At 40.4% G+C, this 71,782-nt stretch overlaps 4 protein-coding genes and 1 long non-coding RNA gene across 7 annotated transcripts; 3 read left to right on the top strand and 2 right to left on the bottom strand.

The window, feature by feature from the left end:
- Positions 1 to 3,242: 3,242 nt before the first annotated feature.
- Positions 3,243 to 7,656, bottom strand: LOC131444836 (frizzled-7-like). The gene has a single exon (XM_058615521.1). It carries the CDS (start codon positions 7,156 to 7,158, stop codon positions 5,452 to 5,454), a length of 1,707 nt encoding a protein of 568 aa, XP_058471504.1. The 5' UTR covers positions 7,159 to 7,656; the 3' UTR covers positions 3,243 to 5,451.
- Positions 7,657 to 21,581: 13,925 nt separating this feature from the next.
- Positions 21,582 to 24,507, bottom strand: LOC131444826 (uncharacterized). The gene has a single exon (XM_058615508.1). The coding sequence runs from the start codon at positions 24,120 to 24,122 to the stop codon at positions 22,161 to 22,163; it is 1,962 nt and encodes a 653-aa protein (XP_058471491.1). The 5' UTR covers positions 24,123 to 24,507; the 3' UTR covers positions 21,582 to 22,160.
- A 1,964-nt stretch (positions 24,508 to 26,471) lies between these two features.
- On the top strand, positions 26,472 to 53,519 carry LOC131441484 (alsin-like). 2 transcript variants are annotated; one of them, XM_058612350.1, is made up of 41 exons: positions 26,472 to 26,689; positions 28,253 to 28,442; positions 29,371 to 29,522; positions 30,009 to 30,233; positions 30,905 to 31,095; positions 31,304 to 31,336; positions 31,417 to 31,617; positions 31,855 to 31,961; positions 32,082 to 32,317; positions 32,537 to 32,627; positions 32,958 to 33,130; positions 33,632 to 33,800; positions 33,897 to 33,993; positions 34,148 to 34,225; positions 34,908 to 35,135; positions 35,643 to 35,814; positions 36,004 to 36,199; positions 36,824 to 36,889; positions 38,111 to 38,270; positions 38,438 to 38,569; positions 38,884 to 39,012; positions 39,881 to 39,904; positions 41,369 to 41,439; positions 42,088 to 42,154; positions 42,340 to 42,518; positions 43,578 to 43,643; positions 43,839 to 43,937; positions 44,362 to 44,526; positions 45,362 to 45,473; positions 46,330 to 46,407; positions 46,577 to 46,713; positions 47,174 to 47,329; positions 47,449 to 47,563; positions 47,864 to 48,021; positions 48,886 to 48,984; positions 49,125 to 49,304; positions 49,383 to 49,428; positions 49,587 to 49,648; positions 50,334 to 50,483; positions 50,784 to 50,880; positions 51,083 to 53,519. In XM_058612350.1, exons 2-41 carry the CDS (start codon positions 28,423 to 28,425, stop codon positions 51,119 to 51,121), a joined length of 4,956 nt encoding a protein of 1,651 aa, XP_058468333.1. In that variant the 5' UTR covers positions 26,472 to 26,689; positions 28,253 to 28,422; the 3' UTR covers positions 51,122 to 53,519. The 2 variants fall into 2 exon arrangements, with proteins under 2 accessions (XP_058468333.1, XP_058468334.1); XM_058612351.1 differs by lacking the exon at positions 39,881 to 39,904.
- A 921-nt stretch (positions 53,520 to 54,440) lies between these two features.
- tpt1 (tumor protein, translationally-controlled 1) lies at positions 54,441 to 60,448 on the top strand. The gene is made up of 6 exons (XM_058612352.1): positions 54,441 to 54,598; positions 55,254 to 55,321; positions 57,254 to 57,438; positions 58,324 to 58,429; positions 59,071 to 59,187; positions 60,014 to 60,448. Exons 1-6 carry the CDS (start codon positions 54,571 to 54,573, stop codon positions 60,014 to 60,016), a joined length of 507 nt encoding a protein of 168 aa, XP_058468335.1. The 5' UTR covers positions 54,441 to 54,570; the 3' UTR covers positions 60,017 to 60,448.
- A 708-nt stretch (positions 60,449 to 61,156) lies between these two features.
- On the top strand, positions 61,157 to 63,745 carry LOC131441526 (uncharacterized). 2 transcript variants are annotated; one of them, XR_009232142.1, is made up of 3 exons: positions 61,157 to 62,740; positions 63,237 to 63,285; positions 63,453 to 63,745. It is a non-coding gene; the product is annotated as an uncharacterized LOC131441526 (long non-coding RNA). The 2 variants fall into 2 exon arrangements; XR_009232136.1 differs by having other exon boundaries at positions 63,234 to 63,285.
- Positions 63,746 to 71,782: the final 8,037 nt, after the last annotated feature.

Here is a 71,782-nt window from a genome sequence, read left to right as displayed (position 1 = left end):
TTTGTCGACTTTATAAATGAGGCGCCATCTTGTGGTTAAATAAAGACACATCAATCATCAGAGAGAGACAGGAAATGGGGAGGCAGAGAGGGGGGGTGACATGCAGGAAAGGGCTACCCGATGCGGGATTCGAACCGGGGCCGCCTGCCCTGCCTATCATTGGATACTTTGTAATTCATTTTCAATAAGTAAATCGTTTTTTTTTTGTTTTTTTTTTTTTGTTTTTTTTTTTATCTTAACACCCCAAACTGCGTTGAAATGACGGGCCTTTAAAATAAAATAAAAATAAAATAAAAATATGTAGACACGTGACCCGGAAAAGGTCGTATATCTTTCAAAATAAAAGCCTCTGAGATAAACAATAATCCATACACGTGCATAACCGTGTGCTGTGAGAAGAAAAAATATATATATCGAAACATATATAGTTTGTCGTTATATAATTTGAGAAGAGTAATTATCGTGTCTGCTGCATTACTAGCAATGATATATATTTTGGTTTCCGCCGTAATGCTCAGAGAGTAGCTGATGTTTCCCCTCTTCACCAGTAGATGGCAGTATGAGTCTATAACTGGCAGGGTTTCTCCAGGTTATTGATGCACATGCAGCTCATTCAGACAATGACATGTTATATGTATGTATGTATTTATTTATATATATATTTATTTATTTATTTATTTATTTATTTATTTATTATGTTGTATCACATACTTTCATGCAATGTTGGATTGTAATTAAATGTAATCACATAGAAGTTCTACCACATTCCCTCAGTAGCTCACTGGCAGTTCAACTACAGTTAATATTGCTTAGGGATTCATGAAGTAACGTTTCTTATTTATTTATTAATTTGTTTATTAATCATTCATGTGTAGTTATTTACTGAATCCACAAAGAATGTGGGGCCATAAAAGGAATGGAACACATTTTTAATTTTGTATCTTCATAAGTCTGTTTGACAGGTCACCTGTGAAAAAAGTATTTGGCTGTAATTCTTTTATGTTTTGAATCTGCATTTATAAAACTAAGGATGACAGGTGTGTGACTGATGAAAGTTATTCACAGACTATTTAAAACTGCAATCAGGTTCATAATGTCAATACCAAATCAAATCAAATTTGATTTTATATAGCGCCAAATAACAATAAAATACATTATCTCAAGGCACTTTACATAGTAAGCCAGAAACCATACAATATATATATTATAGAGGGAGAAGAAGAAAATACCCAACAGTTGACAGAACAAGCAAACACTTGGGTGTCAGAGTCGAGGTAGAGGCACAAGAGAGAGACCAGGAGCAGATGTGTAACTCAGTAAAATCAGTCAGGGTAGTTCTGAATATCATACTACTCCTATTAATCCTGGACTCATTATTGAATCTGGATCCTGCAGGCCACGAGTCACGGGTATCTGTGGAATGAGGACAGAAACACTCAGGGAGACAAAGAACAAGGTTGTCCAGAAATAATATTATATTCATAGTGTGTGTACACCACAGTCCCCCCGGCCATTTAGGCACCTATAGCAGCTGAACTAAGGGATAGTCCAGGTTTCCCTGAGCCAACCCTAACTATAAGCTTTATCAAAAAGGAAGGTTTTAAGTCTAACTTTAAATACAGAGAGGGTGGGAGCTGGTTCCACGGGAGAGGAGCCTGGTAACTGAAGCTCTGCTTCCCATTCTACTCTTACTGACCCAGAAATAAGTCTGCTTAACTTACTTTAGGACTCAAGTCATCTGTTGGGATGCTAGGTAAAACTAGCTCTTTAAGGTATCATTAAGTGCTTTTATACATGAGAATACTAAACAGCACAGGGAGCCAGTGAAGGGAAGCTAAGACTAGCTTGATATAAATTATTAGTGATACTGTATACTAGGGATCAGCAAGTAAATGTGGTTGAGGGCCATATTTTTTGTAAGCACTTGAATATTTGGGCCAAAACATATCTTCATCAGGCAAAAGTGCCTTAAAACGTGTTCAGTCACAAACAAAAACCCACGTTTGCTGCCTTAAACTAACAATAATGTGGATTTTGTCTTTAATCACCAGCTTGTCACAAGGACAAATGCTTGTTGTGAGATACATACTCGTTCTGTTAATAGTTAGTGTGCATTATTTCAATTTTGAGCATATGTAAGAAGTTATTTTATGGACATTTACTCCTCAAACCTTTTAGGTATAGTTTAGGTTAACTGTCTAGAAACAGAATCTATTTGAATAAGCTCTGAACTTCATATGAAATTATTTTTTTGCGAAGATGAACAAATAATTTAAGATCAGATTTGACAACTCATCTGCCAGGTCAGATAAACTGTCATCTGCACCACGGATGAGTCTGAACTTGGTTGGGGAACCTATAGAACAGGTAGATAAGGTAAAATTACTGGGCACAATAATAGATAGTCAGCTCTCATGGGCAGAACATATTGATGCCATAGTGAAGAAAATGGGTTGTGGTATCTCCATGGTGAGGAAATGTCTTTCTTATGTCCCTGCATACATTGTGGGGCAGGTGGCTAAATCTTTAATTTTATGTCACCTGGATTATTGTGTGATATATGGTCATCTGCATCTAGAGGTCAACTAAAGAAATTACAAACTGCCCAGAACAGAGCTGCCAGGTTAGTATTACACTGTCACTGTGGTTAATAGTAGATAACAGGTTGGTTTTTGCTTTGTACATACTGCTGTGAGCAGTTAGTTTCACAAAGAGAGAAAACTAGAAGTCACATGTCAGACAACATGAACAGTTCAGTTTAAAAAGGTGCTGCTATCAGATTTGATTAGTTTTAGTGTTGGACAGATTTTTCCTTCACCCAGTCTTCTCACTGTGGTTTTTTCACATGTAGTGACATGTTAATGTCTGTGGAGGGCGCTGCAGAGTAACAAACATTACATGCCCTTAGCACACTGCAGAATATCAGCGTCACCAATCACACAATTTCATGTTCCTGTGTGATTAAAATAGTAATGTTATCTGTATTTGTTAAACATTTCTCACAAAAGTGTTTTCTTTGAATTGGGTGTAGTTCATTGAATGCTTCACTGGATCCTTTGTGTCATTGCTAATGTCTTAACAATCATGTGTCCTGACTATGCATGAAAACAATTTCTACTGGCATGCCTTCACATTTAGGTGATAAGTGAATATACTAAGATCCAAGATGACTAAGACGCGGGTGGATCCCTGTAAATGCACTGCTGCTGTTGAACTCCAAACACCACACGTATGCTGAGAAAAAAATTACAAACTTTAACACTTTTATTCAAACTGTACACGTACAAGAGGCTTATCTCGATAAAAAACAAGTAAAGACAAAAATGAGAATCCCCATAAATACAATATGCCTATAGAAAAACAGTCTGTGTTTACTTGGTAGGTTGCATATGCTCTGATAAAAAATACACACAAACACACTCATATTCCTTCTGAAAACAGTACAACACAAACAGGTCAGTCTTGTGTCATGGACACTGGCAGATTTTGGCTCACAAAATGTGTGCCTTGTTAGGTAAAGCACAATGGGTGACAGATGGATGTTTTACCAGGGGCTTGAGGTATGTAGTACATTCACATGGGATGTGTGACATTCTTGTATACAAACTGCTTTAACAGTATACACTGAGGACTTGCACATAGTGTGTTTGTAGTTTTAGTACTCGTGGGTATAGAACACAGCTTTAGAGGTTACAAAGTACCAAGTCTATACGGTCAAACTGTTTTGAGGTGTTCCCCAAAGCTGCAGCATCTTTCCATTCATTCATTATGTAACACACTGTATGTAAAGAAAGAAAAAGCTTCCAGCACATATATCTTGTAGCTGACAAACATGGTTTCCTTTGAAATAAACCAAGATTTTCTGGTTCAGTTTAAAAGCCTTTAAAAAACTGAGTTAAAAAACCTGTGATTCCAATGAAGTTGCAAAAAATGGCTCGGGTATCAAAACTTAAAAAACATCCTTGGATAGCCCTGAAACACAATGTGCTGGTAAGAGCATTTAGTTGGCTGATTCCCTGCGATTGTATTAACCGTTTCCTGTAACATTCAAAAATATTCTAATGAATTTGTAAACTAATTGAGACTGCGGAAATTTTTCATCTGCACCAATAACATCAATAGCCATAGTCAGTGCAGCTGTAATGATTTGTTTTTTACCCCCCACGTGTCTCCATGTACTCCATCCACATAAATGCTATCCCCACATAAGACAGCGTATAGATGAGGAAAATAAATGTTAACGCTTGAGTAAGACTGACATTAGAATGATTCATTTAAAAAAAATGCATTTAAAAGGTTTCAGTCTTCAAGTGAAATTGCATGAAAGTAACAGATTAAGTAACAGTGGGCTAAGAACAGGCATGAAACATGTGTACAGTCTTCATTCAGGAAAAAACGTTAAAATCCTGAGCAACCATTTCCACTCCACTGGGTTAAAACTGGATCCTTGAAACTGTGCTTTGGATGCTAAAAGCTTAAAAAGTCTTATTGGTGGGGGATCCAACTGCTGAGAGACCACACACAGAGACAAACAATGAACTGTTCTGTCTCCATTACAGAGTGTGGAAGCCTGCATGTGTGGGGGGTGGGGGTCTTTTGAGTCAGGTCATCCTGTAGTGGATCAGTCATTTGTAACACTTAATAGCTGTGCAAACCAATACATAACTTCATTCACCTTCACTGTGAGCATTCAACGCAGGAGCAAATATTCAGTCGGGTAAAACAAAGTAAAAATTAAACAAACAAAAAAAGTTTTGATCTCTGGGCAGCCACATAGCACCTGATGGAAGGGCGGGTGCATTATTCCCCAGATTAAGCCAGATGAGATTGTACTCTGCAATATGTGACAAAATTATGCATTACAGTCTAGAAGCAGAGTAAGCTAACCTAAAATTTACATGTGTGGTCCCAGCTTCTCCAATCAATGAAATCACAGCCAGTGTGTGTGTGTGTGTGTGTGTGTGTGTGGCTGCTGTATGATCAAAACTATTGTGACCTTTTTGTTGCAACATGCAGAGAGGGCCACACTACATGACCCATTAGTCTTGATAGACAGGACGTACATTCAAATTGTAATATTAAGAATATAATCAATAATATGTGAGAAATTTCATATTAAAAGTAACTTAACCAATCTGGCATTACAGTTCAGGAGCCAGTATGGCCATTTACGCCAGTTTTATTATCCAAAAAATGCAAAAGCCATGAGTGTAGGCTGCCTGATGGTGGAAAAAAGAAATATATCGAAAGTTCATCCGACTACTATAGAATATAAATCAAAGTTTGGTTATCGCCCAACAACCTGAACTGCAGCCTTGACCTTAAAATACAAAAATTGAATTGAAAAAGTTGTCCAAAATAGCATTTTGTTTTTTTATGCTTTGTTTTTTAAAGCGAAAGCTATTTTTGTAGTTGTTTGATCCAAAACTCCATGGCTCTATGCCTCCACTTTCACACAGTTGTCTCCCCATGGTTACCATTGCTAAGGCGCTTGTAGAACCTACTCCAAGACTGAAGGGTCTTCCCAGACCAGACCCAGAAACCAGAGGTGATGCCCACTATCATGGTCATCAGGTATTTGATCATGAACACAGTGAAGTCCGGGGTCATGGGGGCGAAGTTGTGAGCTGGACACGGTATGGCAAAGCGTTTACAAGTCTGCATGTGCCAGGTGCGCTCCCACTGCTCCCTGAAGGCCTGCTCATAGAAGTAACAGGCTATCACAATAGTGGCTGGAACTGTGTAGAGCACACTAAACACGCCAATCCGCACCATCAACTTCTCCAGCTTCTCCGTCTTGGTACCATCGTGCTTCATGATTGTGCGAATTCGGAACAGGGATACAAAGCCAGCCAGAAGGAATGATGTGCCAATAAACAGGTAGACGAAAAGTGGGGCCAGGACAAAACCACGGAGGGCGTCCACATTGAAGATCCCAACAAAACACACTCCAGTAAGGACGTCGCCATCCACTTGACCCATGGCCAGTATGGTGATGGTTTTAATGGCTGGGACAGCCCATGCAGCCAGGTGGAAGTACTGGGAGTTGGCTTCAATTGCCTCATGGCCCCATTTCATCCCAGCAGAGAGGAACCAAGTCAGGGACAAAATCACCCACCAGATGGAGCTGGCCATACCAAAAAAGTACAGCACCATGAAGAGGATGGTGCAGCCCTCCTTTTTGGTTCCCTGGGCCACAGTCCTATACCCGTCGTCTTTGAACTTATCCACACATACTACTTGGTCCTCCAGGAAAAACCCAGCAGCGTAGGCTACGGCCACCATGAAGTAACAGCCAGATAGAAAGATAATGGGCCTCTCGGGATACCTGAACCTCTTCATGTCCACTAGATAGGTGAGCACAGTGAATAAGGTGCTCACGCAGCACAGGATGGACCAGATACCAACCCACAGTCGGCCGAATTTCACCTCGTCCTCTCGGAAATACATTATTCCAGTTGGTTTATAGGGCTCACATGGCGCCCCACAGTCTTTGACCCCCATGAAGCGGTAACCCAGATATGTCGGCACCTCCAGCTGCAGAGGACAGGCGAACTGGTATGGCTGGATGGGGTGAGGCGGACGCTGATTCGGCAGACCCATGTTTGGGGGTAGGGTCACTGGGCCGAGTGCATTGGGGGAAGACGAGGAGGATGGGCTGTTGGGTTCGGATGTGTTCTGGCCAACGCAGATCTCACCGGCTCCGTGGACGGGGAAAGCCTCGCAGCGGAGCCGCTCCGGCCACTGGAAGCCGAATTTATTCATCAGGGCTTCACATCCCTGCCGAGCCCGCTCACACAGGGACCGACAAGGGGGGATGGCCTGTTCCAGCACGGTACACACCGGAGCATACATGGAGCAGAGGAAGAACTTGAGATCCGCAGAACATTGGACTTTAACCAGCGGGTAGAACTGATGCACCTCGAGCCCCGCGTCCTCCTGGTTTGTGTGGCCCAGGAGGTTCGGCATGATGGTCTGATTATAGGCGATGTCTGTGCAAAGCGGGATGGAGATGGGTTGGCAAAACCCGTGTTCTGGGACGGATATTCCGCTTTCACTGTTGTAATGTTGAGCTGTAGTATGAGAGAAGCACAGTCCGCACACCAGCCACATGATCCGCAGCAGAACGGAGCCAGTGGTGGACCTGGCCGCCGCCATAGTTGAGGAGGAGGGGGGAGGGAAAGAAAAACTTTGATCCAAGTAGAGCGACTTAAAAACGACTGAAACGCGATAAAAATCTCCAGAAAATGTCAAAATACTTAACTTGTAGCCGTGTTGTTTCGACTTTCACGCGCGACGACCGACCCTCTCTCGTATTTTATGTCGATAAATCCAAGTAAAATGTTCGTCGTGTCATGACTTCTTGATGGTCTTTGTAAGTGACTCCAAGTAGTACACTCTCACTCCCATTGCGGTGGGGAAAAAAGCACTTTAAGTCCCGTTTTCTCAAAAGAACGTTGACCTATATAGTTCCAGCGTGTTCAACACTCGGGCGTAGTTACTTTGGCGCAAAACAAGAGTAGTTTAAAACAAAAAAGGCACATATTTCTATCGTTTTTCGGCTTGATTACACGCGGCGCGTCGGTTCACATGCAGAGCGGTTGGAAGTCCAGAGGCTCGCTCTCCTCACTCTGTGCAGATTCCACCGGTTTCCAGGCGCTCCCTCCAGTCGCGAGACCCCCCGACTGAGCGCAGGGCGCCTTGAAACCGATGACGCGTCTCAACCAATCGTAGCGTTTGTTTTCCTGCAGGACTCGTTCTCTATTGGTCTTTACACCTCATCGAAGGAAAATATGTCACAGTACTTACATTACAGCACAAATTTGACTAACACAATCATTTTGTCTGGCATAGTTTATTTTATGTTAAACATTTATATCATACTCACAATTTTATATATGAACGCCCTTCTCTGTCATGAAAAGCATAATAAGGGGAAAATACAGCTTTATTTAAGCATTAATGGTACAATTTAAAAGTACATAAAGTCCTCTTAACCAAGGTTCTCAACCTGTGGTATGTGTACCACAAGTGGTAAGCAAGCTTCCTCTGGTGGTACCAGAAATACTGAGGTGGAGCTGAGGAATTGTAGTAGAAATGTAAGCAAACAACAAAAAACATAATAAATAAAATAATCAGACACCTTATCTCTCGCTCCATCTTAATCTAATTTCACTATACTTGAAGTATTAAAAAAAAGTCTGTAGCTGACTTTGCTCGGCCTACTTACACCACCGTATTTTAACATTGGTGATAATGGTGTTACTTCAAGAGCTCAATATTTTATTTTACTTGGTATAAAAAAGTTTGAGAACCACTGTCTCTAAACGTTTTAAGTAAGACAGCCTTTACTGACCGGAAACTGAAATTTGTGAACATTTTTTTAAGCTTGGGACGACACAGAAGATGCTGGTCTGCGGCTTCCTTGTTTGATAGGTTTTGTGTCACTTTGGTTAGATCTGAACAAAAAGATTTTAAACAACAAAGTCACAGAAAATAGCATAAGTTTGAGCTTAGTGATGGAGGCAGTGAGTGGGGGATGAATAGCTCCTAAAAGTCACAGATTTTCTCTATGGATTTAAGTGTGCCTTAAATTAGCCTTTAGTTAAGTGGCTAAATCTTCTTTTTTTCTTGTGTAAGTGCAAGTCAGCGTGATGTCTCAGGCTGGTTCTCAGCGATAGCAGCGTGTTCTGCAGCATGTTCAGAGAACAGACTATCCCGGAGGAATCCAGTTTAATTGTAAGAAACACTGGAAGTTACATAAATTATTGCATAAATACAGTCCAGTGGCAGGCCTCTAGATGACTGTCCACATGTCATACTTCTTCAGTGATTCACAATTTCACCTAGTTTACTGTTCAGTCTTGATTATCAAGCCACAAACAAATTCAGTTTTAATAGCAGACCAATTAATTGTTGCACAGTAATGGTAGGATACTTTTTCCTTTTCTACCTGGCAACCACACTTATATATGAGTTCTGCCTTTTCCTTAACTACACTAGTTTGCAGTTAACAAAGCAACAAACTCTCAAGTAGTTGTTTCTGTTTTCTGTGTTGATTTTTTCATTGCAAACAATCAAAAGGCCGCTTCTGCGTCAATCTGTGTAACGAAAATAAAGAGCAGTTAAAAGCAGCAGTGATTTACACAGTGTTAAAGGTATAAGCAGTTCCTGGTGGTCTTGCTGCATTTGGTGTGTTTCTATCCTGAGTGAGATAAAGAGGGTGGGGGTAGGCCGCCATGTGGGGGAAGGGACAGGAAGAAGAGAGAAGGTCAAAGAGGCCAAGGGGGGGGAGAAGGAGACAGAACAGGAAGACAAGCTGAACCAAAAGGAAAAGTTGGTTAAGTTGCCTGTTGCATGCTGGCCCATAAAACGAGCAGGCACGTTAAACTGAAACAGGCCAGTCAACTGGTACAGAGTTTCCAAAAAGCACAGATATTCATCTAGATACTGCAGGTCAAATGTCATTGGTTGGATCTTTTTGTTGTTTGTGATACAACTGACGAAAGAATAAAATGAAAGTAAACATGCCCAGGTATCCCTCTGGCGTCTGCTCTAACTTACACTTGTCAGACGGTTTAAAATGTCACTGCCTATAGAATTAGAGTCTTTTATCATTTGACACCACTCAGGTCATCCTATAGCCACCTACTTACCATTCCCAGTCCAACCTATGAATGGAGAAGCAGCAGCATTAAGTCTCTGTGCTCCTGGAGTATAGACTTCCTAAAGGTCTGAGGTCTGCCTTCACTTTAGATCTAGATTCTTAAGAATGAGTAACAAAAGTACAGAAAAAAGGAGATTTCAGAACTGGGTTAAATGTCTTCTTTTGTCATCTGAATGTTGATAAATGTTAATGATACTCATTATCCACCTTGTGCTTTTTTCTAGTTTAATGAGCGGTTGCTTTGTATTTTGCTGTCACAACAGATGCACAGTGACATGGTGCACAGGCCGGTTTAACATGAATGTCAGGCCGACATCCATACCACTCTGTTGTTGTTGTTGTTGTTGTTGTTTTACTTTAAAATGCCTCAACCATGCTCCAGGAAAAGTTATGCTCTTTTTTGTGCTCTATATAAAATGTGTCATCAGGGTGTAACCCACCTCTGGGAAAGAATCCAGTCATGGGATCAGGGCAACATGGGAATCACAAGATGATCTATGGGTCTGGATGTCCACACTTTTGGTGGTATCCATGTTAAATTCTGCTAACGCCGAGGAGCGCATTATCGCCTCACGCCATAGCCAAAATCTAAAATATAACATAAGTTAATGAGCATAAAGCCTGCCTCACACTAGAGGATAACTGGCCAGATTCAACCCTGATCTAACAATTGTGAGTGCCTTCCAATTTTAGCCTGATTTAAACGGATATATCTGGCCAAATTATCCTGTAGTGTGAGGGATTAACAAATGATTTTAACTTCATTAGACTCATCAGAGTTTTAAACATGTTTGATATTTATGACTGAACAGTGATTGGCGGTGTGAGCAGAACCTCGCAATAACCAATGAGAGCGAGTTGACCAAGATACAGATGTTGACAAGTTGATTCCATCTTCTCAGCCATGGCTTCATCCACACACACACACAAACACACACACACACACACACACACAGCTATTAACTGACGATGCTGACAGTCCACCTCCATGTCTGTTTATATTCTGAAATCACATTAAATCACATACGTTTCTGTGAGATCCCAAATCCCTGGAATCTCTTCCTTGAAATCGTTTGATTTAACACCAATTGTCTTGACTGGATCATCTAGTCTGTGTTTTCTCAGAAATTAAAACATTGTTGTGTCTGTGGTCTCCCACCTACTTTAAGATCAAGTCAGATTTGAAAATCCTCTAGTGTGGGGCGGGCACAAGACATATGTAAAGGCCTTTATCTCTTCTCTTCTCCCAAACCCAAATCTTTACATCCTCTATTCTTTCGATACATTAATACGGAGCCTGGTTTTCCAATATAATCTTCACTCACTGACTTCACTTTCATCCCACCCAGCAGTGAATGGCAGGTAGTATTGATGAGCGAAAGAGAAGGGTGGTTACACATCAGTTGAGATTTTCCAGGATACTAATGATGCTTTTCCACAACCCAGATCCAACACGGCTCGCCTCATCTCGGCAGTTTGGTACGGTTTTCCATTACAGTAGTACCCTCTCAACATGGGCGGAGTCATCATAGCACGGCTGCCCCATACAAACTAGTGACAAGTGACTTGTAAAGCATTAGTTTTCCATGTACTGAATCATTAGAATCAGTGAATTAAAAAGATTTGTTCAGTATTTCCTGCATGACCGGAGCACAGACTAGCGATTGCCGGCTTTCGGTAGTGCTGGCGCTAAATACACCAGACTCCTCTGTTAAAAAGATCTGAGACATTTCCTTGCTGAATGTTGAATAATTAACTCAAGTTTTGAGGATTCTTAAGTCGTTTTTAATTGACAGTCCGGCAGTGTGCGGCTTGATCCTTGTGACGGCACTCTGGCCAATCAGTGGACAGCAGTCTGACGACGTCACACATAGTAGCTCGCTTGGAACCTCACCAGAGCAGGTATGCGCTGCGCCGAGCCGTCACAGTCACACCTATGGCTTATGATTTAAAGTTATCTAAGAATGAAGGCATCATAATTACTCTAAAACACGAGCAGAAAGACAAAAACAAAAGAGAAGAACACATTTGATTTCACCAGATACATGTTTTATTTCAAAAATATATCTTTCGCAAGGGAGACCTGGCCAAGGGGGCAGCAGCATAATTACACTAGGACCTACACTAATGGAATTATTGATTGAGAATGTTGTTAGTGTACTAACACACACACACACTCCTTGTCCATGTCTGTGGTGTAAAACACAGCAGTTAGCAGGCACACCAGGTCAAATGGATGCACTCCATCATGTCCAACTGTGGTTGTTTGTTTGCGTATGAGAGTGTGTGTTTGTGGACCGTGTCTGCCGTGGTCCAGCACATGTGGGCTGTCCAGCAGGTTTCCAGACAGTCAGTCACTGTTTGGACTGTGGTCTGCTGCGGCTGGACAAAAAAAACAAACAACAAATGACACAGACAACAGCTAGATTTACAGAGGTAGAAGAAGAAGGAGGTGAAATGAACACGACAACAAAAAAGATTTTGATGGTTTGGGCCCGTGCTGGCTCAGTTTGAGGAGAGCCAGAAGTGTGACCGCCACGCAAAGTATTTGAGCTACCATGTGAAACCCAATACTGAACAACTATTTAGATGTGGAGCAGAGGTGGAAAAACACAAGCCTTTTGGTTTGGTCTTAGGAGGTTGTCAAATTTGTGGAGAGCTTAAAGAACATGTCGGCTGACCAAGTTGGTCTAACCAGCACTTAAAGTGTTTTTCAAGGAGTTAACTTCAGATTAGTGCACCACGCCAGGTTTTTTTTTCATGCCGTGTGACCTATGTTTTCGTATAGTGATCATGCACATTATGCAATGATTATATAAGCTGTGTGGGGTTTTTTTAATTGTTGTTTATAATTGTGGTCTGATCATTTTTACTCAAGACAATCATAAATCATCGTCATTTATCGACATATAAAAGTCATCCATGACGGCGCAAATAATATTCAAAGCCAGAAAGGATTTAATATTCCTAGACATCGTTTTCAGAGAGACAAGGGGGGGATACTAGGAGGGAAACTAAATTTAAAAATGCATGTGTGCCAGGACCAATCTCGGAAGGTTAAATTATGTAATAGTCTTAAGAGATGAATTAAAGTAGAGTTAAAACATAAATCAGTTAAAAAGAATATACAAAATACACATTTTAAATAAACATAAGGATGAAAGAACAGCAGTTTGGGAATGTTTAAAGCCAGACGTATTCTTGTGTTGTACTGAGAACATTAAAAACTTTGTATAAAATACTGTAAATATGTAAATATTTGGTGAGGGGATAAAGTAGTCTATAAATTGAGTTGTGTGTAATAGGAATGGGGTATAGGTACATATAGGTTTATACTTCTACCTACTCCTTTTCAAACATGTGACGAGATGGAAATGGAAATGTGTCGTCATTGTATATGTTGCACATGTGTTTGAAATAAACTATATCGCTAACTAACTAACTAACTAACTAACTAACTATCCATAAAAGTGGGGATACAATGCTGTTTTTACGTGGGTGCGACAGTTCACCTGGATGTCTCAGTAAACAGCATGTCTGGGTTTTTTTTTGGTTTTTTTAACACTCTTGTCTGTAGGTGTGGCGCAGATACTTCACACTGACGAATCAAAAAAACATTTTCAGGATTCTTTTTTTGGAGCCGGTCCAAAGTACGTCACGGCATAACCACCGGGCCGTATACAGTTACTCTTAAACTGCCTGCTGTGTTATTAGAAGGTGAAAGCTGCATTCTGTCCCATCAAATACCAGTAAGGCCGGACATTTTGAATGCTTACTTTGATCTTCATTGTTTGAACTCTGAGCTGTGAGGCTGGATGATTATGATGAGCGGTGGATGTTGAATGTTGTAGAAAGAAGCAGACAAGACTCTCTCTCTCACTCTCTCTCTCTCTCTCTCTCTCTCTCTCTCTCTCTCTCACTCCCCGCATGTGTGTGTGTGTGTGCTCATTTTTGCCTTTTCTGGTATAAACAGTGACTTTTTTCAGGGCCTGTTGTACTCACTCATGAGACAGAATCTCATTTTCCTCTGGTTAAAGTCAGGCTTGAGATGTGAATTGTTGTCAGGTTAAAGTCAGGATTAGACATTGACTGGTTATGGTGAAGGTTATGGATAATTAGGTTTTGTTTAGTTTATCCAAATGAGTGCAGTGTTCTAATGGACCCATGCAAACCTGTGTGAGTGTGTGTGTGTGTGTGCGCACGTGAATGTGTGTGTGCTCATTTTTGCCTTTTTCTGGTATAAACAGTGACTTTTTTCAGGGCCTGTTGTACTCACTCATAAGGACCAACGCCTGGTTCAAATGAGACAGAACCTCATTTTCCCTGGTTAAAGTCAGGCTTAAGATGTGACTTGTTGTTAGGTTAAAGCCAAGATTAGACATTGACTGGTTATGGATAATAAGGTTTTGCTTAGTTTATCCAAATGAGTGCAGTCTTCAAACCTGTGTGAGTGTGTGTGCATATATCCACCTACATACATACATGCATACAATTCAGTTTAGAAATATGAGTGAGAGATTGGTGTGACTGGGGGGAGGGGAGATCAACCTTAAGAAGTCAGCACAGAAAGAGAGGGAGAGAGAGACAGAGAGTGAGAGAGGAATGCATGCAGCTGGTTTGTGTCTGTCAGCGCCACACAGAGTGCCTACAGTGCTGGACTACTCAGACATGCTCACACTCACACACATACATAGCACAGTGATGAAAGAACGGTTTATTTGGACCAACAGAGTGTGTGTTGGGTCCAGAGGCAGGCAGCAGGAAGCTCGCCGGCCGATGTCTCAACTACTTGAGCGAAAAAACTGTATGTATGTATGAGAGAGGGTTAGCAGTCCGAAGAGACTTCAGTGCAGCAGCGTCACATCACAACTGAAATGTTGATTTGAATAGAAATGGAATGCAGTAAGACTTGGAAGGGTGTCGTATGTATGCGAGAATAACTTACTTAAAGGTCCACTGTGTAAGAATTAGTGACATCTAATGTGAGACTGCAAAACTGCAACAAACTCAGGACTCCTCTGCTCACGCCTCCCTTTCCCAAGCAGGTCACGGCACTACAGTGGTCTTCACATAGCAGAAAGGATGTTGTGTTTGTTTTCATTTGCGTCTCAAACTTTTGCTTTAAAATATGCTATGGCTGCTTTGTCGGTAAATACGGTGGCGCAAGATGGCAACCTCAGTAAACCAAGACTCTAAGTGATTATGCCTTTCAGCAAACATACTTATTTGTAGTATGTATCCCTCCCAAATGTTACACATTGGACCATTAATTGGATTGCCCGTGGTTCTAACACTTTATCTTCTTTAATAACACATTGCAAATCAACAGAGCAGAACTGCGTCCTCCAAGATGATCAGAGCTGAATTAACTCTAATTTTCAACAAAATCTGAATATCCTTATTTATAATATATATATACATATATATACATGTATACATTTATATAACAACCCTTATTTATGAGAACACTAAGTGAGGTGTTCCTCAAAAACTGACAACTTCACTTAAATATAACGTTTAATCCCAGATTAGAGGGATTTTACCACTGGGAATGGGTTTAATCAACATTCACTCTTCGTCCAACAATGTGTTATTTCTGTCACAACACAATGACCCACAAACATCTTGCTGGAGTTACCATAGTCCTCCGCATTCATTATTATTTATTTTTAATTAATAATTGATTTAAAGAAAGACCAAAGTCAAAGATGTGGAAATAATAACCATCATAACATTATCACTGAGGGCTTTGTAGTTGCTGATGTTGTTTTTGTTTTGTGACGTCTCAGTTCACCTTCAGATGATGCAGGGATCAATCACTGACAATGGGAATGGTTTTAATTGGCATTGGCTTAAAAGTACCAGGTATACATGCTAACTTTAGGGTGAAAGAGGCTTTAATAACATAACAAAATCACATAAGTTGTGATAAAAGAACAGCAGCACGAGTTCCATGCAGTTCTTTAAGTGTATAGAATTGTCACCTGCAGCCTGGAGGTCTGTGCCCTGCGTCAGTTAGTCAGATGGCAGAGGGGTAAACAGTTTGTATGCCGGATGGCAAGATCATACAGTACGTGGGCCTTTCCGTGTGGTCAGTGTAGTAAATGACAGGGAACTCTCCGCACATGGTCGACTCTCCTGTTCTCACAAACCTCCGGAGAGTCCTGCGGTTGTGAGCGCAGAGCTGCCAAACCATAGATGCAACCAGTCAGATGTTCCTAACAGGCTGTCTGGAACAGTTTTGGGGGGGACAGCCAGGTCTTAGCCAAACCAAAGAAGAAGTGGGCACTTTGAGACACCATTTTTGTGGGAACAGGTCAGCCAGTAATGTGCAACACACAACAAGATAACAGCTAACCCTCTCAGCGTGGACGTGGGTGGCTTCCATGGTTCGCTCTGCTAGAGGTCTCGTTGTTTTCCAAAATAGTCCGTTTCCAACTCAGTCACTCACTGTCAGGCTACATCCACTATGTTTGCAGTTAGAAATTGTGTTTAACAGATGAGCGTTTCTGCTCCAAATCAGAAGTAACCTCCATATTAACCTGAGAAAGTAGATCACATGACCAAGTAGGCTATTCGGCAGCTACTTAGCTACGTAGCATTTTGAGTGTCATAACGAGTCTTCCTACCACCCATGTCCTGCGTCACCTACAAAATCCTCTCAGTTTAGACCCATCTTTAACATTTATTAATCTATAGCTGTGCTGAGACCATTGAAATAGTGTCAATAACATGCTATTCATGATGTTGCCATCAGATGAATCCACCAACACCGGCCAGTTGATGGTCAACAAACAGTCATGAGCAGTGCTAACAATGCTCGTCACTCAGCATGAAGAGTTGGTTTGACTTGTTTGAGTCGTTTTTTGTTGGCCTGTAGCGGCGCAGTGGAGATATGATCTGCTGTCTCAAAGGCAGGGCGGGGACAGTTGTATAGCACGGATCCAGTGTGCATTCAGGTCTGGAAACTGAACTCTGCCTCTGCAACTAACTTTCCCAGCAACTGATACCGCCACACAGTTCACACACGAATCTGCCAGGCTAATGACAAAACTGTGGGGGAGATTTTTGATGATCAGGTTGGATGACAAGTGCAGACTCTCTGGAGTCAGTGATGAGTGAAGTTGAAAGATGTTACATAACAGAGACGATGCCTGACATATGAACAGTTAGGCGTCATCTGATCTCAGATTCTGGCAAGCAGCGTGCCAGGTCAGATACATATAATTAGGATAGTTTATAAGGTCAAGATGCCGGACACTTTGGTGCCTAGGGAGGGAACCTTGAATGTGCATAGTTCCAATCTTATTAAAGGATGACTTATCCCAATTATCAGGTCTTGATTATTTGATATGGATATGGTTATGCTGATGGTGCACAGGGAGTGGCTAAGTCTTTATAAGTGCAGCGGCATTGGGTTCACTGATCACGTATGGGTGACGGGGAGATTGTACGTTTTTTTATCACGTTTACAAATACTTGCATCGCCAGTTTATCCACCTTAAAGCAAAAAATCAATGAAAAGAAGGGAATTCAATCCAAAGACTTAGTTTGCCTAGACATCCATTCTTTGAACCGCATTAAAACAACTAAAAGTGGACTGATTTGTCACTACACTTATCATCCAAAGATTCAAATTTTCTCTCACAGTCCCATCTTAACTCGTCATACCTACCAAACCCAGGACGACTGCTCCTTGTGACTCCAAAATAGACTCAACATAAGAGAATGAAAGAGTTGGAAAGCTGAATGCAGTCCAAGAAAAATAAGCAAGAAGAGCTTCATGGGTGTGGTGAATAATGTCCCTCTAGAGTTTTTAAGTTTGACGATCCAACAATTTAAAACAAGGTGAAAGAAATAAAAAAGCTGAGGCACTCTACAGGGTGATACATTAAAAAGCACTTAGTATTTTATGGCTATTGAAAAACATGAAGGCCCTAATGACTGAAACACATGTTTTCATATGAAGTATTAAAGGCGTTTTAAACTTATCACCCTCATGAGAGCTCCAGATTTGTTTCAGCTTTCGATGGCGCTGTGCAAGTCTTACTTTTCAAGTTAGGAACTATTCCACACACCACTTGTTTAAACAACAGACTCCCAACCTGTGCGTATCGTGTTCGAAGTGTCGTAAGCCAGACTGACACTTAGGAGAAGTACTTTTCTGATGTTTCTACCACATCTAGGTGTAGATTTAATTGTCGCCGATTGTTGTGTAATGTGGTAAAATAGTCAGAAACCTGGAATAGTCTGGGGAAGTTTGTCACGGAGGACTGACAGGGAAAGCTGACGTCAATCTGCAAATAACAATGGCAGAAATGTTGATGATGATTGATGGCTGTGGTTTAAAGGAGTTAAGTTAAGCGGCACAGTAGATCTCTGATCTCTGTCATTTTCTTGACAAAACACAATAGTCCTTTAATTCCCCTCCCCCACCACACACACACACACACACACACACACACACACACACACACACACGCACAAAAACCCCTCTTGGGAGTCATGTGCTAATTGATGCAAAATAGTGGAGGAGGTGAGGCCACAAAGGCTTCCCCCGCTACACTTCACACAGAGTCTTTTGGGGCATGCATGGTTTGTATTCAGTAAACTGTGTGTGTGTGTGTGTGCATGAAGGTGTTTTTGGTCAAGAATGGGAGAATGTGTTGAAATTGAGAAAAAAGAAAAACAACAAAGGAGCAGAAGGAGAAGGAAGGAAAAGCAGAGAAGGAAGGGGATGAGGGTGGGGGGGGGTGCGGGGTTTCAGGTCAGACACACAGCTGTGGTCATCACCTTTCACTGCAGGGGACTCTCTCTGCATCACACACACACACACACACGCACATACACACACTTTACTGTGATCATCACTCCCTGTAGGAGCTCGACCTGAGCCAGATGGTCACTGCTCTCTCTTTTTATGACTCTGTCATGTCCACACTAAAGCCAGTGTTTTTCACACCTCGGGAAACACTGCTTTTCAAATCCACTCTCCAGAGTGGATACATTTCAAAACACCAACCTTGCATTGTCGTGTGAATGGGACAAGACAATGCCACAGCAATTATGTACCAATAACAGGCCGTTCCAGGGAAATGTGTATTACTGTAAGAAAAAAAAAAGGGGAAGTTTGGGTTGCTTCAGAGTCTGTGGAGATAAAAGTTTGTCACTGACCTCTTCCTACAGTTCATGGAAAAGATGATGCATCGAAACTAGCGATGCTCACTCACTTTAAAGCATTAAATAACTTGTCTTTTTGCAAAATTAGCAATTATGTCCCAATAACATGCTGTTCCAGGGAAATATGTATTACTGAAAAAAAGGGGGAAGTCGAAACTAGCGGTGGTCATCTTTTTGCAAAAATTAGCAGTCACTGCAAATTTGCTCTACATTTGATGCAAAAGAAGACACGGTTTTTAGTTCTGATTTTCCTCCACCTCTCCCACTGGCTCTTTTTAAGGAAGATGCAGTTCTGCATAGTGGCTGTAGAGGGAGACAGTGGGTGCTCTAGATCTGTTGAGGCTTCCTTCTTTTCTTTTCATGTTCAGTATTTCTACACATAATCTTTAGTTTTCATTTTTTTTGCTCAAACATGCCCGATGAATGGTCAATAACAGTGGTCAAGACATTGCCTTATTGGATGTTTAAATAAGCTGTGATGTTAAACAGTGTTGTAATGTATCACAGTACAAATACCTCGTTACTGTACTTAAGTACACAATTCACGTATCTGTAACTTTTACTCTTACTCCACTACAATTCCTCTAACTATCTTTGTTACTCGTTACTACCAAATAAAATCAGAAGAAGAAGAGTTGGTTCGTACAATTTATATCAGAAAATGACTTGGGATACTTAAGTACAGTAAATGTCATATACTGTAAGACTTTTACTTATTATAATATTATAAAAAAGTGAATTCAACTTCTACCAAAGTCATTTTCTGGTATGATACTTATACTTATACTCATGTATCCCTTATACTGTAGGTTCTGTTAAGCAGCAGAGTTGCATTTCCACTTTCCATGAGCTGTGTTTGGATGTAGTTGGATGTACACTTTCTGTTTTAGGAGGCTCCGCTGAATACTGGATATAGGATCTTTGCATTGCAAAACCCCACAAATGAGGTATTTGAGCAGTTGTGTGTTTACATCTTGACCTTACCGTGTAAAGTGTCTTGAGATAGTATATGTTATGGATTGAACTAAATCAGTACAGGCTTGATAAACCAAATTCATTTTGAAGTTCTCCTCTGTGTTTCTGAATGCTGGTATTTAGCATGTTACATTGGTTTCATAAGGTCAAACCATAGAAGCTTGTTTGTGTGTGTATGTGTGTGTGTGTGTACAAAGATCATGCCAAATTACCCAGTGCCGAAAATATTTTTATCAAGCTCCTGACATGTGTTTTCAATGTTCCTTAAAACACTGCCTACACGCACACACATAGGTTTGAACAGCTATTCCTCTTAGGACTTCCATTCATTTGAAAAGCCTAAACAAAGCTAACTTTAACAATAACCAGTCAATGCCTAACCCTATAGCCATAATTCAAATCTTAACCCTAAACTTCCTAAGCAGTTCCTCAGAAATTAGGTTCTGCCTCATAAGGACCAGGTTTTGATCTCGGCCTTGCTATTTCTCTATGGCTTGGCTGTAACCCTGTATGGTTTAAACACACACACACAATTTTGCTGTGTTCCAGCAGCAGCACAACTTTATGAGGGGTTTTAACGGGGAAATATTGGCAGTTCAGATCATGACCTGGGGTTACCAAGTGAGTGTGCGTGAGTAAGCATAGGTTATGCATGAGTTTGTGTCCTTGATTTGCATCCAACATGATGTTTATAAGAACAGCATGTGCTTCAGAGTTTGCTGAACTCTGAAGCCCTAACTTTAGAGGGTTGTCTGTATTTTAAGTCTATATGTTGCATCACATCCAAGACCTCTGTGTGTTTTTTCAACCATACAAGTTAGAGAGTTATTGATACTGCACTGTTGTTTTTATTTCATGACACAACTCGTATCTTGAGCACATTCACACATATTAGATGTTTTAATTAATACGATGGTGAGAAGGATGGTGACTCATGCTGAAATGAACATTAGATTAGTGAGCACATGCAAGCAAAACATCCAGCAGCTGTGATCCTTGAACGTCTCATGTTCAGCTCTAAGAAAGGAAAAAAATAATAGACTCTCTGCACTTCCAGCTCTTTTTCCTTTTCCCTTTCTTACTTTCCTGTTTTACTGCGGACAGTCAAAGTTTTAGCCAAAATCTGCTGGATGCTTTTATACAGAATATGGCCAAGAGATGATCACGGACATGGAAGAAACGAAAGGAAAGTGTAGTTGGTATTTGTGTGTAAGTACCTGAAAAATATACAATTTAAACACCTTGCTTGACATTTAATACATAATCTAATATAAAAATGTATCTTCCAGTGTTATGCAATACACAGAAAGGGGAATTGAGGAGAAATAAAAGCAAGAAAATATAAAGGAAGCAAATTCAAAGTTTGACCAAGATGGGTTTTTCTATGACTGACGCAAATCAGGGAAGTCGAAGATATACAAATATTTTTAGTTTGTAGTATGTTGTAGATGTGTTGCAATTACAGACTTATGCTGCACGTACTGTATGTTGTCATTGTATGGGCGTATTTTCCTGTTTATGGGACTGTTGAAGACAACTCTAAGGAGAAAATGAAGGGATAATGCTACCAGTTATTACTGTGTGAGCAATAACTATTCATGTTTAATTCCAATTTCCAACCACATTTTCAACAGCCAGCAGCTGAACCCTAGCAACATCTGTTGTACAAATTGCAATAGCATAAGTAGCTGGTGGTGTCTTGTTAATTAGTTTCAGTACTCATGTGTGACTAAAACTCTGACAAAGCCACACACTGCACTACAATAAGAGAACTTTATTATATGGCTTTTTTTCACAGCATACATTTTGACATGTTGAGACATAAGACTTAATGTTTCTCAATCTAGGATCCTTAGAAGAGCGGATCCCTCCAAGTTGTCATTGAGAATGTTGTTTTTTCCTCTAGAGGCTGTTTTTATTAAGATTACAATCTACATTGGCAAAATAAGAATGACAGAAAGCTTAGAAACAAATATCAGACAAGCACTGCTAACAATAAATGAGATGTAATGTTTGTTTTTTAATTCCAGGGATAAAAAAATATAAGGTTTTTTGGAATCTGTAAAATAATCTTTCTAGAATAATGAAACATGTAATTCACATTTTTCAAAATCAAACAAATAATGACATTTTCTTCAGGGAAGTTGTAAAATGTTGGCATACAACCAGTACTGCAGTTCCCAAAAGGCATTTTTCAAGTATTCTGTTGCTTCAATATGTTCTCATCACAGTTGTTATGTTCATGCCATTGAGAGGCAAACATGCATGCATACAGGGTAAGAATTCTCTGTGGGAAAGACTTAGTCCATTGTTGAATTTGAATTTTCCTGCTGGGTCATCACTGGCGGACACAGATATTACCAGCTCTGCGGGAGGGGAAAGCATCACAGCGGAGCCTATCTGGCCACTGGAAGCCTAATTTAGTTATCTCTGCTTTGCATCCCTGCCATGCCCGTTTACATAGGGACCGACAAGGGGGTATGGCTGTCTCCAGCACAGTGCAGACTGGCACATACACAGTGCAGAGGAAGAACTTCAGATCTGCAGAGCACTGGGTCTTAAGAAGCTGGTAGAACTGTTGCAAATCGAGCTCCGCGTCCTCCTGGTTTGTGTGGCCCAGGAGGTTTGGCATGATGGTCTGATTGTAGGTGATGTCCTTGCAGAGGGGGGTGGAGATGGGTTGACAGACCCCATGATTTGAGATGGATGTTCTGCTCTCACTGTTGTCGGGTGGAGCTGTCGTCACCAATTTTGGTGTTTTCTGCACATTGGAAAGGTCATTTGGCATCACTGGGTCGACTGTATTAAGGGACGAGGTGGAGACCAGGGTCCTGGATTCAGATATCCCCTGACCGACGCAGATTTCACCAGTTCCGTATGAGGGGAAAGTGTCACAGTGAAGCCTCTCTGGCCACTGGAAGCCTAATTTAGCTATCTCTGCTTTGCATCCCTGCCATGCCCGTTTACATAGGAACCGACAAGGGGGTATGGCTGTCTCCAGCACCGTGCAGACTGGCACATACACAGTGCAGAGGAAGAACTTCAGATTTGCAGAGCACTGGGTCTTAAGAAGCGGGTAGAACTGTTGCAAATCGAGCCCCGCGTCCTCCTGGTTTGTGTGGCCCAGGAGGTTTGGCATGATGGTCTGATTGTAGATGATGTCCATGCAGAGGGGGGTCGAGATGGGTTGACAAAGTCCATGATTTGAGATGGATGTTCTGCTCTCACTGTTGTTGGGTGGAGCTGTCGTCACCAATTTTGGCGCTTTCTGCACATTGGAAAGGTCATTTGGCGTCACTGGGTCGACTGTATTGGGGGACAAGGTGGAGTCCAGGGTCCTGTATTCAGATATCCTGTGGCCGACGCAGATTTCACCAGTTCCGTATGAGGGGAAAGCGTCACAGCGCAGCCTCTCTGGCCACTGGAAGCCTAATTTAGCTATCTCTGCTTTGCATCCCTGCCATGCCCGTTTACATAGGAACCGACAAGGGGGTATGACTGTCTCCAGCACCGTGCAGACTGGCACATACACAGTGCAGAGGAAGAACTTCAGATCTGCAGAGCACTGGGTCTTAAGAAGCGGGTAGAACTGTTGCAAATCGAGCCCCGCGTCCTCCTGGTTTGTGTGGCCCAGGAGGTTTGGCATGATGGTCTGATTGTAGATGATGTCCATGCAGAGGGGGGTAGAGATGGGTTGACAGAGTCCATGATTTGAGATGGATGTTCTGCTCTCACTGTTGTCGGGTGGAGCTGTCGTCACCAATTTTGGTGTTTTCTGCACATTGGAAAGGTCATTTGGCATCACTGGGTCAACTGTATTGGGGGACAAGGTGGAGTCCAGGGTCCTGTATTCAGATATCCTGTGGCCGACGCAGATTTCACCAGTTCCGTATGAGGGGAAAGTGTCACAGCGCAGCCTCTCTGGCCACTGGAAGCCTAATTTAGCTATCTCTGCTTTGCATCCCTGCCATGCCCGTTTACATATGGACCGACAAGGGGGTATGACTGTCTCCAGCACAGTGCAGACTGGCACATACACAGTGCAGAGGAAGAACTTCAGATCTGCAGAGCACTGGGTCTTAAGAAGCGGGTAGAACTGTTGCAAATCGAGCCCCGCGTCCTCCTGGTTTGTGTGGCCCAGGAGGTTTGGCATGATGGTCTGATTGTAGGTGATGTCTGTGCAGAGGGGGATGGAGATGGGTTGACAGAGCCCATGATCTGAGATGGATGTGTCCGAGAAGCTCACCAGCCACATTATCCACAGCAGAGAGAAGCCAGTGGTGGACCCGGTTGGTGCCATAGTTACAGAAAGAGTTTTGAGGGGGCGAGAGAGAACAACTTTGACTTAAATTTGACAGAAAAGCTATGAAAATGTCCAAAAGTCTTAACTTTAGCCCAGTTGAATCTCTTCTGAATAATCCAAGTGAAACGTTCCTCTTCTCATGACCTCTTGTTCATTGACTCCAAACAGTCCACGCTCACTCCCATTAAAGTGAAAATGAAACTTTCAGCGCCGTTTACTCAGAATAATACTGAAGCAAATTACTTCAGTACCTTTAACCCTCAAAATTTTAAGGTGCAAAACAATGTTCATCGGTTCACGCGCTGAGGCTGAACGGTTTTACAGATCCGGGGCAGAGGCTCGCTCTCCTTCCTCCGTGCAGGTTCCCCGGTTTCTAGGCGCCCCCACCGTTGGCAAGAGCTGACTGAGCACCGGGTGCCTTGAAACCGTCTCGGCCAATCCTGGCGTTTGTTTTCCTGCAGAATTTGGTTCTGAATGAGAGCTCATCGAAGGAAAATACGTCACATTAGGCTTGCATATAGTTTCGTTTTTGTTGATCTATGTTATTTAAATATGTAGACCTTACTCAAATAATACAATCTATAAGATTGCCTTCTCGTTCATGCATTCACTTAACGGTTACAAACGACCACATTTTAAGTTTTAAAATTAAAAGGTAAAATGTACCTATGATGGAATGTTTTTCTTTTTTTTTAAAAAAAGTTGAAATATTTTATGGTCATGGTTTAATATTTAGTAATTTGTGTGTTCACTGTTCACATCAGTAAAAGCTTAAAGTTATGTGTCTCTGAATGATGTTTTTCATGTGTTGGTTTGTGTGACATAAAAGTGCTGAAGGATGATGTAAAATATTAGCAATGTTAGAAATCTAAATGTTAATGTCTGTTGATGGTTACTGACTTTGACATTTTGACACCCAAAAATACAAGAAAAACACTACAAAAGTACATACATGTTCAAATAATTGATACTCGGAAATCAGAAGATCCGGCGATCATTTAGTGTCTCGTGTTCAGCTCCAAGAAAGAAAAAATATTAGACTCTCTTTTTCCTTTTTCTCATTTTCTTCCCTGTTTTACTGCAGGCAGTTAAAGCCGGAGCAAAAATCTGCTGGATGCTTTTATACAGAAAACCTGACGCTGATTATTAAAAATTTAAAAATCCCAAACTTTTTTATGTCCAAAAATAAATAAATAAATAAATGTTTTCATTGTTGCACCTTAAAATAGATGCCGGTCTTTTGTATTTCTATTCCAGATCAACAGTATATGTTGATTCCTGTTTATCATCCAAAATGGTCCTGAAGGGGTTTGCAGTGTTACATGAAAAGTTCCTTACTAACTCCAATATTAGTATAAAATGATCACAAGTTTTTTTTTGTTTGCACATTGATATGGATGCTGGCTCGTTGTGTTTTTTACTGTAAGTAATGGCCTAATTTATTCTCTGTTGATCTTGGGCTTGCCCCACTTTATTTATTGTATTATTGTTTTGGGTTGTGAGAATGTGTGTTGCTGTGAGAACTTGGGTTGTGTTCTTGCTTTCAAAATTTAAAATAAACATTTTTTTTTTAAACCAAAAACACTCAATATCTGATTTATTTGTTGATGGATAGGAGATTGTTGTTTTCATTGTATTATAATTTGTACAAGTGTGACAAGTGTTTCATTTTAATATGAGAGGTTATCATGGCTGTAGTCCAGGGGTCACCAACCGCTTTGAGACCGAGAGCTACCTGAAGGGTAGAGAATAATATGGAGGGCTACCATATTAACATTTTATGCAATTTACCATTTAAATGATGAATATTATGCATTCAATTGTACACACATTAATTCCAGGGTTTACTCACTAATGATTATCACAGTTTTAATAAACAATATCAATGATATTTTACTGAGTGATCATATTGATACATGCAAGTAATTTCATACAACATGAAGTTATCCTATTAAAACATACAGCATCTTGCACATGGCTCCCACAAAGTAAGAACAGCCCTGCATTTGTACAAATTAAAAACAACAAACTGAGAACAGAAGAACAAAGTGAACCCATGACTGTGTTTGCTATAGGCCCCCAAATCCAAACCCAGGCTCTGTTTCTTCTTGGCTGGAGATGTTTCAAGGTTCCTAACATGAAGAGTACAAAAACTCTACATAGACCATTTTTTTTAACTGTAACTGTAAACATTCTATCGGTTTAAGTGCCACAAAACTGGAAACAGAGTGGAGCATCTCTCTCTCTCTCTCTGTCTGCTCTCTGCTCTCTGACAAACCGCGGCGGCAGCAACAGGTGTGGCCTCGCCGAACTGTTTTGTCCCTGCGCGGCTGCCGTCAGAGAATTTCCTCCCATCAACAAGCATCACAGACAGAACAGAAGTGTCAGACAGACAGAACTTCTGTGGTCACTTCACTGCGCTGCACTGATTTAACGCCATTAATACACCGTAGCTTAGCCCTGTGCATCTTCTGTGACAGTGAACACACACATCTAGCGTGTCTGCTTTGATGTCGGTCGGTTTCACTCGCGTGAATGTGCGGTCTTCTCCCGAGTTCAACCCGGTAAGTTTAGTTAGCCTCTTTAGCAGCGATGGCACGGAACTAGCCAACTTCAGTTTATTAGCTTTTCTCTCATACCTGGGTGTTAGCGACTGTTCACAACCAGAGTGCTTTGCATTTGCTATGTGTTTGTGTTTATACGCGTCTGGCTGCCATGTTAGCTCATCTGTCAGTCACTTCAGTTCAACACTGCGTGTTCAGCGTTCACTCAGTGTGTCAACCGAACAAGCTTTGAGGTCAAGCACTAAGAGCTGATAAGTAAATATTATATAGATGTAATGGTCACCAGTAATTCTAGTGGTTATGATTGCAATGCAATGCATTAGTGTTACTATGTATTCCAATATTGTTTTCTACTTTAATTCTGTGTTGAATTAATTAGGTATTTACCTTCTAACAATATCTAAATCAGGGGTCTCAAACTTAAATGACCTGGGGGGCCACTGAGTGTCTAGTTTGGTCAGTAGGGAGCCAGTCATGTGAAAAAAAGTCAAATATTTTGAGAAAAATATATGGATTTATAACATCTAAGATGATAGTTAACATAATTTCAAAATAAAGGTGCTTGTTTTGAATTGGAAATATAAATAGTTCATAATGTAAACACTTTTATAATGCTAAATAATCTATTATTTAAAAAGAAAACATACAAAAATAACAAATTATAACTTGATATTAAGTGACTGGCCACATGAAATTGATGGAGGGTACTTTATTCTTAAGGGAATACACCGATTTTTAAGATGTGCTTCCCAACCTCAGTTTCCCATGAGTCGAGAAATATCTTCATTCTTTTTTTGTTACATGCCCACCAATGACACTTGGTCCGAGCCTTGGTCCAAGGCTTGAAACTGCAACACTAATTCCACACTTTTTAGACCCACTAGTAGGGGGACGGGACCTCATTCCCAGAATGTAAACTGTCCACCATCTTTGCACTGTTACGCTAACAGGACCAAGTGTCACTGGTGGGCACGTAACAAAGAAAAGAATGAAGATACTTATCAAATCTGAGGAAACTGAGGTTGGGAAACACACTTTTTCAAAAATACTAGTCCTATTCTTGTAATACAAAGTTACAATGCAAATCGGTATTCCCTTAAGTTTCATATTTCAATAACAACGTTGCCCTTGATTAACTTACTGTATGTGCTCATGTGATGCACAGGTACAGGGAGTGATGGGTCATATTTCTGTAACATTTTTGTTTATTTATGTTCTTCGTACACTCTCAACTCGTAGCAATTGCACAATTGGGAAATCATGGCTGCTGAAGAATAGAAAATGCACTTGAAAGTCACACAAAATGACTGAATCTTGATTCCAAATGCTCCTGCTAAACTGAAATGTTGATACTAAAAAGAATATGATGCATTTTTGCAGTACATTGATTTTACAGTAATCTAGAATAAACATTTAATGTATAAATGCAGGCGCTTCACTCTGATACTCCCCCGGAGGAGAATTAACTTAAATCAATATTTTTTATGTCTTTGTTGTTCATGCCAGATTTAATTTAAAGTCAAGTAATGAAGTGATTGTTTACTTTTGTCTTGTCACAAATAGGTGTCATAACAAGCACCAGATGAACCACAAAGGCATCAAAAACAGGACAGAGGATTCACTTGTTTCCTCCAAACAGACATTTTCTTTGGACTTAACAGAATATTAAGAGCATTGGCAAAGATGCTTATTAAGATGCCTTCACTGTCCAAAGCAATGGAGAGTCTGAAGTAATGGAGAACACAGACGAGAGGTACACACACGCACACACACATACTCCCGTCCCTGTCCTGTTATCCTGTTTGCGTTGTAAACATGTTGAATAAGATGCCAAGATTCCCACAAGATGTGTTTCCTCATGGGATAATTCAGACTAGATGTGAGAGATAAGATTACTCAATTACTAAATCTTGGGAGTCAGTTTCATTTTTATGAGTTTGCACAATTCAGAGTACTTTTGCTCAGTACTAAGTCAAGCTGTTATTAAATGTAACTTGGGCAACTTCAAATAAATCTATTTACCTGAATTTGTTAACATACTTTATTGTAAGATAGCTAATCTCCATAGGGGGCTACATCAAATAAATAGCATGTGTTCACCTATGATGTTCAGCCATTTACAGTTATCCTTGCTCAGCACCTGTGGTCTTGTCAGGGCCTGCAAATATAGAACATACACGTACTGAAATGAAATGGAATTTAATCAAACTCATATTTGTGTCATTAAACTGCAACTACAGCTTTCTACAGCTTTCCTTTATATTAGTAAAGATGTTGCTGCTGCACAGAGGGTTTGGACACAGTGTGTTTTAGGGCTGAGTCATAAATACTTTTACATCATGAGTAGCTCATCTTAAAAACGTAGTTCATTCACTCTATTTTGGTTGTTCTATGCCAATAAAAAAAAAGCAATACCTACATGTAGAAACTATTCAAATTCCTGTTACCACATTATAGTAGTTTTACTTTTTACTGAGGTGTTAATATTTGAATACCTCGTGGTGTGACTCCAACTTGCTTTTAATATATAACGTAAATATTGAACAGAAGCTTTTGACTTAAACATTTATATTGGAAATCAGATCACTCTTGCAGTGCATGATAAAAAAAATCAATTCAACTGCAGTGTGCTGTGTCTGAGTGCTAAAATACTATCCACACATTTGTGTGTTTTATTTCAGCCCTGAGGCCCCTACACCTCCAGAGCGAGGACTTCTCCACATATGGCAGTCAGTGGGGCCCAGTGAGCAGCTCAGCCCAGAGAGAGTGCTGTTTCCCAGGCCTGTTCTGCAGGTCTCCCTGGGAGAACACCATGGACTTCTGCTGTCACAGGGTGAGTGCAGCCTTGTAGTGAAGTGGGACTCTTTATATGGGATATATGGGATTTATGGGATATTTCAGTGCTGTCACTTGCATTATGTCAATGTAAATTAAAAAGTTTCTTCATATTGTGTTTTGTCTCTAAATGAAATTGAAAAATTCTTGAATGTTAGTATTGTATGGCCAGCTGAAACAATGTGTTGAATATGAATTGTAAGTATTTTGTGAATATTATATCGTACATAAATGTCATAAGAATTGTCATCCTGCTCCATCTGTATCAGAAAAGGTGACTTTTCTTCCGACTCATTTATTTAAACTAAGATGCTGCTCCGTCTGTATTGGTTATATTATTGTATCTTTGTCAATAAAAGTCATCTCATCATTTTATAAACAGCAGACACTTCTCTACTCTCAGCTACCAGTAGTTTTAACTGCATCGGACATGTCGTTCAAAATTAGCCATTTCTACCCAGTAGTTGTTGTTGTCGTCCACCAGGAGGTGAGGTGTATTCATTTGGAGAGCTGTTGTGGAGGGATGTGAGCATCCCATTGTCTGCTCCGGTGCTCGAGGTTTCTCTGCTGGGGAAGAAGATCGTCCATGTGGCCGCTGGCGGCTTCCACTGCGGTGCATTAAGTGAGCAGGGCAATGTCTTTATGTGGGGAGAGAACACTGCGGGACAGTGTGGCCTTTCTGAGAGGGACACTGTCGCACAAGTCACAGGTTGGTCAACACCTGTCTAACTAACTGATATTACTTAATGTTGTATCACAGCTTTGTGGTGCCTTGTTGCTACAGAATGTGAAAGTTGAAAATCAGATAATTGATCTTCTCAAAGAGAAAATATTAATATTAACATAATCTAACATTAAGTCCTTGTTTTGACCTGATATTAACAGCCATCATGAGCATATTACATGTACAGGTATGAAATGTGTGCACATTAGGAGGTAGTTTTAGGTCACATGTGGTCACATTCTTGAGCATGCATGAACACATGCTCAGGGCGGATTAGACACCACCCCCTCAGCTGATGTTGACGGTTGTTTTGTTTTACAGTAATCAGCACTCATATGTTCAATTATTTGCTGTCATCGCCACAACATTAACACTGATTGACACATCATTTATTTTCTTCTTACGGGTAAAACTTATTTCATGTTTAAGGATACAAGTAAGTGTTTATTTGACTAAAGGGTGGAGACACACCTTGACAGGACATGCATTCAGGACACATTTCAATGCCTGGTGTGAACAGTTATACCCACATTTGTTAAAATCACTGAGGATTGATGTTAATACCAGGTCTAAACAGGGTCTAAACACAAACACACTGATTGGTCTGGTGAGGCTGCTTGAAATGAAGATAAATGATTTTATAATAATAATTCCAGTGTCAGAGCCATGCGCAGTCAGTGTGGTGGACACTGAGGTTGTTCCTCCTGCCGTGGTCCGGGTTGTGGATCTGGCCTGTGGACGGGAGCACAGTCTGGCTCTGTCATCTCAGAATGAGCTGTGGGCCTGGGGCAGTGGCTGCCAGCTTGGCCTGGTCACAAACATTTTCCCTGTGTGGAGTCCACAGAAGGTACGTTTGTGTGAAACGAGATGTCACAATGAAAGTAATCACTTTTGTTTGACCTGTAATTACACAATTTGTTCAGCTAAGCACATGAGCTGCTAACTAGTTGTGTGTACTGTTTAATGATGAACTGATGACATGTTTGTATGTGTGAGCAGAATTTTATATTTCAGTCTAACCATCAAATTGGTATTATTTTCCATCTGTGGCCCAGGTGGAGCACTTGGCTGGCAGACATGTAATTCAGGTAGATTCTCTTCCTCATATATTTACTGAAGTTTAAATTTCAAGTGTACATAAACACCTGCTCTGTTTTACATCCTGCAGGTGGCCTGTGGTGCCTACCACAGCTTAGCACTGGTTCGCAGTTTACCAACTCAGAATAGCAATACCCAGAACATCCCAGAGAAGAGGGAGCGGGCCCAGTTACCTCACTACTCAGTGACAGAGAAAGAGGAACTGGATACAGTTGATGATGCACAGTATTGTCCACTGGGGGTGGAGCTGACTGAAGTCTTAACAAGCGAGGTAAATGTAAAACAAATGTTAAAATCTGAAGTATCTTATTCATTTGGGTGTGTTTCCAACTTCACTTACTCTGATCACTAAGAATGGATGTTAACAACAGGTCCGAACAGGTTTTTTGATGTGCAGAGATTTTCTGGAGCTATAGCACAACATCTAAATATAGCTCATTTTCGCTTGTATACAACTGTCATTAAGAACTCAGTTTCAGCTGATTCTCCTTCGGCTTTACATCCCTAGACTTCTCCCAGACGAAGAGGTCCCAGACGGAGACTCCAACCTGGTGGGAGGTCAGCTGGCAGCAGCCCTGGCTCATTTTCTGAAGACAGCAATTCTGGCACTAAACAGTACAGTATTATATAATTTATGGTTCTCACTTTTATCCCTTGATTTCACTTATTAATAACGTCTTTGCTGTTAATTTTTTCCATCTGTTGTCTCTGCTACGTTGCTTTACAATACATAAGGAAGACTCTTCTAAATAGGGCCAATTGTGAGCCTGAGGGGCACGCTGACCATCTAACTCAGATGGACGGCATGCCCAAGTCACAGCCAATGCCATGCTGGAGGGCCAATAAGAACTCCGCTTTCCCAGACGACCTGGTGCTCCAGAACCTCCTCCAGAAGTTCTCTGGTCACTCATTAGAGATGCAGCACACCTCTGTGCCAGGGGATACTGACTCACTGAGCAGTCACACTTCAGGTTTGTTATCTTTCTTTTCTTTTATCCTTGTATGTTATTTTGTTCTTTACATCGCTTAATGTATTTGTTTTACTCACTCTCTTTACCCCTTTTTAATATTATTTATGTTTCTGATTCATTCTCAAAGGGTTTCTTTTCTAGTCATACTTCTGTTTCTCTTTGGTTTTTATGTTGAAATGCATAATCTCTGTCTTTCTTTCCCCGCCTCCTTCTCTCCAGATGACAGCTGTATGTCCTCATCTCCCTCCGTGGACATTTTCGCTTCCAGTTACAAAGACGATTCGTCAGTTAAGAGTCAAAGCACCAGCAAGTATGATCTTACTTACTGTTAAGCACTTAAGCAGTTTTTATAGTGATCATTTCATTCAAGAAAATCCACAACTAACAATAGAGGAGTTACACGTGCATCACCTTTTCCTCTGAAGTTGCAGGGCTGGCAGAACATCTTAGTGGATCTCCCTTTGTTTCAGTTGATTCCACTTCCCTTCTGTGCTTAATCACATGCTTGTCCATACAAGGACGAAAGACTGAGGGGATTTTTAACCATGCAGATACACACCCTAATATTTTTGTGCTTTATCTACACACCAAAATTACTTTCACCTCCAGTGTATCATCAGCGTGATCATCTTTCTTACAGCAACAGTGGGCCGTACTCCTCCTCCCCTGTGTGTTTGGATGATGTTCATCTGTGTCTGAAGGCAGAGAAGAAGGCACTGCAAGGACAGAAGAGTTCCAGTCTTACAAATATATGCCAGAAAGGGAAAAAGACAGGAAACAGGAGACGCTCACTGCCTGGAACACCCACCCATGGTAGGAATGATGGGGTGTCAACGACTTGAAATATGCATTTATTTCTTTCGGAGTCAGATAAGAAGGTTGATACCCTGAGCTTTGTAGAATGGAACCAGGAGGTTGTTAGTTCAGCTTTCAGCAAGAAATATTTAAAGTATGTTGTTCCCTATAATACCATTCATTGAATTTTTGTTGCAACATGCTCGTTCATAGGCAAATTGCTTATCCTTTAACCTTCCTTAAAGGTGCTAGTATGAGTATTTGTGGACACAGCCAAGCTAACCGTCTACTCCAGACTTTGCGCTTTATATTAGAGTTGTGTGTATTTGAGAGACGTATTGAACGTCTCATTATCTCTCTGTACAAAAGACATTTAAATGTTTAACTCCTTTAACTTAAGGCTGAAGCTGCAACAACAAAGAAACAAACAGAGCCAGAAAGATGAGATGAAACTAAAGGCTCAGGATCAATGAATTTCAGCCTTATATTGTATTTTACCATCATGTGTTTTTCCTTTAGGGTCCCCACTGCGACGCCGGCCTTGTACTTGCAGGTCATCTTCTGCTGGTCGCACCCAGGCTGCAGCACCAGAGGAGGCAGGCGATGGGTTGCCGTCGCTGGAGACAGAAGTGTGGACCTGGGGCCGTGGGTCGGAGGGGCAACTGGGCCATGGAGACCAGCTTGCTAGGTCTGAACTTAAATTAAATTAAATTAAATCCTGCCTACTTTTGTGGTAAAATACTGAAATAAAGTATGTCATACGTGTGTGCATGTGTTTGAGCAGACTCCAGCCGCTTTGTATCAAGTCCTTGACTGGTGAGGAGGTGATCAAAGTTTCTGCAGGGTCCCACCATTCACTAGCCCTCAGTGCTCAATGCAAGGTAACAAACACACACACACACACACAGAGTTGAAGCCCGCTTCTATCCTGGGGGGGGGGGGGGGATTTACCAAAAGGTTTATAGTCAAATTGGTCTTCACACTTCACACATGTATTTGTGACATACAGACCATGACGGTCCTATTGTGTTGCAGGTGTATTCTTGGGGCAGCAACATGTGTGGTCAGCTCGGCCATGTCAACAGCCCTGTCACCGTTCCTCAGCAGATGAAGGTACTGCGATATGTTATGTCTGTTCTTTTATTCAACCACTCCTTCACGTCCCCATAACATGAAAAAAAAAAAGATTCAGCGTCTTATTCACACATGTTACTTGAAATGTTAGCTGCAAACCTGTATACAACCTAATAACATCATAAGAGTGGTATCTATTGGATTGTAGAGGTTTCTAAGCCCTCAATTCGGCATCTTGCACTTGCAGGATTCCTTCAATGCCCCACCCTGCCCTAACCTGACAAGCATGTACACTCTAGACATTTCTTCACAATCAGTCTCTTCCTCAGACACTAAATTCCTTATCTGTTAACACTACAGATATAGATCACAATGATGGTGAGAAGTCTGCCACAAGAGTAGGCTGCCATCCATAGTTAGCTATTTTGTCACGCGGAGTCCTAGCTGCGGCGCTATTGGCTGCTCTAAACGCCAGTCAATATACCAACAAGGGCCTCCCTCGCTGCTCATTTAAACTGGAAATTTGTAAATATGTGGAACCTGCTCACGCTCTGGGCCATGTCATAAGGACTATTATGTGTCTCATATTTACTTACATTATCCATGTACTGATCAATCATTCATACAATGAGTGGAAATCAATATTCACAACAACATACAAATGTAAGTGCAAGCCAATTTATTGTTTTTGTTTTGTTTTGTCCCCGATGGGCCACTGTAGCAATCTGAGGGTCTCCGGATTTGGGACATATCAGCCGGTCAGAGTCACTCGCTCCTGTTGGCTGACGGAGACTGCGTCCAGCCGGTGTTGTTGTACTGTGGCCAGCATCAAGAGCTCATGTCGGCACAGAGGAAGAGGTCACAACAGAGACAAAAGTCATGCCAGAGATCACCTAAAAGGGCAGAGAGTTACACAGTCAGACCCATTATGCTGCCTTCATGCATCGAGGTTTGTGGTTTCTTTTATAGAGATTATTATACAGCACGGTCCAGTTTATAGCAGCATTTAATAGCCTTCACTATTTTCAGTGGCTGCCTTACAAAACTTAATACAAATACACAAAACTCAGACTGAAAGTGAGGGAGGTGATGGGTGCAACTGAATCACTGAAATACATCTGCTCTATTTTTATTTTACATGTTTGAAATGGTTCACTGTGGTGACGTTTATTAGCCACAAGTATGTGCTTATAAAATCTTAAAAATCTATTAAATGAAGGGATGCAACACACAAAATCCTGGAAACATGAGGGGGGAAAAAGAAGAGACACAGATCACATCACAAAAAGTAAATATTTGAATTCATATAAGTGCCAGCAGTGCCAGAAATGAGCGTCATACTAATGTAACTGCATTCTTTTCATGAGCAGATTGATTTTCAGTCCACATTTCTATTCCTAATCCTATCCACACCAAACTCACCTTACCCACGCTTCTTCTGTGTCTTTGACTGTAGATGGGCTATATTAGCAGTGTGTGCTGTGGCGGGCAGAGCTGTGCGGTGCTAGCAGACCAGAACGTCATGGGCTTCGTCTCTGCTATCCACGAGCTGGCCTCCAGAGAGAGGCACTTTTACTGTTTGTTGAGCAACACCAGGAAGCTCCTCCTCACGCCACTAAGTAACAAAGGTGAGATAGTCTCTGTGCGCCCTTCTTTTTGATTTCTGACCCACTCATTGGTGGTGGGTATGAATGTGGGAGTTTCAAAATGTACTGTTATGTAGATTGTGGGAAGGCTAGATGAAATCATGGTGTCTATTGTACAGGTGATGAGTGAAATAATGCATGTGTGGTTCATTTGTGTACTTTTCTCCACAGAGGGTGCGCACTCGTCATTAGGTGAGCCGTGCACTCATCTCTTCTTCTCTCTCTGTGAGAGTTTCATTCGTCTGAGCGTCCTGATCAGTCAGCACTCCACGTCACTCAGCTACTTCCTGCATGACGTGCAGACCTGTGATGTCACTTCCCTTCTACTGCTGACACACACGGATGACTTCACTGACATTTACAAAGCGTAAGAATACGAAACATTTGATAAATTGCTCAGACAAATTAAATTAGCTGTTGTCTTATAATAACTTTATTATTATCATAACCTGATATTTTGTGACTGCTTAAAAGGATTTAAAAAAAATATTTTCAGACACAAAATGCATACTTCTCTCTTACAATATTTTTCCATTTTTATTTTTATACTTAAACAGGAAGTATTCTGTGATAGACGGCTGAAAATACAGCTCACACTTATATCTTAGTAATAATAATAGACAGTTCAATAGATCTTCAAAGGAAAATACGGGTGCTTTGAGTCCCTTTTTGTTATAACAGACAATACATACAGTGTCTACACTGACAAGGCATGGGTAACACAAACTGTAGAGGTGACTTACAGAGCAAATCCAGTCAATGTTCACAGTTTCTGTTGACAGTAGATAGTGAATGGAAAGAGTAAAATAAAGGAAAGAAAAAAAGCTTTCCACATGTCAACAAAAGCAAAAAAAATATACCTGATATAAAATATATCTGATTCGGGCTGTTTGTGCAGGTGTACAAGTTTCACCAAGGTCAGTTATTTGACATTGTTATACTAAAATCTCTCTTCTCTCTGTGTTTGTCTCTCCCTCCCCCCTCTCTCTAGATACTGTTTTGCTCTGGGTAACTTTCAGGTGATGGGTGGATTCCAGTCACTACAGAAACTCTCACTGTGAGCTTCTTTATTGTTTCTTTACATTTTCAACTGAGGAGTCCTGCTCACTGCAGAAACAGACTGTGGTAGAGAGAGCAATGTTCAATGTCCACCAAGATCAATTTTATTTTGCCCAAAACAAACCATATGTGTAAAACACTTGTGTACATAGGTACAAGGTTTTTAATATATGCTTTAGCTTCCATTCACTGAAAAGTGAAGACTGCATCCACACTACAGTTCAGTTTTAAAAGTTGCTTTCCTTATGCCTGTGTTATATCCCCGTGTCAATTTAGGAGAAAGGGGAGAGGGAAATATCTAGTTTTTGGATAAAAATTGAGTTGACTAATTAAATTGATTTATTTACAATAAAGAAAACCAGCAGAGCCCGAAAACAAGCGGCTCCATAACAAGTAGCCTATGCTTCTTAAAAAGTGAAGTGTCAGACTTCTCAGGTCAAACACACAGCTCATGCTGCCATCAGACCCACTGGCACCAGTCTCAGCTTTCCCCTTGCTGTTATGCTCACATTATAATTATGAGAGTGGAGACACATGAGGGGGGGGTGCAGACACAACCCACAACACACACAGCATGTAACGCACACAGCGTGGGGCAGGCTCTCTGCTCTCTCCCTCTTACATACACCACCAGACATGTAACAGCCTGATGGTCAAACTAGCTTTCAATCCCTTAAGACAGCAAAGTTCTTTTTAAAATGCTGCTGGTTCTGTTTTTGTGGAAAAAAAATTCCAGGACTATGTTTCAGTGTGCGCTGACAAAAATGGAGACCTTTAGAAACAATGACTCATTTGCTTCCTAGTTGGCTTTTATTAGTTGTGACTTGACTGCCAGCAGTGAGTAAAGCCCTTAGTCCTTTTAATGCCCATACGATTACTAAAAGTTCCACTTCATGCTTAGTCCAGCAAATCCTTTTACTCGTACTTTTCACTCACCATTGCTGTTTCTCATTAATGTTTTCTGTAATCAAGCAAATATTTACAACTAGACAATCTGCTTACTCTTCTTTCTGCCACAAACGTGCCAAGTCAATGTGAATGGTCATGTGATATGCTGTTTCAGGTGTGTTGACATAGATGGAAATTATTTCTCATGTGGGAGTAAAGCTTCATTTTGTCCTTTTAATTTAAAACAAATTGAATATGAATTTAGCCCAATGAAAATGATGGAGATCAAGTCGTAAGAGCATCCCTGTTTCTCCTGTGCATTTCTCTCCAGTGAGGTTTTCAGTTCTCAGCAAACTGTTCTTGCCCAGCTGTGCCTTCCAGATCAGTCTGTCAGTGGTGATGTTGATGTTGTGTCATTGCTGTACTGGCCTCTGCAGCAACTCCACCAGTACAGTCGAATTCTGCTCAAACTAGCAGCCTGCTATGACGTGGTGAGGATGGAACTCTTCTACACTTCAAGCCTCTTTGACTATCTCAAGCATTATTCGTCTTCTCATACTTTTTTCTTCCTCTATCGTTCTGTATTTCCCATGATTGAGTAATTTTTGTTACTGTTACTGTAATTGTTGTTATTAAAATGTTTTTGCTCCCCACCTAGTTAACTGAAGAGTATCAGACCCTCCACCAAGGCTTTAGTCAGTATGAATCCCTATCTTCATCCCTGCTGAGGAAGAAGAAGGAAGCTGAAACCACATTCCTCTTCTGGAAAAAACACTCTGGAAAATATACTGTGAGCACAAGTTTGTGTTGTTAATATAACCTGCAATTCTTGACTTAACTGTTGTGGTGTGAAGTCCCTTTGAGATATTTAATTTCCCAAAACACAGGTGGTCTACTTTGAAGTGGTAAATCACAATAGCAACTTTGCTCGTGACATTTTGCTTCACAAGTCAAGAATAGCAGTATTTTTGTTATTATTTCACAGTAAAAGCTTGATTTACCTCACATGAACCTCTCTTTTTTTGGTTAATCCTAATTATGAAATTGCTTTTGACAGTACGTCAGATTGTATTCAGCAGCTCAACGTACATGTTTGTTTTTCAGGAGTTCCTGCGTCTCCCGCAGCGTCGCGTAGTGTGCGAAAGCAGCAACAGGTCTCTGACCCTGCAGAATGCTGGACGGTTCTCCAACCATTGGTTCATACTGTTTAATGATGCACTGGTGCACACACAGGTGACCACACGTACTGAAGTCTGTCCGAACGTATGTGTTCAAATGTTGGTCACTTTACTCTATTTGCAGGTGGTGTAAATCCAAGTTGGACAGCATTAGGTCTTTGAATTGAATTAAATTGAATTTTATTCCTCCCCAAGGGGGGGAACACACATTCACAGCAGCTCAGTTAAGAAATGAGAATAGAATAAAAATAAAACTGTAGCTGTTGTAAATGCGATTAGTTAGTTACGATCAGGACACAGTTAACAATTTACACATTTGAGTTTAATGATACAATATTTAACATTTCTGAAAGTAAAAAACTTGAGGAGTTGTTTCCATCCGTCAAATCCATAGAAATACATATTTTCTTTTAATGATGTCATCTTCTTTAACCGTCTCTGCTATAAATGTCAGAGTGAGGAAGAAAATAGTTGGTACTACTAGTTAGCCAATGTCTTGTTTTTCTATATACTATATTGTGTATATTTGCTATTAATTGCTGCTTGCAGCACATTCTGCTGCCAAAGCTCTCCCTGTAAAGTGTAAACACACGGGAACCAAATGAGACAATTCCCATGATCCTACCCTCCTTTCCTCACACACTCAAACTAGGTCTTTTGTTATTGTTTCGCCTGAGATGCTCCATGTGGCAGAAATAACATACTGTGCATTTAAAATGTTCATACTGTAAAGACATGACACCTATGTTGGCTCCACTCTGATGAGGAAAAGCTCTCGCAGGATCTTTGTCTGTGTGTGTGTGTGTGTGTGTGTCTGTCTGTCTCTGTGTGTGTGTCTCTGTCCTGGTGCTTCTCGACATCTATGCACCAGGTTTTTCAGTTGGAAGTCTGAACATTGTACATTGTGTCTTTCATTCACTCAGGGGGCCATTCCCTCTCAGAGCTTTGTAAGTATTTCTGACACCAGTTTATCCAAGTACACCTCCCACCAACCACTTTAACCCCCCTGAGCTTTGTGCTGCATAGGTGGGCTGGCCTCTATTCAGTGCTCACATTCACGAGAGGTTCACACGATATTACGATGTAAATAAATGGATATTAACAATGGAACATTACGTAATGTTAAAGGATGTCAAGGTTTGGGCTGTTTGCTCACAACCCAGATAGCGTCACTTTGATGTGCTGAGGGCTGTAGCCACAAGTTTATTTGATACCCGTTTAAAACTAACGGGGCCTGATACAAGAGCTCTGTAATAAATCTTGCCTTCATGGAGGGTATAATGTTCAGTGGTGTTTCTAAACTTTTTACAATATGTTATCTAATATCATACATCATTAACTTTAGCGTTGCAGATGTCCTGTGTTAAAATCCATTTATTTTATGCATGTTCTGATGGCTGATTCTCTTCAAACTGTCCTATAGCAGCTGCCAAACACGCGCGCGCGTGTGTGTGTATTTTGGTTTGAATGTGTTTGTAACATTAGTACTTGTCAGTTGTGAGTGAAAATAGATGAGATTGTGGTCGTGATAGCTCATAGGCCATAAAGATGTTGGTGAAAGGAATCCAATTTACTGCTGCGTTTTAGAAGCAATAAGTAAAAGAATACTTCACAGGCTCTGAATAGGAAGTCATTACAGTCACTAATTAGCCCAGATGACACCAGTAATAGCATACTTACTGTTGCCTGGCCCATGTGTCTTTGTGTTCTTTTCAGTGTAAACCCGCTTGCTGCTGAGCCCTAACCAAGGTTGAATAGTTAGCCTGCCTGTCTGTTTGGTGTGGGGTGGTTTGTTAACAAACAGCAAATAGCGGTGAAACCATTATTTTCTATCTCCTTGTGGTTTTGGGTTCATGTCTGGTGTTGTGTATTGTATGTTGTATTGTATGTAGTTTTATGACACTTCTAGTTTATGTTGCAGTTGTTCTTTTTTTCAAATACTTTCACATTTCCTTCTCCATACTCTTTAAGTTAAACTGAACAATATGAAGAAGTTTTGCATTATCAGCAAGTCTTATAGTGAATGCTATAGTGAAAAATCAAATGTTTAAATCTCATTCAAACTACATACATTCCAAACTGAATGTATGCAGTTTTTTAGTCTTGGATTAGTAGAACAGTTACCATAACAGTTAGAATTTGACAAGTTTTTCGTTTCTGTAGTAGAGTCTGGAAGCGGTGCACACTGACAGCTCTTTCATTTCCTCATGTGCAAAATCTCTCACATACATTTAAGTCAAACTGAGAGTGCATTTATGGAGTTTTGTGCCACTTCCCTTGATTAAAAAGTGAGGAACAGATGCATATTTTAGTGTTGCAAATTCAGTGGTATGTAGAAAGATTAACTAGACTATATTCTGTGTCTTCCTCCACTCTCCCTCCTCTCTCCCCCTCTCTATCCTGCTCTCTAGTTCTCCACTCATCATGTCTATCCTCTGACCTGTCTGTGGGTGAAACCAGTTTCTGATGACAGCAGCGGACTGTGAGTGTGTTCTTAAAAATCCAATTCGTAAAATGAACGATGAACGTTGAGTTGGGGATTTTGAGTTTACTGGTAGTTAACACCTATCATTTCATAAACTTTACATACACACTTTTTCCAGTGGTGGAAGTGAAATTAGTTAAGCCAAACCTCTTCTCGTTTTTGACTTTCTATTCAGGTTTTTTTTTTTTTGCTTGATTTCCGCGGATCCTTAAAAAGTCTTAAAAGGCATTGAATTCATAAATCTAAAAACAAGGCCTTAATTAGTATTAAAATGTTTTAAATCCCTCCTTCAAAAGTCTTGAAAACAAAGGAAGAAGACATTTATGATTTATTTTTGTGAGTGAAAATCTAAAAATAATTGGCATCAAATGACATCACGCAGATAAGGTCAGCGGAACCAATCAAACCACGTGTTTTATGTTGAAATAAACATTTGGGCAAAGTTGTCCCTAACTAATATGTTTTGGACAGCTTTGTTGTTTTTGTTTATTGTACAATTGGTCTTAAATTTCACTTGCTTTAAGTTGTAGGATCCCTGACACTTGTTTTTTTCCCCCACACTTTCGTCTAGTATTTATTACGTTAGAGTATATGTTGAACACAACTGATCAAATGGCATATTGTCCTTGTCTTGTGTGTCTTCAGCCATGCCATAAAGATTATATGTCCAGAGGAGAGTTTCACCCTGGTTGCCTCAACACCACAGGAAAAGGTACATTTGTGTTTATGTGGCTGTACTTCTTAAGATGTACTTATGGTGACTTGGTTTTCATACAACAATTTCTATGCACATATCATTTAGTCTTAACAATTTAGATCTCAATGGAAAGATGATTGATTAAAAAAAAAAAAAAGTTTTGAGTATCGGAGAAAATTATAATTTCTGTCTGTCTGTAGAATAAGTGGCTTAGATCACTCAACCAGGCGGTGGATCAGGTGCTGGGTGGTGGAGCTCAGGGATCGTCACCAGGAGTGATGGGGATGTCTCGTACAGCTTCCTACACATTCACCGGAGAGGGACGGTTTAAAGATGCCCATTACACCGGGGTCTGGCTGTCAGGACGAATTCATGGCAGGTTAGTATCTGTGAGGTGTCTCCCATGCAATGTTGTGTGTACATATAGGTCGATGTTGTCTTCTGGTTGCTAAAGAACTCCCATTATGAAGCCTGGATGACCAGTATCATCCAGGCTGTAACTGGACCTACAACCAAGTATCTACTGGATGATATCAGCTGTCCACTCATTCTGTATATGATGTGCTTTACTGTCTGTATTCCTCTAACACTCTAACATCATTTGCAAAATTAACATCATCCTCTTCAGGTCTTGAAGAAGACCTAAAAACAGCAATAGAGACCATTAACTCTCCTGTTTACTGACATTGTAAATAAAGTGAGATTCCCATAGACTTCCTTCAAATTTAGTTATTTTTGCAATCAGCTGAGTCGATGGTTACTTCCGTCCGTCTTTCTGGGCATCACTTTTTAACCCAGAAGACTACATTAAGACTCCCATACCACGAGTTGGAAATGTATGGCGGTGGCATGCAAGTGATGTGCTTAAAAAGAGTTAAGAGGGGGAGAGTGTAACACAAAAATGTAACCTGTAATGTTGATTTAGTCTGAATTTTCTCTTAGGGAGAGTCTATCAGTAGCGTTCCATGTCATTGTTTTTCTTTGTGTGCGTGTGTGTCATTTGCACACACATGCATACTTTAGGTGTGTAATAATTATGTTTGCTTATGGGTGTGTCTTTAATGTTCATTGTTCGAGCTTTGCTTTTTGGCAGACCATTTGAATACCGGGGTGTCCTTGATTGCACCATGAAGGAGATTACTTAAAATGTTCCCAATGCATTTCACATATCACCGCACAACAATAACTTTTGTTTAAGTTGGTGAAACTTTTCAGTGGTTAGACAGCTTCGGCATAAAGACCGGGCCTTTAGTTCAGCCCTCAGTTCACCTCAAACCAGTCGAGATTGTGATGATGAATGACTCATCAGCAGAGGATAAATTTAGTTTTTCTTTGTACTCGGAACTATTGACTCTGTCTGGTCGCAGTTAGCTAATCAAATGACCACAGAGTATTAAAAAAGGCTGCGCAAATGAATATGTGTAATTGTTTTTTACAGAGGCACCATGAAGTGGCCAGATGGACGAACGTACACCGGGAACTTTAAAAACGGACTGGAGAATGGGTTGGTACTTGAGTACAGAAACAGAAGATAACATTGGGTTGCTATATTTTCTGTCCATGTTATGATTTAAACATGTTGGTTATAGACTCACTGAAATTAGATGCATGTTGTTGTTATTAATTTTGCTATTTACATCTGTGATGAGCTGGCAGAGGTGTAACTGATGTTATAATGTTGCTGTTGTTTTTCTTCTAGCTATGGGGAGAGTTTAATGCCTAACAAAGCGCTGAATAAACCCGACAGCTACCAAGGACACTGGAGAGAAGGCAAGATCAATGGGTTCGGAAAGTACAAGTCAGTACACTGTTTCTGTTGACTTTTTAGTAAGGTAGAGACAAGCATACAAGCTGAACTCTGTCTTTAGATTTGTACCTACAGTACATCAAGGGGTTTAGCTTTTTTATAATTTCCGCGTTCTATCAAGATTAGGGTTAATGTGACTTTATTAAGGTCATGTCTGATTTATATATGTAGCAGTACTTCACACCAGGTCACAAATGTAAAGTGCAATATTAACTTTTACTCAGTATTACATTTTCAGCTCTGTCTGAGCAGTGATTTCACCCCCAAGTCACCAAAATTGGGCTTTTCTATGACTTTGAATCATTGATCTGTGTTGAAGGAACTGAGCCTCCCTCAGTCTTGTGTCCTTAAACATGAACATGACAAGTTTCATTGTCTGCAGAGCTGTATTTATGGTTCTGTGCATTCTGTTTAGATACGCCAGTGGTGAGGTGTACGAGGGCTGTTTCTTTGACGGACAGAGACACGGCTATGGCATGCTGAGCTCCGGCAAACAGGCCGGGACTTCCTCCAGTGTTTTCATTGGACAGTGGGTCCAGGACAAGAAGACGGGATATGGAGTCTACGATGACATCACCAGGTCTGATTATGGCCTTTGCAATAAGCCGAAGAGAAAACTTATGTAGCATTAAAATGTTTGAAATCCATATTTAACACATGTGATACTCATCCCTTAAACACATGGTGTCTCACTTACCCAGGGTTAGGGCTTGTATAAATGTATTATCCTTTGAAAATATTATAATATATTATGAGAATTTTAATATTATAATAAAAAAATGGATTTGTTTCCACTATTTTAGAATAAGGCTTTTTTTGGTGTATATAAGTTGAGCAAGGGCTTGTTTTATGGAGTTTGCCATCTTGAGCTGACATGTTTCTACAACAGCCTACACTGATGGGTGATTTGTTGACATTTTGAAGCAGGAGCTTTCACCAAATGATGGTCAATGGCTCCATCCAAATAATGACAATGCATATACAGAAAAAAAGAAGAAAATGCACCAGGCAGGGCAGAGAGGGGAGAGTTGAGAATTTGTGTTTACATTTGTTCTGGGACACACTGTAGTTCCCTGACATGCTTGGGATAGAGTGTTATGAGCACAGGAGTCTCATCATTAGATGTCGCTATTTCTTTCTAATACTTAAACCAGAGCTTCAAGGCTTGTGTTGGCCTCCATGTGCTGAAACTGAATTGTTTCCCTGAGATTGAAAGGAAAAGAAATTGTTACACAACATAAGAATATCTGCCCGCCAGAGATGTCAGCAGATGAATAAATAGTTGTTTTTGTTTATGTTCTGCTATAGCTTTTTTGTCAGTCCAGAAACCACCTCTGCAAATGTGCAAAACATTTATTTAAATTGCTTTTGAAGACAGACACTCTGCTGTTGTAACTCACATTTGTTTTTCCCAGAGGTGAGAAGTACATGGGACTATGGCTGGATGACCACAGGCACGGCAGCGCTGTGGTTGCCACCCAATATGGCATCTACTATGAAGGGACTTTCAAAGAGAACAAGATGAGTGTAAGTTCACTCTATTCTGTCATGTACTCAAAGTAGAGATGTTAGTGTTTATTTGTTTATATTCTGTGTGATTGAATTACTGAGAGTTTTACGGGGTTTGACGGGTTCCTCACTAACATGTTTGGAGGTTTGTCCGTATATAAAAATAAATAGTACTTTTCTGGTTGCAAATGTATCTCCCAATGTGAAATGATTGGCATTTTTCACCAGTGCCATGTGAGCTTTTGAAACTTCACCAGTCTCATTGGAGTTCACCAATGTCGCATGCAACCAGGAACCTATTGGAAAAAACTAGCAATTACACTGGTGTCCACTCATATGTGCCTTGCTTTATCGTTTTCCTATAAATAGAAATGTAATATATAAATGCAACATCATCAGAGGTCATTTTGCAATCAACAGTCGCCCTCTTGTGGCTAACTGATAACTTCATAGACTTCACTTTTCAAGCTGAAGTCTACTCATTTTGATGTACTTTTTTGTGTTCAGAGTGTGCTTTTTATTCTTTTTTTACTTTATATTTTTATTTATAATATAATAATAATAATAATAATAAAAAGCTTTATACAGTGAGTGGTCACTGGAGCCTTCCCTCCACAAAGTCAGTTTTTATAACTGTTCTCAAATGTGGCATGAAGTCTTGCATTTATGTTTTACTGAATAAATGAGGAATTTTTTATATACACACAGAATAATAAAACCCACATACACAGGGAGAACAAGCAAACTCCACAGGCAACAGTGCTAACCATGCGTGCCACTGTGTGGCCCCTGTTTGTAGTGATGATTTGATTCATGGATACAACTTTACTTATAATATTAGTAAAAGTTTGATGTGGCATGTATTTTCTATTAGGGTCCAGGGCTGTTGATGTCCGATGATGACACAGCTTTCAATGGGGAGTTTTGTGATGACTGGACTATCAATGGGAAGGTAGAAAGAAAGTCTCTCCATTTATCTGTGTGCACTGGCTCTATGTTTGTCTTTCTACCTCTTAAGTTGTGTCCATTATGGTATTTCTAGGTAATGTGATGTTGAAATGCTTATTTTTTTTCCTTCTCTGTGTCTGTCTGTGACTTCTGCATCTCTTTGTCTTCTTCAGGGTGTTTTGTCCCTGGTCAACGGTGATTGTTTGGACGGCATGTTCAGTGGAGAGTGGAACACAGGGCTGAAAGTGGTTGGAACATATACCAAACCTGCTACCGATGAACCTGAAAACAAAGCGCGAAGGGGCCTGTTGTAAGTTAATGTCATTTGACTTGTTTTAAAGCTGGAATAAATAGGGCCACACAACAGCGTAGTGGCTAGCACCGTTGCCTTTCAGCAGAAAGACTCAAGTTCACGGCCTGGTGCTCTCCAGGTACACGGGATTGCTCCCACAGTCCAAAATAATGCCGAGGTTATTTTTATATTAGTCAAATTTATATTAGTTTTGTGTTCTTCTTTGAACATGGTGATGGAAAACATGACAGGATTGATGCAGTATTCTGGGAACACATAAATGGAACATCACTGTGTCATTGATACATTGAGGACCAGCCGGTATTAAAACATATGAAGGCATTGAAGCCATGCTGTTTGTGAAATATTTATTTTATGTATTTTTTACTAGCTACATCAGCTCAGTTTTACAGCCAACACTGAAAATACTGCATTTGTTTTGGTGCTTTAAACATATTCATACTATGTGTACATGCAGCAGGTTGGGTCAGTATGTGGTGGCTGCAGGCCGGAGGTGGGGCTGTGTGTTTACTGAATGCTGGCGTCGACTGGGCTGTGATGCAGCCGGGAGAGGAGACAGGACTTCAGCATGGGAGAACATCGCCGTTACCATATCAACTGCTCGGCGACACCGGTAAATATGTCAACAAACGTGGGAGCAAATACACGCGCTATTGTTAAAATGTTTATTCCTTAAATATGCCGTTACAAAACAAGAAGTGAACAATAGTCACTATATGTGTGTTTGTGCAGCATAAACCTCAGCAGGTCTCAAAGCAAAGTTTTGGAGTGTTTGGAGTTCATTCCCCATCATGTAGACGCTGTCACCACTGCAAATTATGACAACATACGACGATATCTCAACAAGGTACAAGGGAACTTTCTGTGTCTCTGTCTTTGCAGTCACTTGTACATTGACTTCAAAAAAGAGTTAATCATGCCACAATAGTTGTAAGAAAGTTATCTTTTATTGAAAAAAAACAACAGCTGCTCCTCAATTGAGGTTTTTTTTTTTTTAAAGTAGATCAGAGTATTTTATATAATTAATAACTACATTATTAAATAATCACTTAATGCAAACATATTTTCTTTCCATCCTCTGTTCCATTTTGTTGTAATTTGACAGAATTATAATCATAAAAACCTATGTGTGGTTGTTGTTTGTCAGGCATGTGAGACACCTGTCCACCCTCTGGGCTGGCTGGTTGAGACGTTGGTGACCGTCTACAGGATGACGTACGTCGGCGTCGGATCTAACCGCAGGCTGCTCAGACAGGCTGTCCAGGAGGTCCAGGCCTACCTCATCCAATACTACAGCATTGTCCGGTAGATCTTTCTCCCGGGGTTTCTTTTGTTTGCATCTTGGACCTCCAAGAACTTTCCCTATACACTCTTTCAAAAAAAAATTTGGTGTATGTGGTGCTGTAATGCTGCCACAGAAATACACCAAAAACAGAGAAGACAAAGCTGTGTACAAACTTTTTATAAACTTTAAATAAAGCTTTTTCTATACAAGAAATTCAATATTCATGACATAAAAATATGCAATTTACACAGTGAAAGCTCCTGTAAAGTGATAAAAATATCTCTTGCTTGTGTCACCCCACAGGAAAAAGTGTTTGTAACTATCAATTAGCAATTATCTGCTCTGAGACAGTGGGGGTGTGGCCACTGCAGCTTTTGCACACACGCGCACTGGTCTACCCTCTCACGTGGGGACCGAAGTCTGAGAAAGTTGCGGTTCATCGTGTTTTTGTACAGAATATTAACATAAACACAGCACTTGCAGCACCTTCTATACTTCATTTCCTCATCTTGAGGGGGGTGGGGATAAAGTGTCAAAAATAAAGTGTTAGTGGATAGTGTTTTTACAGCGAAGTAAGACGTTTTCAGGTCAAAGACATGTGAGTGTGAAGCAGGTGCAGTGACTCACAGCAAACATCACAGCTGATAAAGCGCCATGTTTGAGGAGTTATTCTAGATATGCGTCATGGAGCCATATTTTTTTTAGACACGCCTAAAAAAAATCCTGAAGAGTGCACATGTTCTCAGCCACTATTTTCTAACATGTATAATGTGTGAGAAGCAGAAACTTGTGCGTATTTGCTTTACAGCGTCTTAGATACTCTCTGTATGGCTCATCTGGGGAAAAAAAACCCATTTCATTAAATAACATATCTTTGCTTGCAGGTTTTTGTTTCCTGGGTTACCAGATGATGGTGGCGTCCTCCCAGACCCCCCAAACTCTCCATCCAAAAGCAGACACAACTCTAACACAGAAGGACAATGGTGAGTGTTAGTACAGAGAGAGAGAGACATAGAAATTATAGCAAAAAATAGTGATGGTTATCAAGCAAATCCAATAAGACCAGACGCTTCCTTCATGACGCTTTCTTTCTCTCCTCTTCCGTTACCTTTCCTCTCTCTAGTGTTGTGGTGGTGAGCTGCTCCTCTCTGCTCCTCCCTCTGTTGCTCCCTCGACTCTACCCTCCTCTCTTCACCCTGTACTGCCTGCAGGAGGAACAGAAGGAGACGCAATACTGGGAGCGCATTCTCCGACTCAACCAACAACCTGACCAGTCATTACTCAACTTCCTTGGAGTTCAAAGGTTAGTTTGTATACACACACGCGCACTTGTTTTCTTATCTTTTGTTGTCTTGGTCATCATTTAATTTTTCTCCTGTAGGAAGTTCTGGCCGGAGTGGATGTCAGTTCTGGGAGAGAAAAAGCAGGTAAGAGACCCACTGTCCAGCCACTTGATTCACCAGCTTTCAGTCCATCTGTCTGTTGCGTTCACACTGTATCTCTAATCTCAACATGAGGTCAGGATGTGCCATGAGTTTATAGTTGCTGCTTTGCTCTGTAACTATTTCCCTCTGTTCTATCTTAGATTGTGTCCAGCAGCAAAGATGCCTGCTTTGTTTCCGCAGTAGAGACACTCCAACAAATCAGGTAGCTGCCACGTGAATGGAGTTTCCACCGGCTCGACTTGCCATAGTACCTGGTACCTGCTCTGGCGAGGTTCCAAGCGGGCTGAGTACTATGCGTGACTATTGCCAGACTGCCTGCCACTGATTGGTCAGAATGCCGTCACAGGAAGAGACGGGAGAGACACAAGAGAGACACAAGTATCAAGCAAAATAGTGCCGAACTGTAGATCAGTTAAAAAGACTTAACTATCCTTACAAAGTGGGTTAATCTCCAACAATTACCAGGGAAATCTAAAAATCTCTAAAATCTCAATATTTAACAGGAGTCTGATGTATGTAGCGACTGCTGATCACGACCTGCATCAGAAACCCTGCCGCTGTATTTCAGTGTCAGACAGAGTTTGTGCCCGAGTCATGGACTGTACTGAACAAATGGTTTTAATTTACTGATTATAATGATTCAGTTATACTAAAAACAAGTGCTTTTCAAGTCACTCGTTTGTATGTGTGTTGTGTGTAAAACAACGGCAGTTTTTATGTGATTTGTTTTAATCGTTGTGTTATTTTAATTGCTCTCGTCTATGCCACCCTGCACTTTTATTTTTAAAAACACGTTGTGATTCTCTGTGAAAAGAGCTATAGAAATTACACAAAGTACTTACCCACATACATTATTATGCTCATTTTGTATATCTATGCACTTGCAGCACTACCTTCACTCCATCAGACAAACTCATGGTCATCCAGAAAACATTTGAGGAGTTGACCCAGGAAGTAAAACCTATGGTGGACGTTGGTTTCCTGTGGTGCATGGATGACCTGCTCCCCCTCTCCCTCTATGTGGTTCTCAGAGCAAGGTGTGTTAACTCACATGCAAACCCACACACACACTTGTCAGAACATGTGACTGCAGTGTAATTGGCTGTTGGATGTCATACAGTGAAGAAATTGTTCAGTTAGGTTCTTACAAGTATTTTGGGTCCTTGTGAGGCTGTTTTGCTCAACAGATGTAGAATGAATCCAGTTTGGTTTACTGTCAGTGACATGTTTGATGACCTGATGCATATAACGTTCATAACGTTCACTACAGAGGGGTAAGCAGAGGCTGCAGCCTGGTGCCTGGCCAATGTTTTGTTTTAAACTGAGCTGCTCCACAGGATCAGGAACCTTGGAGCTGAGATCAGTCTGATTGAAGATCTGATGGATCCTAACATTCAGCATGGAGAGATGGGACACATGTTCACAACACTGAAGGTACATACAGTGCATTCATCATATTCCAAAAATAGTAGTCAATTGGCATGTTTTTTGATTACGTATTTCCTTAATCCAGCATAGGTTTATACTCTAAACTAAAAAACTAAATATTCTAAATAAATTTGAAGGTACATTCAAATTTCACAATCTCTGTTGATTTCAGCACAGGTTGTAAAATGTCCACTTGTTTTTGCTGTAGGCCTGCTACATCCAGATCCAGCATGAGTCGACCACGTAGGAGTGGGCAGTAGGACGTCCCACTGTCCATCAGGATGCAAAAACTGCAATAGTGGTTAGAGGAACTCCCTTTCCAAACCAGTAAAATCACCTTTATGTCACTGGGAAGTTGCAGTTGACAGACATTGTTACATCTTCACCACACAGGAAATGATGTCTGACATCTGTTGATGCTGTTGATCCTTTTGGTTTGTTAGAGAGCTCTTGAGTTCTTCTCCTCCATCAAAGAGTTGCACATCGCCCTCCTGTGGACATAGTAGAAAACTGCATAACTGTCTCTTCCAGACATGGTCTAGTGTGGTTACATCAGCTCAGTTGTGTGTGTTTATGAGCTGAGAGATAATTATCACAAGTACTTGATGGGAGACTTAACAGGTTGTAACAACACTGCGTTTATGCTACTTTACAATATTTGTCTTTATTTAATAGTACTTAGATAAAAGTAATTTATTTCACCAGCTTTCTTTGAGAACAGGCAAAGGGAACACATTTATGAACAAAGTGTGAAATCACATAATAATTTAAATAATACATAGCAATAGAGGTTTGACTGAACATTTACTCCAGTCAATTATTAAGTGGAGTAAAATCTTGCTGTTTGGCTAAAACGTTGCCATTGAGATCACTGCTAGTGGAGACAGAAGCTTGTTACACTGTTTTTGGTGTCCGTTTTGTATAATCGAAAGTATTTTCTTAGACCTCAGTTTGGTTTTAGCACTTTGAGCACAAGACAATGTGTTTTCATCACATTCCACTGGCTTCAGAGTGTCTACATGAGGCTTGGATGCTCATTTCATATGTCTGATGCTCACATTGACCTGGGGTTCCTTGGTAAGCAGCTGCAGTAGCTCAAGGGCAAACCCTGCCTGAGGTTCAGCTTTTCCAATAAAATAACCTTAACATTTTTAATATAGGTGTATTGTGTGTGAGTAAACACAGAACACTGCTCTTAATGAATCAGTTGTGGAGTTCAGCAATTTTTTATTCCTCATGTAGAGAACAAAAAACCTTTTTCTCAACATTCCCTCTCAGTCCCAAAATATTGTACAGTTGACATTTATCTTTTTAGAGGCACTTCAGAATTTCGGAGACAACAGACATCCATTTTTCTGATACAGTTTAAATTATTGTTATTATTATTATCATTTTTAAAGACCTCTGGCCTAATGCACTACAAGTGTGCTGCTACACACTCAAAACTTTTTGTCTCAGGCCTGGACTTTTTGTTATTTATACCTAATATAAATAAATTAACTGAACAGGACAGTAATGGGAAATGCACTTGTTTAATATAACTAAAGGAGAAATGTTCCTTCCTCTGCTGGTAGGAATTGTGTGTGTCTAATCTAATAGGGAACAATTCTCAAGTTGCACTGACAGTTTCCAGTTTAAACAACCTGAGAGAGGTTTGTTTTTTATAATTGCTGTATGTGTACAAAAAGGTTGTATGCGGTTTTATTCATCTATGCATGTTTTGTTTGTAGACGGTAATAACAGTGGTGACCTCCTGGTGTGAATCCAGGCATTTTATAGAGATATTTTTGCATTTCAAGATAGGACGTACAAAAGATATGATGTAAATGTGTTAGCATGAAATACAGTATATCTTGTATACTCACAAGCTTCCCTGAATAATTAGATCTTATTCCTCTTAGAGCAATTTCAGTGCCAAAACACCTTTCCTTTCCTACACGATGACTCAATGTCATAAAACAGCGTCAGTTTGTGGATTAAACAAATTCACAGTACATTGTAAACAGTACAGTGTTACTGACTGTGTTGACTGAGCTTTTTTTGATGTCAGGAATAAAACGGGCTGTAAAATGCTCACGTTGAACTGCACAGTGAAACAGTTTGCCATGAGAAAAAACCAACAACAGAGCAGCTGCAAAAGTTCTTCCATTTACTCGCATGGATACCATTCAGTTTTTACAGCACTGAGTTGAAAATGTATTTATTCTCACTCACAGAATGTAACCTCTAAGGGTCAGGACAGTCACTTACTGCCGTGTGTGTGAGTGTAGTCGAAGTTGCATGTTGTGGCTGAATATCCCTCACTCCTCACCCTTCCCTTCCAAGTTTGTTTTGAGAATCAATGTAGCATTCATTTAGCAACAAAACTCAAACTCACATATGTGTAGTTTATCTATTGTGGGCTATTGTAAAAACTGACTCGGCAACTTCTGTAATGAAACTCAATTCACACTTCAAAAAATGTATACATATTGTATCTTAAATGTTTGCCAACTAAAAAAAGGGTAACCTAAATTTTACACACTGGACCTTGAAGCGATGATCAGGTGAGCTGATTGTAATATTAATTAATTTTGATCGATACATTCAGTTAAATGTTAAAATATGTTTATTAAAAGGAGCAATAAATTTAATTTAATTCTGAATATTTTTCATGCGATTCATTTTTTTTCCTGATGTCTTAATCCATGGAGTGATGATTGCAACAGTGACCCATGTTGACAAGAGGAAGGCACTGGCACTGCACTGGGTCCCGAGTGACACTGAAGTGAATTTATTCATGTGCTTTTGCTTATGTGACTTGTCAACATGTCTTTAAGGGCAAAATCAACCCACGTCTCCACTGTTTGTGTCCAGTTTATGCAGTCATTTGTTGTATATTATGACCAAAATAGTAAATAAACATCCAGTGAAGGTGTCTTCAGTTGTAAACAGGAGAACTTGGGTAGGATTGGTTGGATGGCTCCCCTTTAGACCAGATACTGTGTTTACCTTGTTTGGTTTCACTTTAATCCCATGGGGATTTTTTTTTTCTTCCAATCATTTCTTTGTAATTTGTATGATGTGTATGATGAAGGCATGACGTCACTTTTGCCATTCATGTGTATGGGGTTTGTCATTATAGACATCTACAATTTCAATTGTAGATATCTCTTAATCCAGTTTCAGATATCTACAATGTCATTGTCAAATTCAAGATATATAATTATCCTCAGTTGACGATATCTACATTGTCCTTTTTAGTTATCTTGAGTTAAGTTTCAGATCGTTAGAATTAAATTGTAGTTTTGGCTAGTAAGAATGACATCACAGATATCTACAACTAGAATTCATACTTGTCACAATGGAATTGCGACGAGTCTAAATCACGTCACTGATATATGTAATGGTAATTCCAAGAATTCCAAGTCAAACCTGGTGAAAGGCTTGCCACACGTGACGCCATTTTGACTGGTAAAAGCGTATCCTACCTATCGATTAAATGTTAAAACCACTTGCTGTGAGTGCACTACTCCCGTTCACCGCCATCTCAAAGTGGCACCAAAAGCTCGCGCGCAGCCCGAGTCGACCTCACGGTGACGTCAGCAGGGTGTAAATTCTCTGCCTCGCGGACCGTTCGGTCTTTTACGTGTCTCGCGCTGTTGGGACGGCACGGCCTTCATCTTTCACAGAAAGAATTGGCAACTCAACGACAAAATGCTCGTCTACGTGGATATCATCAGCGGTATGTAGTCGTGTTTTCTCCCCTCTTCCGCGTTGGTGAGCTACCGTGTCGGTTGTGGCGGGTTTTTTTTACATTTTTTTTCCGTTACTGGGAGGAAAACGAGCGTGAGCCGGCGAGGCCAGCTAGCTAACTCGTGTTATACCGATGCTAGCGTTAGCTGGGTGCGTTATTCCCTTCCCGCTCCTAAACAAAATAAATCAATAAAACTGAATTTCAGAACTTAATCGTTACGAAAAGTAAGTTAGCCCAGTGTTAGACACTTTGTCGGCAATTCGTGGCTACTTAATGCGGCCTGAATTCCAGGGAGGCCGCGACTGCGGCGACTCAGCTGCTGATAACTTGGTTAACTACCGTGAGCGGAGTCATAACTAGCTCTCGGCGGCCGAGGATAGAAATGTAGCGTCAGGCATGAGGACTGTGATTCGCGTAGCCTTCGGGATCATGTAACCACTGACCAGTAATAAAGGAAGCGAAAGAATGAGAACACGGTCACTCAATGGAACACTACGGCAGGCATCATCCGAGTTATCTTGGATCATTTTCGCTGAGTTGTGTAGAAGGGAAAGCTTTGTAAAGGTTTTATAGTCACTTTTCTATGTCCACTTAACTTATACGTTTATATAATATATTCTGGTTTCACTGGTTTCTCCATCAGGTGATGAGATGTTCTCAGATGCCCTAAAAATCATCGACAAAGGGTTCTTAATAGAAGTTGAAGGAAAGGTAAGTCGCTGCTATTGTTTCAGTCTTTGTTTCCGTCTCAGAGATCATGTAATAGACTGATGATTGCTGCTACAGTCATTCTTCCGTGATTTCCACATACTCAGCCTCTCTTGATTATTGTGAAAATTGCGTTGTTACTAGTTCGACCAGTTGTAACTTGTACATATGTATGCCAAGTTCAGTGATATTATGTAGGATGTATTGTAATTCTTAAGCACCACAAGAACCGTCGGCAAAGTTGTTACATGTTAAATCGTATTCAACTTGGAGTATACTGTTGGTCCTATTTCAATTTGAAATCTCTTATGAAAATGAATCAGCAGTCAGTCTTTACTACTTAATTAGGTTTAGATTTTTTACAATCCAGCTTCAAACTATGTATGCTACAATGTTAAAGGGAGGGATTGCTGTAGTTACAATGTATACCAGCAGAGGGCGCACATCAACCAAAGCACTAACTTGAAGAAAAAAAAACGGGTTTCTCTGCAGGGTGGCTTTTTCAATCATAGTCTTGTTTTATTAGGCTCACGTAAATCATGTGCCCATAATGTACAGTGTTTGAATTTTTAGTAAGAAAAATAAGTAATTATCAACAACTTTTTTTTTTTATAACTTATTTTTCAAATGCAAGTCATATACATAAAGTGCATAAATGGATACAGCATATTTTTTCTTTTTTACAACTTATTAACCCATTCACCTCTTGGCTAAGGAAAATGCACACACTTTTTAAACACTGGTAAAAGCTAGTTACATTACAGGAGGACACCATTTGCTATATTTCGCTCCATATCTAGAAGCGATATGTAGATTATTTAATACAAGTAAACCCACTAAAAGACATTTTTTTTTTATTGACAGTGAAGGTTGTAATTCTAAATCACAAATGTGCCATAAACTAACCCATGAAATGAACACATCAGAAAAGGGAATTAACACAAAACGGCAAATGCATACGTTTATACATTTAAGGGTCCATTCTGACCACTGGGGCTGTAGCTTTGGAGAAACAACAATGGAGGTCATCCATCAGCTCTTTTTGCTTGTTCAGTATGTGGCCATTTGTCTTAACAAGACATCAAGTGTGTTGGGGCATTTTCCCCAACTTCCATGGGTGTCAGTTATTTTGGTACTATTCCAAATAGAAAATAATTTGTACTCTACCAAACCGCTCCACTCAGTGGTAATGTGGCTTAAAGGGGACATATTATACCCTTTTTCACCCATTAAAATAGTTCCCTGGTGTCCTAATGAACATGTCAGTGACATACTTTGGTCAAAATACCATAAGGATGAAGCACCATAGCAGTTCAATAACCCTGCTAAACCACCCCTTTCAGAACACTCTGTTTTGCGCATGGTCCCTTTTATATGCAAATGACACACAGACAAACACCCACTTCTTCCAGGGGGTTTCTTATTTGTCCTCTTTACATCGCTCACTCGCTCAGCTCCTGTTCCTTCAGCTCCATATCTCTCCCCCCCCCTCCACTAGTTCTCTGACAATATCAACATGGCAGCGTGCGCAGAAAACAGCCAGAGTGCCGTCAAAGGAAGAGACTTAATACATAAGGATCGATCAGAACAGTGCCAATCAGCGGTGCTGCAGTCTGTAAAAATCAGTTAAAAAGACATAGGGACAGCACCGCTGATCGCCAGCGGCGCATGGCGAGCTGAATAAACTGCCGTTGTATGTGACTGTATCAGACCGGTTACTGGGCTCCGGAGACCTCGCCACCGCTGATCGCCGGTGACTGTATGCTCCGGAGCTGGCGATCAGTCACATACAGCGGCAGTTTAGGCAGCTCGCCACGCGACCAGAGCTGGTATAATTCTCCGCACTAGCTAAAGAAAATTTAATCATGAATTGCCTTTAAGTGAATGTTCTCCCTTCTCATGTATATCCTCTACTCTCCCACTTAATGTGTTCAGACTGTGACCAGGTCGGATGTGTTGGATGAGTCTAAAATTGGAGCCAACAAGTCTGCTGAGGAAGTCGAAGAGGCCAGTGAGATGGGAAGTGTTAGTGGGTGTGACATCATCCTTAACCATAAACTTCAGAAGACGGGGTTCGATAAGAAGCAGTACACGACCTACGTTAAGAATTATGTCAAGCAGTAAGTGTTGTCAGGCATGCTTTCTAAGTTCACATGTTGGAGAAAATATGAACGTGTCCAATTCCATCCCTAACTGTTATAACTGTCAGTTATTCTCAACCTTTGTCACAGGATAGCTTCTGGTTGTCACCAGATGGGTCATAAAAATAAATACTTATTCAAAAGTACAGTTCATAAGACTGGATTTCTTTTGTACATGTCACTGTTTGTACCAATGGTCAGAGCAGCCTGCTAAATAAATCTCTGATGTGCCCTTGTTTGTTACCACCCCACCTACTGTTTCATGCATTGCTTGATGTCGATAGACTAGGCCTACACAGCAAATGCTGAGTCATAATTACTAGCAGTGTAATTGGTGAAAGGCTTGTCCATGCAGAACAATGAGGGAGTAACATTAAGCAAGAGAGTACACATTGTGTGATACCTGAGAAATGCAAATTCTAAGATCTCTGGCTCACCAAAGGAATTACGGTCACTTGTCCAGATGCAGAGCATGCCGCAAACCAAAAGTGGACATCATGCACAAAGTGGGTCTTACAAGTTGCCCTCCTATCCTCAGCTGTGTCCTCAAAGAGTCAAAGAATATGTTCTCATGAGACAGTTCCTTAGTCAACAAGGATAGGAACAATCTGTTGGCAGCACAGTGAGCTCTGAAAACTGCCAGTACCAGCAGAGTACTGAGATCACCAATGGCAGAAATATCAGCCTGACTTAAAGAGGTCTTTGACAGAATTTGTTTATTTGTTGTATGGGACTTTTATTTTTTTGTGACCAAACCTCATTGGCTTAGTGGGATGCGGCTCTGAAAGGTTGAGAACCACTGCTCCAATGTTGTATCTTTATATGATATATGAAATGCTAACGAAATCCTCTCTTTATACCCAGGCTAAAGGAAAAGCTTCTGGAGTCCAATCCAGATAGAGTGAATGACTTCATGAAAGAGGCCCCAGCAGCTGTCGCACAGCTCCTGAAAAACTTCAAAAACTTTGACGTAAGTTATGACACTTTTTTTGGGGTATGAATATGTATATTTGGTTTGGTCTGAGAAGTCAGTGTAACAGACCCTGTTTTTTTTAACATTCTTTATTTGAATGTATGCACATAAAAAACACAATACACCAAAAAAATTAAGCGCAACAACCAAGGAGAAATTAGTGTCTCAGCAAACGTACAACCCCAATCAAGATCTACTTGACAAATAGACATCCCACCAAACGAAGTGCAGGAAGCTCCCAGGCTCAGCAGCTTGTCTTATAAAGTAGAATGGAAACTTAAACAAATAAATAGCTCTATAAAGTTTTCTACAGTAAATATCAATATAACTGAAATGTTATTTTATCTTTCACTTACTGTAGTCTTTTTTTCATACTCATGCTTTGCTGTTAGTTTCTGGAGCTTCTCATGTGGCCCGCCCACACACACACTGCTAGGCGTCAAGTAGAGATGAGCGGTTACACTGCGGATAATCTGCGGGGCAGGTGGATTATTGATATTTAGCAGTGAGTGTGGATGACATTACAGCTCATCCTCGCATCTACTGCTTAGCGTCTAGAGCCAGAGGAGGAGAAAGCCTTCCCTCAAACAAATTTTTTGTTCATGAACATCTGTGTCTTTGGTATTTTGACCTCACAGTTTTACACGGGAGAGTCTTCGGACTCAGAAGGCATGGTGGGGCTGCTGGATTACCGTGAAGATGGCGTGACCCCGTACATGGTTTTCTTCAAAGATGGCCTGAGGATTGAGAAATTTGTAAGTACTACAAACCACTTATTTACATTGTCCTCTGCGGGTATAAAATGTAACTACAGGGTATGCACGGTGCAGAGAAATTACCCAAAAAGGGTGCAATTCATCTGTTAATCATTAACATCCCTCCCTCTTAACATTGTAGCATCTATAGTTTGAAGTTGGATTGTAAAAAATCAAGACCTGATTAAGAAAACAGAGACTGACTGCTGATTAATTTCCAGAATAATATTTGCAGCTCTAGAGTTTTCAAACTGAAACAGGACCAACAGTATACCCCAAGTAATGCATGTCAAAAAGGCAACACATAGTCAGTTGGTCTTTCAGGCAACGATATACAAATGTATCCCCCTGACATGTAGTGGATTACAATTTAACATGTTCAATAACTTTGCTTAAAGTTGCCAACGCTACTGTAAAGAAACAATCTTTTTGTAGTTGGGTTAATAGATTGAAAATCAGTAGTAGCATCATTTATTTTGTTATGCTGCTAATGTATACAGAATTTGGGGTAGAGTGAGTCTTGAATAATATTATGGTCATTCCAGGGCTGTAAATAACAATTATCTTGTCTGCCAAAATTATTCAGTTTTCATGGTGTATTTGTGTATGTATCGAAACGGACAAAAATAAAACAAATTGCTGATTATCTTTTTAATTTCATTAGCATGGACTGGAGCAGATCAAAATAAGAAGTATTAAACTGTGATTAATATCAAAGGGCTGTATCATTCAGGAAACATGTCAATTAAGTAATAGTTGGACAAAAAAAATGTGTTGAATTGGTTCATTATAGTAAATATTAACGCCCTTTCCTTTTTTCTTACAGTAACTTCATCTACTTTCCAACTGGCTGCTGCTTCCCAAATGGCCCCAAGAGCAGACCGAGGAGCACTCTTTTGCATCTTGCCTAAACAGAATCATACTTGTACAATTTCTCATATATTCAGATTAAGACCTACAGTGTCACTCCCAAGACTGGGTTAAGGGACTGATCATCTGATTAGTTTTTAAACTTCCTTTTGGCTTTTGATATGTTACATTTACGTCCCTCGGTTGGCCCAGTTTTTGTAACTGAGATGTAAAGCAGGACAGTGATCAAAGCTCTGACTCCGAAGTGAAGTAAGATGCCTTTCTTCTGTAAGCGCATACTGTTTTAGCAACGCTCCATATTGGTTGACCTTGCGTTTGTGGTTGCATTCAACAAAACTCCATCCTCACTTTGAAGACATGATTTGAAAAATAAAGACCAGCGTACCATCTATTTCAGCTTGGCTGTGTGTTTGTGACATGACGACTAAGCCTTCACTTCTCCCTAGTCACACCTTACTGCAAATGTAAACTCACCTGTGTGGATGGAAACATTGTCTTAGATTTTTGTTCCTTGTAAGAAATGAGAAACATTTAATTTAATGTGAGATAATGCCACCATGTATTATGAGAAAGCTAAATGAAACTCAGCCATCAGTGCTTTGATTACTTTGAACTGTGCTTTACAAAAATGGTTAAATAACGATGGGAGAACAGAAAATGTGTAAACCAAAAAAAAACAAAAAGAGTACAGGATCCCGACAAGTAACTAGAACTTTTTCAATGACAAAAATTATGGCAAAGTTGGATTTCCTTTTTTTTTGGAATTCTTTCTTGGCCAAGAAACAGGTTTTCTAAATTCAAATGATAAATTACTTGATGCGGAAGGGTTGTAAAACCACTATTTGATTTTCTATTTTAACAAAAGTCCTGTTGCGGCAAAGTGTTCTCAAGAGGTTCGATGATGTAACATCCGTGAAATTAAGTAGTTCAAGGGTCTTACCTCGTCCGAGGCACTTTTGAAGGATGGTCAGTGAAGGCTTAGGTCTGTTTCACTGTAAAATACCAAGGTACAAAAACATGAAAGGTACATGCCTCTTTTTGTCCTTGATCCTACTTATTCTCTTTCCGTATACATAGCCTACATGTTGTCACCCTCTTAAAATAATGGCTTATGTCATATTTCCAGGTTTTTCAAAACCTGATCCAAATCTATGTTTGGTTCATTTTCTTTTAAAAAAAATGCCATTATTTTAAGTGTGACGATGTTATACCTTTTATTGACATTCCAATATAACAAACCATTTAAAGTGTGAATCTGAATGAAATGATACAGCCTTAAATGGAGTATAAATCAGTTTGTTAGTGGCGTTTACAACCATCTGCATGACGTCACACAACATGCAAGAGATCAAAGGTCATTGGCAGTTGGTGCAGGAAGTGAGTTAATGAGTTAGGAGTCTCGTGCTGCATGGGAAGAGCTGACCTGATGCAAGAAGAAATGATCTCCAGGTTCTGGCAAAGGTGACTAAGGACCAAGCTGTGGTGATGATGGAAAAAGTAGCCATGATGAAGGTTGAACCTGAGGAGCAAATGACAAAAGGAAAAGTCACGGTGGAAAATTCAGACAAGACCGATGACACGGCGGCCAAAACAAAGACGTCGGAGGAGAAGGACGGAAGAACCAAGACGTCACCAAGTTACTACAGTGCAGACTTTTTTTTCGGTTGTGTTGCAAACCTTAGTTTGTAGAAGTTGTATCTCCTGAGTGTGAAGGGAGACTCTTAAGGATGAGAAAAGGAAGGTCCTGTGAGATGATGGATGACACAACATCCTGCCTCCTCTCAGCTGTTGCAAAATCAGTTACATGAAGTGAAAGAACCTTCACTGTACAGAGGAGAGTTACCACAGGATTTCACAACAAACATGGCAGGGACACGAGAAGGCCAAGGAAGGTCACCATGTCAAGGATTATTCTCCACAACTTCCACAGATGCACAATCTAGATTTGGGATCACACGTCTGCACAGGTGGTAGAATTGGTAAACTGCACTGAAGGATATTTATTACAGCAGAGTTCTCGGGAGGAGCCATGACATTGTTACACAGGTACAAACTGCTGCTGACAAGGAAGACACTACATGAGAGTAGAAGTTGGAACAACTCGGCTGAAAGGCAAACACCAATCCTCTCTGTTTTTGTATTCTGTCAGGGACTCGGTGTTTGTTCTCCTCCTGAACAGCTGGTCGTGCGGCTGTAGATGCAATCAACTGAGTTGGGAGCGCAAGATGAACACAAGAGGGAGCCATTTGCTTTCATAACAGTGTTGGCATGTAATGGCAGACAAGAAACACAGGAGGACAGTGGCCTGGATGTTAGAAGAAGATGGTGCTTGAAGTAGATACAGACTATAGCCTCTCTGGTCAGAGTTCATTAGAAATCAATGACAACAGACACTGGACCATGAACATCCACTGTGATATCACAGTACATGTAAACAGGTCAATCAACAAGACAAACACCCACCAATCATCACTATCCTTTCTTCTTTCATTGATGATGTTTGGTCACAAGGGCAGATGGCTTTGTGCCTTTTAGGCTAAAATAAAAATAAAACTACCAGTCGTCTTCATCATCTAGACCAAAGGATACAGACACTGTGACCAGCTCACTATCATAGGAAGATGTGACAGCCATGATTTAATGATCCATGTTCAGTTTTGATCTGTGGCTAACTGTGCTTACAGTAAGTCCAGTTTACCACTGCAATATGAAACCAACTGCTCTGACTTACAAAGGTCTTCAGAGAGAGCATGCCTTGTCCTCGTCATCAGCTGTTTGCAGCTTCATTTGTAACGGGAGCAGACGTTCATTTTAAATTTATGCTCTTGTTAACTCTGACATCACCTGCGTGTGTGTGTGTGTGTGTGGCAGAGTTAATGGTCGTCATCCTTCTTCAAACAGCCGAATACTAATATGTGTTTCGGGGCAGGTGACTGAATGAATGTAATCCGTCTCAATAGTGAGACACGTGCACTTTATTGCGTGCAAAGAACGATCTATGGCAACCTAGGGGTAACAGAGGTGAGGCTCACAGTACAATAAGTGGGACACGTGCAGGTATTCAGGTATTTTGGGGAGGGAAAGGATAAAGATTCTTCCCATTCAGGGTCATGAGCTTTCAGTCCTGTGGCAGAGAGATTCAAAGAGTCTTTGTTGATCACCTTTGTTTTCCTCAGCAGGGATGGAGTTCAGTTTCCCTTGGGGGAGAGAGAGAGAGAAATAAACCAGGTGAGCCACTCCATTCCAGTCAACCGCTCCCGTTGTTGAGTAATTTGGTCGATGTAAACTCACTTGACATAATGTAATGAGCGTCTTCCATTAACTGCTCACTGAAACCTTTGTCTTTCGTCTGTCCCACCATGCTGCTGGCAAACATTTAATGTGCTGTACTGAAGGTGTCTTCATTCGACTCCATGTGCCCAGTGGCTGCAACAAAGCTCTGGTAGCTTGATGTCACACACAGTCCCGTCATGGAACAGTGAGAACCAAAAGAATGCCATTTTGGCAGGAAGCTGCTTTTGTTGCAATGTGTCAGCGTTCACTGGAGAAGAATGTCAGAAGATGTTGGGTTAGAGCAAGTCTCCCCCCTCCACCTCCCCTACAGTCTGGAGATCAAACCCCTCTGTTGGATCAGCCCGGCTTGTTTTCTGTGGTTTGCCACAGTCCTAATAAAGTGGCATGAGTGGCGTCCAGTGGTGTCTTCTTTTGTTTCGGTGTTGGACATGTTGCGTGTCCAGAGATGGTCTCATGCATACCTTGGTCAATACTAATTTGAGATACTGTTGTCTGTCTCTTGTTTCCAACACTAGGGACAGTTTAGTGAAAAATGACACTATAATCACATTTCTTTCTCTTTCTGATGCTCATGTTGAACTTCCCTTGGGCGTCTTGCATCCATATGATTGGCTAATTTATTTAGTTAAGATATGAAATTAAATCTTAAGCGATCAGAATACCCAAAACCTGTGCTACTGTACATTAATGCATGTGGTGCATGGATGATGCAGTGAAAATATTAACCCTGTAGAAATAAAGTTTACTTCCTTATTATTATTATTGTTGTCCACCAACAGGGACGGAGTGGAGGTGAAAATATTAACCCTGTAGGGAAGAATTTAATCTTAAATCATCCTGTTAACACATGTCAAACAACACCACAGGTCTGGTGCCATGACAGTTATGTGAGGGTTAATTTAACACATGATCCCTATTTGTTCATTGTTGTTTCTGTCTGCATTGTACAGCGAGTCCTGCCATCATCTCATCTGCAGAGAGAGAGAACGAGATAGAGAAATGAGGGCCAGTGTGAGCTGTAGGTCAGCACGATCTGGTTGATCAGAGTTTCAAACACGTGCACATGTTGGATGAATGCCTGAATCTTGGCCGCGTGTTTCTCCAGTGGAGACACAGACGGAGAGAATAGGAAACAGAGCAGAAACAACAGTTCACGTAAACCCTCTTACTTTTATTCTGTATTATTATTATTATTAGTTGTATCTTAATTTGTCTTTTGTGTATCTTTTTTTATGACATTCATTTTAGAGAGTCGTGTGTACACACATTTAGTATCTGAATTCAAACTGGATTTGGTTTTATATATATATATGTACATATATAGCCACAATACGATATTATCATGATATTTAAGTCACAATACTATCACGATACTTAAGTCATGATATGATCTTGTCACAATATTTAAGTCACAATACTATCATGATACTTAAGTCATGATATGATCTTGTCACAATATTTAAGTCACGATACGATCTTGTCATGATATTTAAGTCATGATACGATATTATCCAGATATCTAAGTCACGATGCGATACTGTCACGATATTTAAGTCATGATACGATACTGTCATGATATTTAAGTCGTGAAACGATACTGTTACAAAACGATACTGTCACGATATTTAAGTCACGATGCGATACTGTCACGATATTTAAGTCATGATACGATATTATCCAGATATCTAAGTCACAATGCGATACTGTCACGATATTTAAGTCATGATACGATACTGTCATGATATTTAAGTCATGAAACGATACTGTTACAAAACGATACTGTCGCGATATTTAAGTCATGATATGATATTGTCACGATATTTAAGTCACAATGCGGTTACGGTCGCAATATTTAAGTCTCAGATATTGTCACGATATTTAAGTCACAATGCGATACGGTCACAATATTTAAGTCATTATATTATATTGTCACGATATTTAAGTCACAATGCGATACGGTCACAATATTTAAGTCATTATATTATATTGTCACGATATTTAAGTCACAATGCGATACGGTCACAATATTTAAGTCATTATATGATATTGTCACGATATTTAAGTCACAATGCGATACGGTCACAATAATTAAGTCATGATATGGTCACGATATTTAAGTCACAATGCGATAGTCACAATATTTAAGAAAGCCACAGTCCTGTGCCAGTAGGTTAGTGCAGTTATTTACCACGGCAACATTGATATATAAATATGTTCAGTTTGTGTTGGTCACATCTGTCTGCTGTAAGGACACTTGTTGCAACATTTTCCCGTCTGGGTAGGAAATGGTCTGTTGTCTGAGCCGCAAGGCTCTGTTTGAAATGCAGACTTGACATTTCTCACATAATCCTGTCGGGACTTTATCACTGTGAACAATGCATCTGCACATGAACTCCTCTCCACCTTAAGACTGGATGTAAAAGCTGTAATTAAACACAGTCAATGTTGAGGAGATGGAGTAACATTACCTCCATGTGACACCCACCTCCACTCCGTCCCTGTTGGTGGACAACAATAATAATAATAAGGAAGTAAACTTTATTTCTACAGGGTTAGGGTTAGTGCTTTAACAATAAAAGTGCACAGTGGCCATATGAAGACGATTAAATTAACATTTTAACATAATGGTCGAGCTTCTCCTTCACACCTCTGACCTGCAGTCTGAGGTCAGCGAGGGGATAGGCTGTGGAACGCTCGACCTCTTTCCCTTTGCTGCCTAAACACCGTTGATGTATTTAACCCTCCTAGACACATTTTTAGACCATAAAATAAAGGTGCATCGTGACAAAAACCTGGCAATTTAAGGGTTAAAATATATTTTTTTATTAAATGTTTTTATTTGATATGTATGTTAAGGACTGATGAAAATAATAAAAATAAATGTATAGCTTAATTTTTTATGAACACATTTTGGTTAACCTAACTTTTTGAAGGCGCATCTAAGGGTTAATTTCTTATGAAACAGGCTTTTAGTTGGACAGTGGTTTTTATTGTTTTATTCTTTTAAACCCCATATTTTTATTTTATTTTTACTTATTGTATTGCCTTGTGAAGAACTTTGTGATTCGATATCTGTGAGAGGTGCTACATAAATAAAAATGAACTTACTTACTTGCCTGAGGGTAGAAGCACCAGCACGCAAATAAGACACCAGTAATACAAGTTTATCAGTTTGCACTGAAGCGTAAGTTTTGAGTTTCCGGCTGTGTGTTTTGCTGACAACACAGAGGGGGAGGTAAGATTATTATGGCTGAATGATTTGGGACGGATACAGTAACACAAACACTGCTGCTAACAGTTGTCCAAGGCTCGCACCGTAGTGTTTCGTGTAGAAAGTATAAAACATACAATAAGAAACACAGGTATCAAAGTTTTGCTCCTGTTTTACAGGAAAAAAATAATTGAAAAAGTTGCATTTTACAGTTTTCCACTTGATGATGTGCTGCAGCTCTGTGTGTGTGTTTACAGAGAGGTGGACGAGTGAGGGCGTTTAAAGCTTTTATAAACAAGCTTAACTTAGTGAAAATCTATGAAAAATGATCCAAGCTCGAGATCTTGGATCGAGTTAAAATGTGACCTTGATGGTACCTTGTATGTTTTCTATCCAAGGTTTTCGAGGCCTTCTAGGGGCTGAACTACAGACCACACAGGACAGATGTGACTGTATCATTGAATAGATGTGGATTATGCTGGTGAACTTTGAGCTTGTGGGGTCGTGGTCTGACTGCCATGCATTTGAGAAAGTAGACGCTGATCTGAGGCACGAGACAGGAGACAAATCGCCCACTACATACAGTACGTCACACACACTAACTCAATGTCCTCCCTTGTTATGTCTCGCTTCACAAACCAGGTCAGACGGTTTATGTCATCGACCACTAGTCAGATCGTCTGGAGATAGTCGGTCACACAAAGTTGTTTAAGGCCGCTTTAAAAGTCACACGCTGCAGCTTTTACGGAACCCCTGAATTTAACAATACACACCACGTTCAAAACTCACTGCGAGAAAGGTCCTGCGACGCGTTAACAACGTGCACACTAACCAACAACGCGCACACTAACCACAGAGGTGGGTCCCTTCAGTGTCCCAGAGCAGATGGCGCTCTCTGACAAGGCCCATAGAAAGTGCACTCGTATATTAGCCGCTAGTTCGCGGTAACACGAGACCACATGTTCCTATAAATAGATAATTATGATCCATGAAGGTGCACAGGAGTTGGCACCTGTTGTGATGTATGCAAATGATTTTTACACACAAATGTTCCCACCTGTTTTGTTTTCTATGAAGGTTTAGAATGTGCACTATGCAAAATACGTCCAATGCTTCCATTTTCCCTTTTTATTTGTCTGTAAGATAAAATTGCCCGGGGCATTCTTGAGGTGTTTACAACATGACTTCCATTGCAAAGTTGAAATAAATCACATTGTGTGCGGCCAGGAGGAGACGGAGAGAGACTTCAGGCTAAGCTTATCTTCCGTGAGATGTTCAGGGGCTTTGGTTTCACTCACACACACAACAAAGCTATTGTCACTGCAGATGACACTGCTCACAAACACAGCTCTGATCCAGTAACTCATAGGGCTGTAGTGTGTGTGTGTGTGTGTGTGTCCTCTGGGAGTGACACACAACACCGTGAGTGATCACTTAAAGTAGGAGCAGTGAGCACATGGCGTGAGAACAGCTAATTAATGCTCAGCCAACAGCTGACGAAAGGCCTTCTTTTTTACCTCCTGCCTCTTTCTTATGTTATTAAATAGGTGTTTTGTTTTTTTATGCACAAACTATTGTTTTACTCACTCACACAATTTTAATGCAGTTATTTTGAATCGCGTTATCTTGTGTGCTCTTATTATAGAGTCGATATAAACTTAACAACAAGGGACCATTAAGAGTTCCTTAAAAAAACTTACTAATTTGTTCCCAGTGGCAGAAAATGCCACCTTCTCAAAAAACGCTGTAAAAACATTATATATTAATATATATATAGTCAGTCTTTTAAAACCTATTCAGCCTGAAATATACATATCAAATATTAATATTTTTTGAAATTTTAACCCTTTAAAGGCCAGTATGTTTACAGAACTCCCCTTTTTTTTTATCGAAAAACCCCCCCAACAAAATTACATTTAATAAGAATTATTATTAGGACCTGGGATGGGTCAATGATTGACAGAAACATTGATTTTGATGCATTATTTTTTTTGCAGTGTCAGATTTAAAATCAAAAAAGTGTATTTATTTGTTCACGGCGACAACTGCTGTAAAATATAACATATTAATATTAGAATCTTATATCTTTTAAACACAACACACATGTACAGAGGCTACAAGAATGTGCAACATAGAGTCTTTTATATCCCTTTCTTCAGCACAACCTATAGGCTATCTGTTGAAAAAGATTTTTTATAAAACTATATATAATAAATAAATAAATAAATGTGATTGAATTTGTGAAATTTGGAAGGGTTAGGGTTATTATGTGACTTCTGTGCAAGTATGACTACTCCCATTTTTGTTCTTTTTTAAAATATGCAAAATAAAAATAATCCAAACTTTGACTCAACGACACATGAGAAGATGACAAAAATGCTTTTTGTTAAGCCTGAACATGTGACCTATGAACACACGGCAGGAAGTCCATATAAGGAGTTGTGTATTTACCACAGTTGCACCAGAGCATTAAGGGTTACAGCCCATTTATCCTCCGTTTTACATGCTATCTCCATCACAACCCTGCATACCTCCGTGTGGACGTTACACACTTCTTCCTCCAGAGGGCAGTGCAGAGCACCAAGTTGCAGGCATCAACAACCTTATAGCGACCATTTAAAAGGCTATGTTATAGCGCTTGATCCGAAACAGACTGAAACGCTTTACCAGTGTTTCGTGGCGGTGGAATGTGTAGCACATTGGGGTGGAACACCGTTTTCTATATTTCCGTATGTCCACCGTGACCTTTGACCTTGAATCAAACCACAGCGCATCCACGAAGATCCATGCAGCGTTTCGCTAAACACGAACAGACTGAATATATCGGATCCTTATAATGCATCCTGGCGTGCTTTTTATGCATTTGAACACAGCCAGAGAACGTTATTCCTGAGCTGCGGCTGCAGTATCCTGACATTTTGAAACTTCCTGATTAACTTCCGTTTACAAGGAATATTTTCAGCACTTTGTTGAATGGAATTATTACCCTATTCACAATATCAAATCATTGTGAATGAGTAAACAGCCAAAGAAAAGGAAATCAGTTTGATAAATGAATCACAACTTATTTCATGCATGTGTAACTGAATAAATCTTTGTGGTCACGACCGTATTTGAGTCCCCTCTAATCAATAATGTCGTTTTTATTCGAGGACATTTTCACCATTTGAATTTGCATCGCCTGCTGTTACTCACCTCAAGTTTCCATGTGAATTTCTGTCTCTAGTCAATTTCCATTTTGTCCCCACACATCCCTCCCTGGAGGAGGATGATCATGTCAGTGTATAAGTGTCCTTTTGTTTTCCTATTGTGGTTTCTCACCGTCTGCCCACGTCCAAAACAAACCGGGACAATTAAGAGTTCACCACACACTCACATCATCCTCTGGGAAAATAAAAGACACTCGGTCCCAAACTTGTCACTCCGGTTTTTTCTGCTGCATTTCCCTCGGAACTGGACGTCCGTTACTTTCCCAGGGAGAGTTTTTGTGTCGTGTCGTGATGTGAGGGTTTGACAAATCAAACTGATTGATGGCAGGGAGAATAATGAGCTACAGGAAACAATGCACCAGTGTTTCCTCGTCGAAGGAGGCGAACGTTCGTCATGTCCGTGCAGTGGATTCCTCATAAAGATATCGTAGCAACTACTCTAATGGTTCTCATCTATCACCCACACGGTAAAATACACTGTATTCTTCTGTGGCATGAGGAGAAAATGTTTTTAAAGGGAAACTTCATTCAAATTACAAAGAAGGTCGTTATGACTATACCGCTGATTTCTACCCGAGCAGGCAGTTTGGTGTCACGTTCTCCTTCGTAATGAGGGTGAACTAATCCTTTAGGTGACGAGTTGTAATCTTGTCTCCCTGTGCTGTCCCTGTTCTATAAAAAATTTGGTGTTTTTTTTTAACAGAACAAACATCTTTTCTATATTTTTCGATGACTTACTCTGAATTCTGGGGGCACATGTACTGTGTATTGTTTAGGGTGACAGCTTAATCACGACACACCTGATCATTGGAACGTTTGTGTGCTTTAAGTGACCTGAAATGTGTTTTCTGTTTTTCCACACCCACAAATGTGACATTTTTCCCGCCCTGTACCAGTAAAGTAAAGCCCTCCACTCCATCCATCACTTTTAGATTGTGGGAGCTGTCCTCCTAGTTTTTATGGCTCTCCCCTCAAAGGTTGTAGTTAAACCCACTTTACTGTTGGAGGCCCACTGAGTTTGAGGTCCACGGTGTGAGGCTTTTTCGACTGGAACTATTTATTCTATTGAAAGTTTGATCATTCTTCACCTCCTTTAAAGGATTTTCCTTAACCCCAGAGTTACACTGCATGGTGGAGCCAATAAACTAATTGCACTATTTCACTATCCATTTCTGGCACGGCTTGGCTTGGCTCGATTTCCATAACTAAAGCAGGCTACGTCCTCAACGTGGGCGGTGTCGCCGTAGCACGGCCGCACGAAACGACCGCGACGCAAAAACTATTGACACGCAAAGCAGTTATTTTTGGTGTACTGTCATAAACTGTCGGACGTGGCTGTTTTCTGCCAGTGTCTGTGTCAGGTGCGTTCAAAAAACAACGGACACCACGTTGCAAACGCTTTAGCAAACTTAGCAACTCTTGCTATGAAGGCGGCCTTGACAGACGCCCACCAGCAAGTGTTAAATCAACGTGTGTTTGACAGCAAGGTCAGATCTGTAGCAGGGTTTTTGCCAGTGGCTATGAATACAAATCCAAACAAACTCTCAAAATATGTGAGTGTGTGGGTTTGTTGACCCAGTTTTCTGGGGTTTGGCTTCACCTGCAAACAGCAGCCACGTGCAAACACACTACATCCATGCTGTAAACCACAGAAACCTGTTGTGAGCATTTTTCTCACTCTTTCTCTCTCTCTGTGTGTGTGTGTGTGTGTGTGATCCTGTGTGAAATAGGGACTCATGACTCAAACAGTTTAGGACTACAGTGGCAGGACTGGGTCACCAAGGGAAAAGACATTTTCCATCGTGTTTCCGTCCAAAACACACAGACACATTTTCAGTTTCTCGTGATAAACGTAAGTCTACATCACTACTCTCAAGGGATGCTTGAGTAATAGTACAAGTATTTCACAGAAAATGACTTTGGTAGAAGCTGAATTCCCTTTTTTATAATATTACTTCAGTAAAATCAGAACACTGCAAAGTCTGATGGTGCGTTCACCGTGAATGTAAAG

The sequence above is a fragment of the Solea solea genome, chromosome 2 (genome assembly GCF_958295425.1).
Source record: "Solea solea chromosome 2, fSolSol10.1, whole genome shotgun sequence".
NCBI lineage: Eukaryota > Metazoa > Chordata > Actinopteri > Pleuronectiformes > Soleidae > Solea > Solea solea.
This window is presented reverse-complemented; position numbering and strand designations above follow the sequence as displayed.

What these genes read in the sequence shown, in the direction of transcription:
- LOC131444836 (XM_058615521.1), bottom strand. Translation starts at nt 7,158, where the DNA reads ATGGCGGCGGCCAGGTCCACCACTGGCTCCGTTCTGCTGCGGATCATG.
- LOC131444826 (XM_058615508.1), bottom strand. Translation starts at nt 24,122, where the DNA reads ATGGCACCAACCGGGTCCACCACTGGCTTCTCTCTGCTGTGGATAATG.
- LOC131441484 (XM_058612350.1), top strand. Translation starts at nt 28,423, where the DNA reads ATGGAGAACACAGACGAGAG. An exon ending in ACTGAGCAGTCACACTTCAG is followed by an intron (nt 32,318 to 32,536) that starts GTTTGTTATCTT and finishes CCTTCTCTCCAG; the next exon opens with ATGACAGCTGTATGTCCTCA. An exon ending in GAGACACTCCAACAAATCAG is followed by an intron (nt 49,649 to 50,333) that starts GTAGCTGCCACG and finishes ATGCACTTGCAG; the next exon opens with CACTACCTTCACTCCATCAG.
- tpt1 (XM_058612352.1), top strand. Translation starts at nt 54,571, where the DNA reads ATGCTCGTCTACGTGGATATCATCAGCG. An exon ending in GTTAAGAATTATGTCAAGCA is followed by an intron (nt 57,439 to 58,323) that starts GTAAGTGTTGTC and finishes CTTTATACCCAG; the next exon opens with GCTAAAGGAAAAGCTTCTGG. An exon ending in AAAACTTCAAAAACTTTGAC is followed by an intron (nt 58,430 to 59,070) that starts GTAAGTTATGAC and finishes TTGACCTCACAG; the next exon opens with TTTTACACGGGAGAGTCTTC.